Source organism: Eptesicus fuscus, chromosome 17 (assembly GCF_027574615.1).
Source record: "Eptesicus fuscus isolate TK198812 chromosome 17, DD_ASM_mEF_20220401, whole genome shotgun sequence".
Classification (NCBI taxonomy): domain Eukaryota; kingdom Metazoa; phylum Chordata; class Mammalia; order Chiroptera; family Vespertilionidae; genus Eptesicus; species Eptesicus fuscus.
The window spans coordinates 55,163,971-55,235,224 of record NC_072489.1 but is presented as its reverse complement, the minus strand read 5'-3'; positions in this window follow the sequence as shown (position 1 = coordinate 55,235,224).

The following is a 71,254-nucleotide window of genomic DNA, read 5'->3' as shown; positions in this document are numbered from 1 at the left end:
CTTTCATTTCTGCTTTAATAAGATTGTAATTGGTTTTGACTTTTTAAAAATATATATATATTTTTATTGATTTCAGAGAGGAAGGGAGAGGGAGATAGAAACATCAGTGATGAGAGAGAATCATTGATCGGCTGCCTCCTGCACACCCCACACTGGGGATCGAGCCTGCATCCCAGGCATGTGCCCTTGACCGGAATTGAACCTGGGACCTTTCAGTCCGCAGGCCAACGCCCTATCCACTGAGCCAAACCAGCCAGGATATTGACTGTTTATTTTTAAAGAGCATCTTGTTCTGATTTCATGGATTGAATATTTTTGCTAATTTACTTGATAATCTAAGATCTGAGAAATTAATGATTCTCCCAAAGGTTTTTCTCTTCCTGCATCATTGCTGTTTCCTCCAACTTGCTTTTCTATACTTAATTATTTTGGTCTGTCTTTCATGTTAGACGTTTTTCTCCGATGTCTGGTGACCCTTGCCCGTCTAGCCATGTTTAAAAATAGGTACCCAATGCTGATTGGTTGCTCTGATCGAATGAATAGGCTTGTCAACTGCAGGCTTCACTTTTCCAGTGTTTTCATTTCAGTGACTTTTCAACGTTTGCTGCACATCAGAATCACCTGGTGAGCTCTTACAACGAGGATGGCTGCCTCGTCCCCGATTAATTAAGTCAGACTCTCTGGAGGGTGGGGCTGTGGGGTACGTACGTTTTCAAAGCCTCCCCAGGTAACGCTCATTGCAGGTCAAGTTGAGAGCCCTGCTGGAAGGCGATTTAGTTCAGCTGTCTTGAGAAACAATAATAACAGAAACGTGAGTAGAACCTGCAAACGTGTAATCCTGCATGTCAAACAGCGTGCTTGCTATTCCCCATCCACAACAGACTCGGTAGGAAGTAGAGCAGGAAATTGTGTCTTCCCTGACAGAAGTCGATTCTAAATTAAGCATCCCGGAGAAGAAAGCAGGGGAGACGTTTTCACCTGCCCATCACTTGTCCTTGGAGGACACAACACAAATCCGTTGGCTCCTTTGACTTGGTCAGATGCCCCCATGAAGAATTTTGCCATCTCTGGCTTTTTTTTTTTGGCCAGCGTTCTGAAATCCGAGTGGGGGAAGAAGATAGTGGGTCTCCATCTCCAATACGCGAGCTTTGATTTAATTTCCTGTTTTTGGCACAGGTCCCCCTTCCCCAAGGTTCCTCGATGTCCCTCTCCCCTCCCCCCCCCCCCCCCCCCCCAGTGGAGGGATCCTGTTTTCCTTTCTCCAGAGAACCAGCTTCCAGTCTTTTCTGGGGCAGGAAGGGCACTTGGCCAAGAACAAGGAGTGGGAGGAGTCACCAGGGTCTAACTGCTGCTTAGGCAGACTTTCGGCCAATCGTATGTTTTCAGCCCCAGCGTTGCCCCTGCTGCCAGGTGTAGATTCCTGGCACGGGGGTTCAAGAGTGCAAATCAGGTTGGGTTTCAGCTTTCTCCACTTGACTTTCTGGTCCTAACTCTATCGGTTACAATTTATCCATCTGCTTTCCAGCTTCCTGCTGTTTCTCATTCCTTTTGTTCTTGTGCATTTATTCCTTTAAAGAATCCCTTGACTACAGTTCTAATGGGATTCAGGGAGGAATCACATGCCTTTCATTCATCGTCTTTCATCAGACGTCCTCACCATCACCGCAGTGAGAATTTAGGGTATCACTTTGCGTGGACCTGGGAGTTGTTTTAACTTTAGGGAATGGCTAGGTAACTATTTCAAAGTTAGCTGTTCGGGTGTAATTTATTTCCCAGGAGGCTCCGACTTATCTGCAAACAAAATGGTCTCTTAGAATCTTCTAGGGCAGCAATTTTCAACCTTTTTCATCTCATGGCACACAAACTAATTACTAAAGTTCTGTGGCACACCAACTAGCACACAGGAGCTGATGTGACCAAAAAAAAAAAAAAAATAGGTGTAATTAAAAAAAAAATAGTAGTAATTACCTACCCTTTTTGCACCAAAGTGACTTTTTAAAAAAGCAGGGGCCAATAAGGATTTCTGGTACCAAGAATGAACTTAACCAGGCACAGCCGCCTTATGCAATGTGACCAATACAGTGCAACTCTGTAATGCGACCTATATATTTATGGCTCAAGACGGGGCCCTCTCACTGGATGGCTATGGTTGTGCTGGCTGTTGTCATTTTTTTTTTTAATTTCTTTATTGATTAAGGTGTCACATATTTGTCCTCATCCCCCCATTCTCATCCCACACCCCTCCCCATGGATGCCCCAACCCCCTGTTGAACTTAACCATTGGATAGGCTCATATGCATGCACACAAGTCCTTTGGTTGATCTCTCCCCCCTCCCCCCACCCTCCCCTATCCTCCCTCTGAGGCCCGATAGTCCGATCGATGCCTCCTTGTTTCTGGTTCTGTTCTTGTTCCTCAGTCTATGTTGTTCATCATTTCCCCTAGATGAGCGAGATCATGTGTCACTAGAGATATACTTATAAGAACTGGTTAGGGGTCCACGGGGGAAGCTGCTGGCGTGAGGCTCCTGTGTGCTGGTTGGGCGGGAGGCGGCGCAGCTGTGGCCAAGTGGAGACCCAGGTTACTTGAGTGAGACCCCAGACAGCAGGTGGGGAGGGAGGCGTCCGGAAATCCGGACTCTTGGCTGCGGGCAGGTTGCCAACTCCAGTGAACTTTTGACGAACCATTTCAGCGTTTTATCCCGTCTACGTGGAGGCAGCTCCGGGGGAGCAGCCAGAGGCCACGTTGCAAGGCAGGAACGCAGAGTGTGCTGGGTTAGAGAGCCCCCCGTCCCCGCCCCCCGCCACCCCACTGTCCTCTGCAGGGGTTGGCACCCTTGTTCTGTACAGAGCCAGACAGCAAACATCTTAGGCTGGGGGGCTGTCGGGTCTCTGTTGCGTATTCTTTTTCTTTTTGTGTTTTTGCCACCCTTTCGACACGTGAGCCGGTTCTTCGCTTGCTGGCGTACGAAAAGAGGCCGAGGGCAGGACGGGGCCCACAGGCCATGGATCGCCAGCCCACGCACCCCACCACTCCTGTTTATTTCCGAGTTATTTTATTTACTTGGTTTCCACTATTAGTGTGTGAACGCCACCAGGGCCGAGGCCGTGGCTACTTGGTTCTCCGCTCTGTCCTTCAGGCCCAGGGCAGAGTGGGCATCCAGTCTGGGCTGAATGCTTGAATGCGGGATCAGTTCTAGTTTCATCTCGGGCAAGTCATCTGTGAAACAAGGGACGTGAACTGGGTGGTCTCTGAGGGACCTTCCCGAGCTCAAGTTCAGGCGTTCTCATTTTCCGACCATTACAGCCGTGAGAGGTAAAGCAAACAGGCCCTGGGAGCTGAGGGCTGGCGCTGGCCTGCGTCTCTCCCTGGCGTCAGGCCTGTCCTGCCTCAACTCAAAGAGATGTTTCTGTAAAAACCGATCTGATCCCGTCAGTCCTCTGGTAGTTTGCTGTGCCAGCCCTTGTCCCAGCAGGCACGGGTGTCAAATTATCCCCCAGCTGGTACCAGCACAGGCCCTGACCAATCAGGACAGATGTGGGCTCAGTCAACTGGAGCTGCCATGGCGATGCCTCCAGCTCTCCCCACCCACTCCAGCATTGCCCTGGCAGTTCTCCTCCAGCTGGGCATGAGCATCCCCTGCCTCCCTTCTTCGTTCAGGCTGTTCCTTCCCCCTGGAGTGTCCTTCCCCAACTACTTTTCTTTAGCCTCACAAACTCCTATGCATCCTTTAAGACCCAACTCGGCCATCAGCTCCTGTGTCCCCCAGACACAGTTCATCGTTCCCTTACCCTCATTCCTGTCGTACTGAACTCCTCTCCATCATCTCACTTTTATGGTATTACTAGTAGCCCTGCGCATGAATCCGTGCGCCAGTAGCTCTCTGCGGGGCCTGGCCACTCTGCGCCCGCTGCCCAGAGGCTCTCCGCAGCCCAGAGGCCCATCCGTGGCTGGGTGCAGAACGCTTGCCTTGTCACCGGGGCAACGATGCAAGTGATTCCCTCCACCCTCCCCTCCGCCGCTCCGAGGCCGGGGTGGAACATTTGCCTCATTGCCACGGCGACGAAGCAAGCATTCCGCCAGGCCACTCATGCTGCCTGCTTCCAGCAGCCGCCCCCCGGGACTGGGGGACTCCAGTGGGGCTGAGAGGGCTGGGCGCCACCATCTTGTGGCTATGGGTGCCACCATCTTTGTGACGGAGTGACAGTTAATTTGCATATTACCCTTTTATTAGATAGGATTGTCACTGATTTGAGTTTGTCTCCCCTCTGGCCTCGGCCCTCAGTTCCTGGCTCCTAAACACCTCAATACATGTTTGCAGAAAGAGAGGAATTTAGAAGAATGAGACTCACCTGGCAGATTTCAGGGAACCTGAGTCTGGGATCAAAATGACATTTCCTCTCCTGGGTTTTGACACTTGGCTTCATCACAGTTGCAAGTGGGCGTCTTTGGGAGGCTCTTGCGTGTTGAGAGAATTGGATGGCAGCCCCAGGCAGCTGGTCCTTCAAGAACTGGCACGGATCCTAATGGCACCCAGGCCACGGTGGCCATCTGTAGGAGGCAGGTCGTTTGGAGGAGGCAGAGCTTTGTGGCTGGGAGGGGGGCCACGGGCCTCCCACCAGGAGTCCCCTCACCTCTCTGGGCCCTGGTTCCTCGGCTTTTCTTCCAAAGGGATCCCTGGATTCCCTCTGAGGTTCCTTCCAGAGGCGAAGTGCCAGGGACTCCACCAAAGAAATGGACGCTTGCCTGGCCAACGTGGCTCAGTGATTGAGTGTCGACCTATGAACCAGGAGGTCATGGTTCGATTCTTGGTCAGGGCACATGCGTGGGTTGCTGGCTCAATCCCTACTGGGGGGCATGCAGGAGGCAGCCATTCAATGATTCTCTCTCATCATTGATCTTTCTGTTTCTCTCTCCCTTCCTCTCTGAAATCAATAAAAACATATTTTAAAAAAGAGAAAGAAATGGACCCTTTATCTTCTGATCAAATACTACCCATTTTTTAAACGCCTCCTCCGAGAAGTGTCCTGGCCTGCGCGTGAGAATCCCTCTGGGTCAGGTGTGTGCGTGTTGTGCACACGGCACCACAGTAACCCTGGACCAACAAGGCCGTCTGTACAGAGCCCTCCCTGAGTGCCAGGCACCAAACCGCGAGGGCACCCGACACTTCCGTTGCTCAGCGGTCCCAACACTCTTTTGCCCATTTCACAGTGAGACTCAGAGAAGTGAGGGCAGGTGCCCTTTGCCCACCCGAGGTCACCAATGGAGTTCCCGCACACTGGTGACTTCCTGCCTCTCTTCCTGGGGTGTTCTCCATCCAGGGGTGTGTCCTGGCCCCAGAACATCCCCCAGATTCCAACTAATAGGGGCAGGAGGGTGGTAAAATGCTCAGCTTCCATGCCCTCCGTGGGACACCTCCAGGGGGCTCTGCCCAGTCTCCCGGGGACTTGCTGTGGATCGAGGCCCGGCCAGCCACAGTGGTCGATGCTCGTTAACCCACCTTTTGTGGCTTTTCCTCCCTCCCCGGCCACACCTGTCCACTTCCAGGAGCCTGTGCTTCCGGGGTCATGTCTCAGACAGACTGCCTGCCCCCAACCCGTGCATCACGGTCTGACTGGGGGGCGCCCACCCCTGCGAAGCCGTCAGGGTTTGACCATGACGGGCTGACGCCATGCCTTCCCCATGTTCTCGGGGGTGGGTTTGTGGAAGCCTGCGGGGTTGAGGCCGGGAGCCTCGCCAGAGTCTCTGTCCTGTTGGTTTCTTCGGTTCCTCTCTCCCAGGCTCACGGAGGCTCCCCTTGTCATCTTGGCCACCGCCCTCAGCCCATGAACTTGGCCGGGAAAGGGTCGGACACAGCTGCTTGGCGGGCACGGCGTGGGTGTGAACAGTGCGCACTCGGGTCCCTGCCCTGTGGACCTGAACCTGGCGAGGCACCCGGAGAAATGAGAAACGTGGTGTTTGTGGCAGCTCCGGGAAGGAGGCGGCGTTGCCCAGGAGGGTGTCTGGAGAAGGTGGGACACCCAATGGGGTCCCTGAGGGGAGAGAGCGCAGGGACTGCTCACAAAGGGGGGGGCAGGGGTGAGAGAACCCCTCCCCGGGGAGGGAGTGCTTACCACTCCTGGCTGGAAGGGTCAGGGCAGGGAGTGGCGTCAGAGCCTGGAGCTGGTAGACCATCTGGCTAGGGCTGCTGACCAGAGGGCCAGGCCCTGGGCCCCGGTCATGGGGGCAGACTCAGTCCCTCCCCCGCCCCCCACGCTCTTGCTGGGGCTTTCCATGGGCTGAGCCGCAGGGCGGGGTGGGGAGGCCGAGAAAGACCACCCCGCTGGGGCTTCCCGGGACCCCAGCCCACCTTCCCACCTGAGCGGTGTCTGCGCCACCAACGCTGCTCCTTTGGACCAGGAGGTGTGCCTGGGACTCATGCGGTTTCATTTCCGACCGGCTGCCTCCCCGTCTCTACACGGGAAGCACCCAGCACCCCCCCCCCCCCCCCCCCCGCATGTGGAGTGATGGCTCCTTCTGCTCCTTGGCTCACACTTCCCTGACCTTGAAAGAGCCATGCCCAGGGCCGTTGCTAATGGACCTTCACACGATGACTATAAAACACCCCGGCGCCTGGAGGGACGAGGGGAGAAGCCGCCTGGGCCGATTCCTCACGTTCCCCCCGATGTCGTGGATGAACCGGCCAAGGTGACGGATTCCCCGCCGCCCTCTGGGCTGCCTCGCCCCGCTGGTTGGCGCCTCTGATGCTGGGAACGACGCTGCCTTCAACCTCCTTTGCCGCTGGTGCACTCCCCCTCCCTGAGGAACGCGATGGCCAGCAGCTGACCCTCGTTTCACAGGGCCACGGGGAGGTCTCCTTCCCTAACTGAGGGTGTGGGAAGGGACCTGCCTTCTTCCCTCTGGGTCCCCGGCGTCGGGCATGGCGAGCGAGCACCTAGGGAGGCCTCGGTGGGACGGAGGCTTCTCCGGGGGCCCAGCCGTGGCAGACAGGGCCTGCGTCAGCTCACTTCCGCCCATCCTTCCCTTTGAGGCAGGGGAAGCGTGGACCGTAATCTCTGTTTTACAGAAAATAGAGGCTCTGAGGGGTTCAGCGACGGCCAGGTTTCCAGGGGGGTGTGGGGGGGAAATGATAGAACAGAATTCTAACTCAGGCCTCCTCACCTGCCTCTCCCCCCTCCTCCTCCCCCATCTCACTTGGTTATGCTTTGTCAGTCAAACTGCCTGTTATCTGTGAACGGGGGTCCCACAAATTTAGATGTTCAGGTCCTAAGCTCCAGTACCTCACATCTGACCTCATTTGGAAATAGGGTCACTGCAGGTGGAATGAGTTAAGGATGAGTCATGCTGGAGTAGGGGCCCTTGATACAATGTGACTGGGGTCCTTAAAAAAGGGGGAAATTTGGACACACACACACACACACACACACACACGGAGAAGGCCAGGTGAAGACAGAGGCAGAGACGGGGGTGAGGGGGGGGGCGCAGGGGGGTGTGCTTCTGCCAGCCAAGATCAGCCAGCCAACCCCCAGGAACCAGCCTCACTCACAGCCTCAGAAGGAAGCAAACCTGTCCGGCTGGCATGGCTCAACCTACAAACCAGGAGGTCAGGGTTCGATTCCTGGTCAGGACACATGCCTGGGTTGCAGGCTCGATCCCCAGTAGGGGGCATGCAGGAGGTAGTCAATCGACGATTCCCTCTCATTGTTGATGTTTCTATCTCTCCCTCTCCCTTCCAATGAAAAAAAGGAAAAAAAAAAAAAAGGAAGAAGGAAGCAAACCTGCCAACACCCTGTCCTCCGACGTCCAGCCTCCAGCACTGAGGGACGAGACCTTTCTGTGGTTATGCCCTCCAGCCTGTGGTCCTGGGCTGGGGCAGCCCTGGGAACCTAAGGCTCTGCCTGCAGACGGAGGCTCAGCCCGCAGAGGTTCGTGAAGCTGGCTGAGCGGGCCCCTCTGCGCTGCCTCGCTGCTCTCCACACATTCATCTCCTACCAGCTCCGTGGGGGGTTGATGGGCCTACAGCCAGCTGCATGTAAGTGGGCAGTGTGATGAGTTTTGTCATATGTATATGCCGGGCAAACGTCCCCACTATCAAAACATTGAACAGATCAGCCGCCCCTGGTAACGGCTCCCCCCGTCCCACCTCCCAGGCTGGGCAACACTGTCAATCAATATAGTTTGCATTTTCTAGAATTTTATTTTATTTTATTTTTTATTTATTTATTTATTTATTTATTTTTTACAGAGAGGAAGGGAGAGGGATAGAAAGCTAGAAACATCGATGAGAGAGAAGCATCGATCAGCTGCCTCCTGCACACCCCCTACTGGGCATGTGCCCGCAATCAAGGTACATGCCCTTGACCGGAATCGAACCTGGGACGTCCCCCCTCAGTCCGCAGGCCGACGCTCTATCCACTGAGCCAAACCGGTTTTGGCTGCATTTTCTAGAATTTTAGATACAGGGAACCTTCCAGTAAGTACTCTTTTTGATTTGTACACTGGCCTTTTTCCAGTTTCCCGGAACTCCCTCTGCCCTCCTGCCACAGGGTCTGATCTTCCTCCTTCTCCACCCCTCGGCCCTGTTAACATCCCTCAACTCTCATCAGTTCTCAGACGAGCCTTCCCTGTCCCCCCAGACCAGAAGGGCCCCCATTTACCACGCTCTGCTAGCCCTGCGTCGTCCCTGGGACGCTCACCACCGTGCGTGGGACATCATCTGTGTGATGGATTAATGCCCATCTTGCCCACCGCCTCTACGAGGGGCAGGCCTGTGATGGATTCTGCTGACCATTATCGCGGGCACCTGGCGAGCGGTGGCACAGAGGAGGCCCTGGAGGGACGGATGCGCCCTGAGATGGGAGTAGCAGAATCATGGGGCTCCGGAGCGGGGTCTCCGCTGTCAGCCTGCCCAGTGGCCTCAGGCAAGATGGTCAACCCTGCCTTCCTGTGCCTCCAACTGCCCATCTTTAAAATGGGTGCACTCACAGGGCCCACCACACTGCGTGGTTGTGAGGTGTAAGGGAGGTGATGCATGGAGGGATTCTGAAAAGCACCCAGCACATAAGGAGCCCTCCATTAATGAGGGCACTAAAGGACTGTGAGATAGTTTGTGGCTCAAAGCTGCATTTCTCCCTGTTCTTCCACAGGGTGGGTCTGCAGGGCTGGTTTTGCCTCCTCTTGCTCACAAGGCGCCTTCGTTACAAGCCTCTTGTTGCCCGGCGAGCAGGGTAAGTCACTCACTGGGACGAGCCTGGGTCCAGGCCGGTGCTGGGATTCCATTCGCGGCCCACAGCGCCGGGCGCTCCTCGGCCCTCTTGCCCGGACTCCGGCCGGATTTCTATTCGGACCCTGATGAAGGCCCTGACGGCCCCATTGGAAGGTGGAGCCGACAGGTGGGCAAGGGAGGTGCAGCTGTGGCTGTGGAGGGCGGATTTCCCACTCACCTGACAGCAAGCAGGTTCCCCCCCCCCCCGGCTCTCAGGGGGCGCCCCCCGGCCTCGGGAGGGACTCGACTTAGGGCGAGGACAGATTGGGACAGGCTCCCGGGCGGCATGTCTGTCCGGGCTGATGTGGCCGGGCCCCCTGGAAAGAGCCCCGACGACCCGGTCAGGGGACATTGGACTCGGTGGAAGTGGGGGTGAGGCTGAGCCAGGCTTGTGTGAGGACAACTCAGGGCACGGCTCCCGACCTTGTAGCCCCTGTGAATGGCGCCCCCTGGAGTCGTGCAGTGTGCAACCTGCGTGGCTGTGCCTGGCTGCCCTGCCTGGGGTACTGGCTTATGGGTTAGTGTTTCAAGGCAAGTGCTCAGATCCTTGGGAACATTGGGGACATTGAAGAGAGCAGTAAGGAGTGGAGGAGAAAGCTGGTGATGTGGGCAGAGCAGATGGCACCGGGCCCGCTCTTCCCCTAAAGCTTCCGTCGGCGGGCAGAGCCCTCTCGGCGCCTCCTTTATTCGTTTGTAACACAGGGATTCCCTGACGTGCCCGCCCACTGCAGGGGTTGGGAGGAGTCAGGGAGCCGCTGAGTGGGCTGGGCAGGTGTGTGTCCTCAGGAGCGTGGTCCGGGCGCCTCCCAGGCCCTCGGAAGGCCAGCTGTCCCTAGGAGAGGCGCCGGGCAGCTTTTCTGCGGTTTCTTGAGGACTGGAGCCGGCATGCAGAGCCAGGAGGTGGGTGTTGGGGGGCCAGAGAGGGGCCCCTTAGGAGCCCCAGCGCCTCCTCCACGCAGCCTGCTGCTCCTGGGGCTGCGCGGCTGCGGGGGGCCGGAGGAGGGCAGACCGAGTGCTCGGAGCAGCCGGGGCTGCGCGTCCCACCTGGCAGGTGTTTCCTGGGGCCCGGGCAGCACTCTGCTCAGGGCCCCCAGGGGGGTCAGTGCACAGTGGCCGCGGACCACCGGCCTGGGCACCTGGGGCAGGTGGGTTCCTCTCTCCCGTGGTACCAGGTGGAGGTGGAGGTGGAGAATGTGGCCTCTGGAACCCGCCAGAGCGTGGTTTGAATCCTACTCCATCTCATTTCTGTGGCCCTGGGTGACCTGCTCTAGGTCTCTGTGCCTCAGTTTCCCCACCTGTAGTCTGCTGTGAGAATTCAGTGACCTCGGCGCCAAGCGGCTCTGTGCAGCTAAGAGCTCGGGGCAGGCAAGGAAGAACAAGCTCCCACAGGGGTCACCTGCGTGGGGACAGGTGCTAACGGTTGTGTTGGGGCCCCATTGCCGATGGCGGGGGGGCGGGGGTCCACTGGCTCCTAAAAGCTGAGAAGTGGGTGTGGCTCTCTGTGCCTCCAGGGCTTTGCATTGATTGGCTGCCTCTGTGTGTGTGGCCTGCTCTTGCCCTTCGTCGCTGGGGAGGGGGGCTGGGGCCGGGGTCACCTTGTTGCTCACTGCCCAGGACCTGCTAAGATATTATTGGGGGGCGGGGGGTGGAAATAACACTAGAAGTTCCTAGAACAAACCCCAGTTAACCTCGAAGACTCCCATGAAGGAGGAAGTCCCAGACACACAGTCGATCCCTCCCCAGCGGCGCCTGCCGCGTGCCTGCTGGTTGCACTTCTTCCGAATTCTCCGGGCGGCCCCGTGGAGGGAAGAGGCAGCATTTCTCCGACTGTCACCAGCTGCTCCCGGGCCTGCAGGTTATTTGGAGGAACAGCGGGGCAGCGATCTGTCTCCCAGGAGGAGTCACGTGGTTTGGGGCTGCACCTGGACTCCTGATAGATGAGAGCTGGGCTCCGTCCATCAGCATCCGGAGCGGCCCCCCTCCCCCCGCTGCCCAGGCCCCCACGCACCGGGGCTCTCACGGGCCGGTACGTTCGTTCGTGGGCCCCGTGGCCTGGCCAGGAGGCGCCGTTCGCAGCGGGAATCTGAGCGCCGGGTCCAGGGAGGCTCGGGTGGGGTTGGGCTTCTACGTGGGGAAGGGACTAGGGCTTTGGAGGCTGGTGCTGGGAAATCTCCGGCCTCGGATCAAACAGCCTGAGTAGGTTATTATTGATAATAGCCAAGAGAAAGATCATTTATTTAGCATTTACTCCATCAGACCCTGAGCGCCTCGTGCCTCCTGCAGGCAACCTGGCTGTTACGGGGTCCCCTGGGGGGAGCAGCTTTCAGAGAACAGCGTGTGTAATTGAAGGTGGTCAGGACCTGCCCGTCCCCTGAGGAAGAGCAGAGGCAGGAAGGACTCGGCTCAGAGCCGCGTGAGTTCCTTTGGAAACACCTTTCTCCACCGCCCTGCTTTCCAGCGCCTTTCATGTGCTTGCTGTCCCCCAAATAACCCCTCACACTCCATTCTTAACACCAAATTCACCCTGAAAACCTGAACGGCTCTCCGCCCCTCTCCCTTCCACCCCCCCACCCCCAGTTAAATGCGATGCAGATTCCCTTTCTACTGCTGTGTCTTTTCATTGTTGTTGATCCTCACCTGAGGATGTTTTTCCATTGATTTTTAGAAAGAGAGTGGAAGGGAGAGGGAGAGACAGAGAGAGAGAAAGAGACATTGATGTGAGAGAGACACATTGATTGGTTGCCTCCTGCACGCGACATCAGGGCCGGGGATGGAGGTATGTGCCCTTGACTGGAATCGAACCCCGGGCTTGGCGGCTGAAGCCCAATGTCGAACAATCGGAATAATGCATGCGTTCTCCTGGAGGTGCCCGGCGCTTCCCTACCAGTAAAAGCCGCGAGTGACTGAGTCTGAGAGGCGGAGAGAATGTGGAGAGCAAGGGTCAGACCCACAGGGAAGATGCTCAGCTCTGGGATCCTGTTTGAAGGGACCCAGGCACTAGTCTGGCTGGCCACATGCCCACCTGCAAAGTCCCCTGGGACAGTGGTCGGCAAACCGCGGCTCTCGAGCCACATGCGGCTCTTTGGCCCCTTGAGTGTGGCTCTTCCCACAAAATACCACGTGCGGGCGCGCACGCACAGTGCGATTGAAACTTCGTGACCCAATGTACCCCTGGGTCTGTGAGAGGCCATGTGCCCCCGGGTCCGGGTGAGGCCATGTGTCCCTGGATCCGGGTGAGGCCTAGCGCACCCAGGTCCGGGTGAGGCCACGTGCCCCTGGGTCTGGGAGAGGCCACGCGCCCCTGGGTCCAGGTGAGGCCATGTGCCCCTGGGTCTGTGAGAGGCCACGCGCCCCCGGGTCTGGGTGAGGCCATGTGTCCCTGGATCCGGGTGAGGCCATGTGCCCCTGGATCCATCCGGGTGAGGCTGGGTCCTGGGCCCGGGTGAGGCCACGCGCCCCTTGGGTCTGGGTGAGGCCACGTTCCCCTTAGTCCGGGTGAAGCCGTGCCCCTGGGTCCGGCCGAGACCAAACCAGAGGGAGTCGGACCTCAGTTACCACCATTTGTCCACCATCCAGAGCTGAGGGGTCAGTGCTGACATGTACACATAAGGAACTGGTGGACATTGAAATTGGGTCTCAAAGGAACTGTTGGTCCAGAAAGAAACTCACTACAGACTGATTCATCTGCCTGTCAGCATAACTATTATTGCTCGTCTCACATTCAGTTCTTATAAGTATATATCTAGTGACATGATCTCGCTCATCTAGGGGAAATGATGAACAACATAGACTGAGGAACAAGAACAGAACCAGAAACAAGGAGGCATCGATCGGACTATCGGGCCTCAGAGGGAGAATAGGGGAGGGTGGGGGGAGGGGGAGAGTTCAACCAAAGGACTTGTGTGCATGCATATGAGCCTATCCAATGGTTAAGTTCAACAGGGGGTTGGGGCATCCGTGGGGAGGGGTGTGGGATGGGAATGGGGGGATGAGGACAAATATGTGACACCTTAATCAATAAAGAAATTAAAAAAAAAAAGAAACTTCGTGGCCCATGCGCAGAAGTCGGTTTTCGGCCTGGGCGAGTCTATTTTGAAGAAGTGGCGTTAGAACACTCAAGGGGCCAAAGAGCCGCATGTGGCTCGAGAGCCGCGGTTTGCCGACCACTGCCCTGGGAGGATTTCCGCGAGCCTTCCTGGAAACGGTCCAGGGGCGGGTGGCCCCAGCTCAGGGATGTGCTTGGATATTTGCATGGGCGGGATCGCCTGCATCCCCTCCACATCCTCACGGCCTGGCGAGAGGATGCCACTTGTCACAGCTCCCTGCGCCCTCAGCCTACTCCCAGGGCAAGACGGTGCCCCCACAGCGAGGGGGACCCCACCTGCACCTCCTGAAGAGGCAGGCGTTGTAGTGTTCGTTTATTTTTTTATGTTTATCGCAGGCTGGTTTCATCCTGGGGAGGAAATAAGCTCCAGGTTTTCCCTCGTGCGGGGAGAAACTCGAGCGAACTTCCCTGGAATTTCCGGGTATTTCTTGGCAGGGCCTTATCTCGGGAAGGAGGAGGAGGGAACCCGAGGTTGGGGTCAGGATCAGTGGTGGGAGGGTGGCTTTTCCTGGGCTCTCACCGGCTTGGAGCCTCCTTGTCCTTGGCGGAAGCCCCAGGCCCGTGTGTGTGCCCAGCGGGCCCTGTCCGCAGGGCAGGGCCGCGGGGCTGTGGGCTGTGCTCCGCTGCCGGGCTCACCCCGGCCCGAGGACGGCGATGGGTAGCAAGAAAACTGTTCCGATAAAACCAAAAGCCCCCAAAGAAAGGACTCTCACCGTTTGCAGCAGCATGGAGGGGTCTGGAGAGTATTAACGCTAGGCCCGTGGTCGGCAAACTGCGGCTCGCGAGCCACATGCGGCTCTTTGGCCCCTTGAGTGTGGCACTTCCACAAAAATACCACGGCCTGGGCGAGTCTGTTTTGAAGAAGTGGCGTTAGAAGAAGTTTAAGTTTAAAAAATGTGGCTCTCCAAAGACATTTCAATCGTTGTGCTGTCGATATTTGGCTCTGTTGACGAATGAGTTTGCCGACCACTGCGCTAGGCAAAATAAGCCAGGCGGAGGAGGGTAAGTATCACGTGATCCCACTCATATGTGGAATCTAATGAACCAAATAAACTGGTGATCAAAGATAGACCCAGAGACAGAGAAGCATGAACAGACTGTTGAGCCTCAGAGGGAAGGCAGGGGAGGGTGGTGGGAAGAGGTCAACCGATGCGCTTGCATGCATATACGCATCACCCGAGGACACAGACAGTGGGGTGGTGAGGGTCTGGGGAGGGGGGTGGACGGGAGCGGGCTGGAAGAGGTTAATTGGGGGAAAAGGAAGATCTCTGCAATACTTTCAACAATAAAGATTTAAAATAGAAGGAAGTAAAACCAAAAGACCATTTGCCATGGAGGACGGCAAATAAACTGTGTGTGTGTGTGTGTGTGTGTGTGTGTGTGTGTGTGTTTGGGGGTGAGGGTGGGAGGAGGGAGGCAAACATGCCTTCCATGGGGGAGGGGGTGCCTATACGCTCCAGGAAGGCGGGCTCTTTTCTCCCTTCCTTCTGTGTTCTCTCTTGCAGTTTCCCCAAAGCCGTGTCCATTATTCCATAGTGTCTTCTTAGCGCTCAGAGTACTATTTGGCGAAACCCTGTTAGGAGCACGCTCCCCTGGCAATCGACGCCAGGACCCGAACCTCAGCAATGAAGGCAGCTAGGGGTCACTGAGGGCTGACCCCGCCAGTCGGTGCGCCTTGCTTCCTTTAAGCCTCGCAGTGATCCCATGAAGTGGGTCCTAGGACAAGGACCCAGGTGCCGCCATATAGAATTTCCATTGTGAGAAGGAAACCAGGTCTTGGAGAGGCTGGGTCCCTTGCCCAAGGTCGTAAGGAGGCGAGAGGCCAAGCCAGGATCTGAGCCAGGTGGTTTACCCGGAGACTCTCCAGCTCTTCATTTTGTGGTTGATTTGTGCATAGCATTTGGTCCCAGTTATCCGTGGGCGGTTAGGCCCCCATCTCTGGTTAACCAGCCCCGGGCCCCCACCGAACCACTGCTAACAAGCAGTTTCCAGGCGGCCGTTACCAGGATGCCCAAACCCTAGGCTTCCTTCAGGAATTGGCATTAGGGGATTAAGGGGCAGAGATTGTTTCAGAATAGCGATAGGAGGCAACAGTTATTATTTTTTTTGGTACAATGGGGGAGATTTTCCTCTCTGTTCTTCTCCCCCTGCTAAAAGACTCAATTGAATAAGTAAGAGAAACAGCAGCATGTGTTATTTGAAAACTGTTTAGTGCAATTACTGCGGCAGACTTTACTGAATTTGAAAATGATAGATGGCAATTCTTAATTTCCCAAGCTCTCCATCCTGGCAAGCAGTTTTTTAAAGACTAGTGGTGCGGCTAATTGCCGGTGCGTAATGCCCATGAATACACGGTTTTCCCTTTTATAGAACACATTATGCTAATCACCCTGTATTCCATTTTTCAATGAAAGGTCAGCGGAGCACTATTTGTTCAGAATGTGCAATTTAAGCTTCATGTCTGTCATTAGAGATAATCTAGGTTTGCTGTATCAAGTGGGGTTGTCATAGAAACCAGACCCGCCAGCTCTGTTTACGGCCTTTGGAGAATACACACGTTGCATTTATTTCTCTGGAAAGGAAAAGAAATCAGAAATCATCGAACAATTAAGTAGGGTTGGGAAACAAAGCGGTAATAGCCCAGAAGAGAGAGCTATGTCATTCGTCAAAAATCAATAACTGTTGCACAGTTGGTATACCGGGGCATTCAGGCAGGTGACTTGATGGACGTGGACAAGGATTTCCTCTGGAAAGAACAAGTAAAGGGGAGTGGATGTGTTATTATGCCGAGTACAGAAGTAATGCTAATGGGTTTTAGCCAACCAATTACATCCTTGAAAAATATTTTGTGTAAATATTGAGTGTCTGATAAGGCTTTTCTGCTGTATATTTGGACTTTCATTTATGAACCCCACAGAGCCGAGACGATTCCATATTATGGTTTCTCTGCTCTTCCTTCTGTCACTTATAAGGACACTCCCAGAAAGCAGTTCAGGGATCCTGGGATTTAATCTTTGAAGATCCTGCCTAAGTAGCATCAGGGTAGTATTTGTATATATAAAAGGCTAATACGCTAAGTGTCTGACCATCCGACCAGTCACTATGACATGCACTGACCACCAGGGGGCATCCGCTCAACTCAGGAGCTGCTGAACTGCAGTGACTTGGCAGCAGTGGTTCTCCGGTGACGCACCTTGAAACCAGAGGGGAGGGAGCCCGATTCCTTGCGGGGCCTCATGATTCCACCTTCGGCCATGGGTGATGTTGCTGGGGCACTGTCGGCCCCGAATCTGGTTTACTGCACACTTGCATTTGTGTTCCACACCCTGTATGACAGCAACTTTGCAGAGTGCCCTCTCACACTCTGGGACCCCTCGGGGGATGTCAGGGAGCCGGTTTCAGCTGATCCCTGCAAGCCAGGCCGAGGGACCCCACCTGCCGAGGGACCCTGCTCCACAGTGTGTCTGGCCCATCTCACCTGGCCCCGCCTGCCACATTTTAATTAATTTCCTTTCATTGTGTACGAATCCATGCACCAGGTCACTAGTTTATTGATAAAAACACAGGCTGCCCAGTTACATTTGAATATTTTTTTAAACATAAGTGTATCCCCCAAATTTTATGAGCTATACTTACGCTGAAATTATTTGTTGCTTATCTGGCATTCAAATGTAACTGGGGGTCCTGTATTAAACCTGCGACCTTGTGCCTGAGGAGTACAAGGGGATGAGGAGGTAATTCTTTAACCTCCCCCGTCTGCCTCAGGCGAGGCTGAGGAATGAGGAGTGTGGGCACAGGATGTGTGCCCATGACTAATTCTGTTAAGTCACAGAGTAATTGTGGCTCTAATTTGCTAGAGGCATCAGCAAAGTCAAGTTAAAAAAAGTCACCCACTTGGAAATGGCCAAACACCCGCTCGGCACAGCCACTCCATAGGAGTCAAGTTTCTCGTGTTTTTTTCCACTGAAGGAGGGTTCAGACCTCCTCTCCTGGGGGAGGAGAAAACCACCCCCAGGTGTTTTTGTTTTGTTGTTGTTTTTTTTGAGCTGGTCTTAGTCATTTGTTGGAGTTGGACCAGAGAAAGAAACTGAGTGTATCAATGGGTTGTGATGCTCAGGCTGGGCTGAAAGGCTGGGTTCTGTGAACTGTGGCTCTGGCTCACAGAAATCTGGCAATCTGGCAGAAGACGCATCATTTGACTACTGTGCCAGATGCAGGTTGATGGAGCTCAGTAAAACCCAACACACACACATTCAATTCAACACGTGGGATTCCGTGTGCTCCGCCCTGGGCCAGGTGCTTGAAGGGACCCAAAGCCAGACGATGGTCCGTCCTCCAGGGACTGACCTTGGCCAGTGGGAGAGAGCCAAGCACAGATGTCACTCTAGAACGAGCAGATGGGGCCAGAGCAGAGGCGGGAACAGAGTGCCACGGGAATGTTGGTGGAGGAAGAGATGAACTTCACCCGGGGAGTCTGGGAAGCCTTCTTGGAGGAGGGGGTCCTCAGCTGATTTTGGAAGGGGCTGTGTATTAAATGAGAGTAACTAACGCGAGAAAAATGTGTCTCTTGCAAGGACACTCCCTGCATTTGGGGGCCCACCTCGATTCAGTATGATCTCAGGTCAATTCTTACCTTGATGACATCTTCAAAGACTCTATCCTATCTAATAAAGAGGGAATATGCTAATTGACCCTCACACCATTGCAAAGATGGCAGCGCCCACAGCCAATAAGGAAGGAATATGCTAATTGACTGCCCTGCTCTCAAAGATGGTGGCGCCCACAGCCCCAAGATGGCGGTGCCCAGTCCCCTCAGCCCTGCCCGTGCAGCAGGCACACGGCAAGGCCCAGCCGCTCCGTGCGCCTGCCTCCAGAGTCCCCCAGTCCCCTCAGCCCCCCAGCTGCCCAGGGCCACCTGAGGCTCAGGTAACCAGGGCCAGCCAAGGCTTGTGCTGCTGGCAGTGGCAGCAGTAGAAGTGTGATGGGGCGTCGCCTTCCCCTGATCGCCGGGTCACCTCCCACCCCTGAGGGCTCCCAGACTGTGAGAGGGGGCAGGCCGGGCTGAGGGCCCCCTCCTCTAGTGCATGAATTTTCATACACCGGGCCTCTAGTTTCCAGATAAGGCCGCATTGGGAGTTTCCAGGTGGACATGGATTTTTGGAGGACACTATTCAACCCCCCACAGTTACGAGTGATTAAAACTTGGTAGGTTTCACAAAATACAGAGATTTCTGCCTTCCCTTGAACAACCATTGGCCCAGGGGGGCTGCGACAGGCTGGGGCGGAGGGCCACCTGGTCCTTCCCCACGGCGTGTCCTCTCCAGGCCCGTGGGCACTCTGCTCAGGGTCCCAGCTGCCCAGGCCCTGCCCTCTGAGTTCCGGGGGAGCAGCCACACCTGGGGCTGGAACTGGCTTCCTGCTCCCTCAGCGTGTTCTCTCTGCCTCTTCACGACAGGCACTCATTTATTCTATGCACGGCCCTCTGGTTAACGGTATTTACTTCCAGAGTCAGAAGTATTTGATTCCAATTAGGAACACTAAATTGAAACCCAGGCAGCGTCAAAAAAATGCAGGTCAGGTAATAATTGAGAGTCTTGTGAAGCAGGACAGGGAGGGAGAGTGCAGGCTCCCCGAGCAGCCAAGCCATGCAGCTCCTGCTCCGACCCCTCTGTGGTCTTGGGGAAAGAACTCGGTCTGAGCTGGCTTCAGTTTCACACCTGTGGAATGGGTACCACGGCAGGTCCTTTCCGTGTTGTGAGAGCTTGGAATACTGTGTGTAAAGGGCCAAGCGCAGCCCTGGAATGTAGTCGAGGCTTCACAAGTGTCTTGTGAGCAAAGGATAAATGAACCAGTTCTTCATACTTTGTATTACTTCCAGCTGAAATAGGAGAAATAGTTCAGATGCAAATGATAATCTCCAAACCACACTGATGAAATCAGAAAAGAATGTTTCAAGAAAGATCGTCCTTGGCCCCGCAATGCAACAAACTATGCCCTTTTTCAGTCAAAAAGGAATTCACTCCAAGATCAAGATGTAGTAATTCCAGAAGTAGTAGCAATGACAAGCATCAGTGGTTATTCCAACAGATGCGAAGATTATGTAATTAGGGAATAAAATAAAGTATTTTTTGAGCATCTGGTATAGCATTTCCAATTGAGTTAAACAAGTTAATAGGTGCCCTATGAAAACAGGGTTCCTGGTTAAATAATTTGGAACAATACTCCATGTATAAAGGTTTTCTTTATTGCAGGACTTTTCAGAGCCTCTAATATGTTAATGTGCAGTATGAATTTCCTAAAGGAAGATGGGGTGTGGAGTATTTTCCAAATATATTTTGTTATAGGTAAACTGCCTTCCACCCATCCCTTTTTTGGAGCTAACATTGCATGAAACACAGCACTGGGTAATTAAAAAAATATAATTATTTGTTGTTTAAAGTACTACATATGTCCCCTTTTTCTCCCCATGACCCCCTCCAGCCTGCCCCACAACCCAGGCCCTCACCGCCCCATATATGCATGGCCTCATCTGTGTCCATGGGCCATGCATATATGCCTACAAGGTCCTTAGTTGATTACGCCCTATCCTCCCACCCTCCCCCGCCTTCCCTCCAAGATTCCACACTCTGTTCCATGCTTCCTCGTCTCTGAATCCACTCCGTTCATCAGTTTATTTTGTTACTTAGATTCCACATAGGCGTGAGATCATGTGAACTTTTCTTTCTCTAACTTATTTCACTTAGCATGATACTCTCCAGGTCCCTCCATGCTGCCTCAAAGGGTGAGAGATTCTTCTTTTCTACTGATGCATAGTAATACGGTAGCACTGGGTGATTTTTGATGAATATGGTCCCCCACCAAATGCTAGACATTCTCATAGGTTTTAGGAGAGCTCTAATCCTGGAGCTGTTTGGCTTCACAGTTCTATGATTTTGGTTATGAAATGATAGGCTTTTTTTGAAGATGCTATTTTTTCCTCCCATTGAATGGTCTTGACACCTTTGTCAAAAATCAGTTGACCCGGCCAGCGTGGCTCAGTGGTTGAGCGTCAATCTATGAACCAGGAGGTCACTGTTCAATTCCTGGTCAGGGCACATGCCCAGGTTGTAGGCTCGATCCCCAGTGTGGGGTGTGCAGGAAGCAGCCGATCAATGATTCTCTCTCATCATTGATGTTTCTATCTCTCTCTCTCTTTCCCTTCCTCTCTGAAATCAATAAGAAATATTTTTTAAAAATCAATTGACCACAAGTTTATATCTCTTGCTAAAAAGGCTTTATTTCTCTTCTCTCAATTCTATTCCATTGAGAGAGCTAAATGTCTGTCCTTATGCCAGTATCACCCTGTCTTGATCTCTGTAGATTTGGTTTGAGACTTTTCCTCTTTTCTGTGTATTTGGTACTAATTTCTCTCTTAACACCGCTTTAACTTTATTCCCAATTTTTATTTTCATGTAGCACAATCTATTTCTCTCTCTCTCTTGAAACATCCTCTTTTACCTATGACTTATTTAGAAGTGTATCTTTAATTCCCCTTCATTCCTGAAGGATATTTTGCTGGGTATGGGATTCTAGGTTAACAGTCCTTTCTTTCACCAACCAAAAAATGCTGTGCTACTTCCTGCTAGCCTCCAGGGCAGGGGTCCTCAAACTTTTTAAACAGGGGGCCAGTTCACTGTCCCTCAGACCGTTGGAGGGCCGGACTGTAGTTTAAAAAAAACTATGAATAAATTCCCATGCACACTGCACATATCTTATTTTGAAGTAAAAAACAAAACGGCAAAAACACCCGCATGTGGCCCATGGGCCGTAGTTTGAGGACACCTGCTCCAGGGTTTCTGATGCGAAATCCATGGTTATTCTAATTGTTTTCCCCTAAAGATGAGGTGTCATTTTCCGCTGGCTGCTTTTTTCTATGTCTTTAGTTTTTACAAGTTTAATTTGATGTGTCTTCATCTTTGGGTTTATTCTATTTGGGATTTACTCATCTTCTCAAATTGGTAAGTTTTTATCTCTTGCTAAATTTGAGAAGCTTTCAGCCATTATTTCTTGGAGTACCTTTTCAGCCCTACCCTATTTCCTCTCTCCTATGGAATACTTGTGACATGAATGCTAGATCTGTTATTGTAATAGTGTAGGTCCCTGAGGCTCTGTTCCTTTTTTTTTTTTTTTTTAAGTCTTATTTCCTTTCTGTTGTGCAGATTGGATAATTCCTGTTGTTCTGTCATCCAGTTCACTGATTCTTTCCTCTGTATCCCACTTGGCTATGTAGCTCATCCACTGAACTTTTATTTTAGTTATTATATTTTTCAGTTCCAAAATTTCTGGTTCTTCTATATATATTTTATTTCTTTGTGAGCTTCAGGTGCATTTGCAATTGCTTGTTGAAGCATTTTTTTATCATGGCAGCTTTTAAATCTTTGCCATATAATTCTAACATTCCTGTCATCTTGGTGTTGACATCTATTGATTGTCTTTTTTTAAAAAAATGTAGTTTGAGCTCTTCCTGGGTCCTGGTATGGTGAGTGAATGTTGACTGAGACCTGGGCATTTGTGTATTGTGCTATGAGAGCCTGTATCTTATTTAAACCTTTTGTTTTAGCTGGATTTCTCTGACACCCCTTCAGTAGGGGAAGTTGTTGTGCTGTCTTGGTACTGCCAGATGGAGGTAGACATCCGGGTTTCCTGATTGTATTTGTTGCCATATGAGGTGGAGGGCTTCTGGTTACTGCTGGTTAGAGTTCTGGCTCCCATGGGGTCCTCACGGACACTGCAGGGGGCGGGGCTCATTACCACCCTGCAGGGACGGGGTACAAGCCCTGGCTCCCTACTCGGCCCTCTCTGGTGCCATCTAGGTAGGGGTGTGGGGACACCGTGTTACAGCCTTGAGAAGGTGAAGATCTAGGCTTCCCGCTCTGTCTGTGTTGGAATGGGTAGAGGAGGGACCATAACTTCTGCTGTGGTGGTGAGTGGAGTCGTTATGGACTAAAAGCGTTCTGCCTTGCGAGGCTGGCTCTCTCCTGGCTCTTTGGCTAGAAAGAGCAGGCTTCGTGTGTGTGTGTGTGTGGTGGGGGGGGTGTGTGTGCATTTTTGGGTTGTTGGCTCTTCTGCTCCGTGACCGGGATACCTGAAGCAAAAAGGAAACTCACAGTGTCATTCCGCGGATACCGAGGTCTACCTCCTTCCCTTTACTTTTCTATCTACGTATGTGTGTTTTACAGATTAGGTTCAGGGCTTTCAGTTGTACATAGTGGAAGAATCAGGGGAAACGTATGCCTATGCCCTCTTCCTAGACGTGGAAGTTCTTCTGGACTCATGGTCATTTTATAGTTTAGGTTCTAATCCAGTGCTATTTTGTTTCTTGTTTTGCTCACAATTTCCCAGCTATAGACATTGGGGGTGCCTTTTTTTTTTTTTTTTGCATCAGAATTCCCCTGAGCTGCTTCAATCGCCAGGGAAGGAAGGACCCCCCGGAAGGGGCAGGGCCCTGCTTCAGTGTGGGAGGAGGGACTTGGCCTCCTTCAAGCCCTTCTTCCACCTGACAGCTTCCCAAGAGGCCTAATTTGAAGTCATTTCTGTGGCTCCCCCCGCTGTCCTCTATACATTGGAGGTGAGCCAAGGAGCTGATCCCCAAGCAATGGCCCCAGACCCCTGCCTCTCCTCCCTGGAGTCCTGATCCTTCCTGTTTGCTTCTGACGACTCTTCCTCCCACCGTAGCTTGTGAAGAAATGGGATACGGCCGAGGTGATCACTTATCTGGGGTGACAGCAAGGACACATGAAAAATGTGCCGGGGAACACAGAAGGACAGTGATCAGAAAAGCTTTTTCTTTCAACCTAAATCATGATGTTTTGGGCGTCGGCTGGAGTTTCCCAAGTTATTTGTCACTGTCCACCCCTGTTAGGGGATGTATGTTTTATCTAAACAAAGCTAATCTCTCCTAATCCAATGATAAATGTGTGTGTCCCAAATGGAAGCCCCATGGTTAGCCGCCTCGTTACAGAAGTTCAGGGGGATCATGGGAATATCACCAGCGTGACACTGGACCAGATGCTCCGAGCTGCTCAGCGTGTGGATGTCAGGGCCCTGGGAGTGTTTCTGGTGGAAGAGCCTTCATGTCGGCAGGAGGCAGCCCTCACAAGCTCGGTCCTTTTAGAACTATAGTCAAGGTACGTCTTCCTAGCGGCTGATGATGGTGTGAGCGGGACGTTGGATTGTGTTCCTTGGGAGTTTATGTTGCGTTCAGCCAGCATCTGGCTCTTTATTACCAGTCCTTCTTGAGGGACCCCCGTGGGGCATCGCAGTCCCAGACTTAGTGGGTGTCATTTTCTGTTCACACAAAGGGAAATGCACAGGATGCGGGAGCTGGCAAAACCTAATCATTGCTTTTCAACCCTGGCTGCTACTTAGAAACATCTTGAAAAATAAAAGACACCAATGCCTGGGTCCCACTTCTGCTGATTCTGACGTTCTACACCAACCTGATAAAGTCGGTAGTGTATAGTTTCCATTCACCAGATAGAGACCCTGAGGCCCAGATTAATTTCCTCCCAGACCCCTGGGTCTGGGAGTAGAGCGGGATTTGCACCCAGGAGATCTGAGTCTCGAGTCCCAGATCTTTTTTTTTTTTTAAAAAATATATTTTATTGATTTTTTACAGAGAGGAAGGGAGAGGGATAGTTAGAAACATCAATGAGAGAGAAACATCGATCAGCTGCCTCCTGCACACCCCCCACTGGGGATGTGCCCACAACCAAGGTACATGCCCTTGACCGGAATCAAACCTGAGACCCTTCAGTCTGTAGGCCGACGCTCTATCCACTGAGCCAAACCGGTTTTGGCATCGAGTCCCAGATCTTAACGCACTTCCTGGAAGTGGGCCTTGGCACACCGTGGTGTCCTTCTACACCAGTGGTTCTCCAGCCGGGCCGACTGCTAGAATCCCCTGGGCAGGGTTTTACTCACATGGACACCTGGACCCCATCCTCAGAGGTTCTGGTCTGGGGTGGGGTCTGTGCACTGATGGGCTTTTGAATATGGCCAGGTGATGAGAATGGGCATCCACGGTCAGGAACGGCTTTATAGGCTCCACCACAGAGACCAGCTGCCACTGTCCAGAAGCAGAGCCCACCGCCCAGCGGTGCAGGTGACCTAGAGGTAGGGCCAGTCCCCTCGGCCTGCCCGAGCTTCTCACTGAAGGGCCTCGGACGGAATAAGACGCTTGATCATTTTATTTGTTTACTTCTTGGGTTTACATTATATTTAAAATATTTTTAAACTGGTGGAGAACATTAAAAAATGGAGAGATTTCAGCCTGACTGGCATGGCTCGGTGGTTGAGCTTCAACCTATGAAGCAGGAGGTCATGGTTCAACGCCCCCCCCCCCAATCCCCCCCTGCCCAGTCAGGGCACTTGCCTGGGTTGTGGGCCCAATCCCCAGTGGGGTGTGCAGGAGGCAGCCGATCAATGATTCTCTCTCGTCATTGATGTTTCTATCTCTCTCTCCCTCTCCCTTCCTCTCTGAAATCAATAAAAAATATATATATATTCTAGAGGCCCAGTGCACGAAATCTGTGCACTGGGGGTGGGGGACGGTGGCTCAGCCTGGCCTGCGCCCTCTTGCAGTCTGGGAGAGCTGTCAGTCACATCCTTAGCGCTGCTGCAAAGGCAGGAGAGGCTCCTGCCACCACCGCTGCGCTTGCCAGCCATGATCCTGGCTCAGGGCTTCTGGCTGAGCAGCACTCCCCCTGGTGGGAGCGCACTGACCACCAGGGGGCAGCTCCTGAGTTGAGCATCTGCCCCCTGGTGGTCAGTGCACATCATAGTGAGCAGTTGAGTGGCATTAGCATATTACTCCTTGATTGGTTGAACAGCCGACTGGATAACCGGACACTTAGCATATTGGGCTTTTATTATATAGGATATATATTTAAAAGTAGAGATTTCACGTGGACGGCCTGATTGCAGAATCTACGTAAGACTATCTGGTGGCACTGGCTGGAGCTGCTCAGTGGCTGCTCCTTGGGGCAGGGTTGTCCTCTCCACTTAGACATGTCCCCACTGCCTTCCTGGCACCCCCACCCCTGCCCCCAAGGGCACCGCAGTTTACAGCCTCTGTATGCCGGCCATTACGGTCCTAGGAGGCTCTTCATCATGAACCCTTGAGTACTTGTAGCTGCTCTTGGAGATGGCAAACACCTGAAGGTTTTCAACCTGGGGGCAGCGCTGCCTCCTAGGGCCGTTGGGCAGTGTGCGGAGCTCTGTTCGGTTGTCACACTGGGAGTGGAGGAGCAGCGCTGCTGGTATCTACTGGGTAGAGGGCATGGATGCTGCTAAACATCCTATATGCACAGGACAGCCCCACAACGAAGAATTATCTGGCCCCGAAAGGTCCGTCGTGCTGAGGCTGAGGAACTCTGCCTTAAGGGTCGTGAATGTGCCTCTGGTTCCGTCTCTGAACGTCCCAGCCTGGTAGCACGTAGTAGGTGGTCAATTCAATGTCAGCTGGCAGCCTGACGGATGTCACTGCGTTGGCGTTCCCCCTGCTCCGGCTGGGTTTCAGCCTAACGCACCCGTGCTTTCCTCTGTGTGTACCATATGGCCCCGCAATCGATGAGCGCGTCAATGAAACGCCTGCCATACGCGAAGGAAGTGATCTTATGAATGAAATCCTGAGCAGGGACACCGTTATTTCATCCGAAGAAGGAGACTAATTAAACACAAGATTGCAGCAGGCACATGTGTTGGGAGAACCAAGGTGTTCTGCTGAGGGAAGACGCGTTGCTCATTTCTTGAGAGGGAGGATCATGCTTTTCACGATCAAAGGTGTCCTTAAATCCGTCCTTTCATTACTGGGTGCGGACGGTACTGGCCTAGTGGGATGTTCCAGGCGGCGTAAATGAATTGTAAATTGCTGCCAAGTGGCCTGCCGGGCATCTAGCTCCCCTTCCTTTGCAGGAAAGGGTCAGACGAGAGTCAGTGAAGGCTCTGAGGAGCTGATATTAAATAGCCCAGGCTGAGGCGTGCTGCATTAAGGCTCCATGCCACCCTTTTGGGAGTGGGGGCCATGCCGGACTTAGCCTGGCCACCACTGTGTCTGCCTTGCAGCAATGTCCAGGGTGAGGTAGCAAATTTAGGGTGACCAACCAGCCATCCAGGTTTGTCTGGGACTGTCCCAGTTTTAGTATTGAAACCCTGGGACCTGGGAAATCCCTCCTCAGGATGTGAAAAGTCTTGATTTTCAGCGATGAGGATAGAAGGTTGTAAGAAAAGTACAAAACCTATCCTACAGCCCAAAATATAGGCCGAAAACAATGTTGCTCTGGTGTCAAATGGATATGGACTAGGTCAGTGGTTGGCAAAAACGCGGCTCGCGAGCCACATGCGGCTCTTTGGCCCCTTGAGTGTGGCTCGGCGTTAGAACCACTTCTTCAAAATAGACTCGCCCAGGCCGAAAACCGACTTCTGCGCATGGGCCACGAAGTTTCAATCGCACTGTACTTGTGCGCACCCGCACGTGGTATTTTGTGGAAGAGCCACATTCAAGGGGCCAAAGAGCCGCATGTGGCTCGCGAGCCGTGGTTTGCCGACCCCGGTACTAGGTCATTTGCCTTCTGTAGTTGCTATGGCTGTTTCCCCTACCCTTGGTCAGTCTGGCTCAGGCTTATCAATTTTATTTTATTTATTTAAAAAATATATTTTTATTGATTTCAGAGAGGAAGGGAGAGGAAGAGAGAAAGATAGAAACATCAACGATAAGAGAGTATCATTGATTGGCTGCCTCCTGCACGCCCCACACTGGGGATGGAGCCCGAAAACCAGGCACGTGCTCTGACCTTCTGATTGAATGGTGACCTCCTGATTCAGAGGTCGACGCTCAACCACTGAGCCATGCGGGCTGGGCTCTGTCCAATTTTTCAATTGTTTCAGGCAGGAGGGTAAATCTGGTGGCTTTTTCCCACTTTGGTTGGAAGCAGAAGTCCAAATCTGTTCTTTGTGCTCAGGCTCGCCCTGCATTCTGGTTTAAGCACACTATGGTGATTGCGGAAATTAGAACATTTTGCTCTCTTCCTCCTCTTATCTGATCTGCGTTCCCACAGTGTTTTGATGACCTCTCTGCTCTCCCCTGGAGTCTGCGACTTAATACATTCTATTTTTACTCACTAATCTTGATTGACTTTCATCCTCTAATGCAACAAATTTCTCTTCTGACCAATACGATCTGACATACACACAATGTGTTTCTTCTTCACCCTCTCACCCATCAACCAAGGAATGGCAGCACTGCCGGCTATACGGAACTGAATTGTGTCCCCCTGTCCCCATTCGTATCTTGAATCCAAGCTGATGGTATTTGGAGGTGGGGCTTTGGGGGAGGTAATTAAATTGAGATGACTGTGGGACCCCCATAACGGGATTAGTGTCCTTACAAGAAGAACTCTGTGCTTCCACATGGACACGCTGAGGAAAGGCTGTCTGAGGACATTGAGAAGGTGGCCATCTGTAAGCCAGGGCGAACTCTCACCAGAGACCAAACCGAATCTTGGTCTTGGACTTTGCAGCCTCTAGAACTGTGAGAAAATAGCTTTCTCCTATTGCTAGGTTTAAGCCTCCTAGTCTATGGTGTGTTGTTATGGCAGCCCAAGTAGACTAACAGAGCTGCCATCTTTATGCAAACATCCTCCCTCCCTCCCTCCCTCTCTCTCTCTCTCTCTCTCTCTCTCTCTCTCTCTCTCTCTCTCTCTCTCTCTCCTGGCTGCCCTGCTGTGGGTTTTCTCCCTTTCAAGCTATTCCATAAGCAGCACTCTAGTCTGTTTCTTCCTCTCCTTTTCTTCACCCCAGCATCGTCCTTGGCCAAGCCTTCCTCACCTGGTCCATGACAGCCTGTTTCTTTCTAGGCCCTCGCCTCTACACAGGATGCCGTGGCATTTCTACCGAGCACAGTTCTGATCCTGGCACGCCTGGCCTCATACCTTCAGGGACTCCCATTGTCCTCAGAAATGGGGCTCCCAGTTCCTGTGTTGCTTCCTCCATCCGAAGGCCTTCTTCAGCCTGCCAGCTGGATCTGTTCTCTCTTCTGTGCCCCTCGGGGCTGGTCTCTCCCCTGGTCATTGTATAGATCACACCCTTCCTTTCATTAGCTGAGCCGCCATCTCCTCCCTGGCCTGCACACTCCTGGGAAGTGTGCCAGGATCAGAGCACCTCACAGAGCCTTACACATATCAGGTGCTCACCAAGTGGCCTGTATCGGAATTTCCAAGTTCCTTTTAGTGATCGGATTTTAAAATGACACTAGAAGAAATTTTGGAGAAGAATGGAACACCACCATAATAACCCTACCCTCTACAACTCACTTTTGTATTTCACCTTTCATTCTTTGTGTATTTTCAGGGCCATATTCATACTGAACATACAAATCAAAGTTCTTTTTTAAAAACATACAACCTTGTACATTTGCCCTTTATTTAGCTTTATCATTGCAAGCAACTTTAATATCCCATTAAGTAGAAGCGCAATAACGTACGAGGTTGTATTAAGATTTATTGGCTTCAAACCTGTAGAAAGTAACCTGATTCAGGTGTCTCCTTTGTTCAGGGGACCTGACTGTTTTGGCCCCAGCCTGGGTCCTCCCGTGAACACAGCTGAGCCCCTTCACTGGTTTCCATGAGAAACACAAGCCAACCAAGCGCTTTTTGGCCTTTTTAAACGGAAGATCTATGGGCCTAGGAAGGGATCACATTGCACAGGGCAGAGCCTTTTACTTGAAACATCCTCGTTAACCATAATCTCCTCTCTAGAGAGAACTCCCGCCTCCCCTTCCCGTGCCCAGCAGCCAGCCTGCCTTCTCCGTTTCCCTGGACGTTTACATTTCTCCTCGTGTTTTTCAGAGAAAGTCGCTTTGCCCCAGCAACGCTTCCAAGGTGTAGAACCAAACTTAGTAAGACAAAGACTTACAATTATGGGACTTACCCTCCTGGGTGGTTACAAAGCATAGAGGGTGATAAATAACATCCCTCAAATCACCCCCACCCCACACACACACACAGGCTGTGTAAGAAATGGAAAGGTGGTGTCAACTCATCTTCAAAGGTGTTGGCAGAGCTTGGCTTTTGGCATCCGAGAGAGAGAGAGAGAGAGAGAGAGAGAGAGAGAGAGAGAGAGAGAAAGAAAGAAAGAGAGAAACTTCAATGATGAGAGACTCATTGGTTGGCTGACTCCTGCACACTCCCTACTGGGGATTGAGGCTGCAACCCGGGCATGTGCCCTGACTGGGAATCGAACCATGACCTCCCGTTCATAGGTCAATGCTCAGCCACGGAGCCACACTGGCCAGGCTGTTTTTTGATTTCTTGATGCCTATTTCTCTAAAAGGGTCTGAGGAGTTGGATAATCTTTACATATTTTTGCATGACGTTTACACACCCTGGCGTGTCTTTACCTGAGGGACAGTGGCTGTCCCTTTACTTGTTAGCATCTAACAAAGCCTGTGACATTTCCTTCTGTCGCTGCTGCTACCTATAGCAGAATGTATCTGGTTTGGGATCAACATATCTCGTGGCTTTAAGCTGGATAAAATATGTAAAGAAAATAAGACTTGGGGGCATGGTGCAAGCCATGCCCCGAATGATCTCTGGGTAGAAATTTAATTTTGTTTCTAGTTATTTGGGGTTAGAGGATAGGATTATATCTCTCAGGCAGAGAAAGTCGTTAATCAATAGAGGGGCCTCTTAATCCTCCCAATTCTAATGAGACACTGTAAAACGCCTTTTGCTGGTGAAAAGCGGGTATCAGTTGGGTGTGATTGGCAGGCTTCTGCGGCAGGTTTGCCGTGGTACTGTGTACCCTGTTCCTCGCCAGCCTAATCCTGCCTGACTGTCCCGAGGGGCAAACGTGGGCAGAGATGGCTTTACCGCCTCCCTCAAGAAGGCTGACAAGTGAGGGTCCGGACAGTAGCGTATGGGGTAGGCCCTTAGACATCAGCCCCCAGGCGAGAGCGGTCCCTGAGTAAAATGTCTACAGTACATAGACTGTTCTGGAAACAAAACTTCACTGTCGGCACAGGGGCCTCCCTCCTCTGCCGAGGTCAGAACTTCAAACCTGGTGGGGTGTGAGAACCAGGGCCTCCCTCGCTGCACCCCGCTTCCGTGGGCCAGTAGCTGAGCTAGTTGCTAGGGACACAGCAATGTGTAAGAGGCAATTCCTTCCTGTTGGTGAGAAGCCCAAAGAATAGGAGTGACAGGATGCTTGTGACTACATTGGGCCCACCTGAATGAATCTCCCCATCTCAGGATCCTCCCACCTCTCTGCGAGGTCCCTGTTGCCGTGTAAAGTAACAAAGTCCCATGCTGGGGAGGAGGACACAGGCATCGTTGGGGCCCATTACTCAGCTACACAGTGGGCATCTATCTGGCTCAGTGGTTTTTGAGTGGGCGATCGACAATGACCCGGCTCTCTGAGGGTGCGGAAGAAGACATCAGCTCTGACGCCCACCCACCTTCAATCATCAGAAGCTGTATTTTTAAAAATATACATATTTTGATTGATTTCAGAGAGGAAGGGAGAGGAGAGAGAGAGAGAGAGAGAGAACATCAGTGATGAGAGAGAATCCTTGATTGGCTGCCTCCTGCATGCCCCCTGGCATGTTCAAGCCCACCACCTGGCATGTTCCCTGGCCGGAATCAAACTGAGACCTCCTAGTTGATAGGTTGATGCTCAATGACTGAGCAACCCTGGCCCGGCGAGAAGCTGTGTTTTTGTCTCTGGTATCTGTTGGGTTCCATAGAGAGTTTCAAACCACTGATTTAGTCCAATCCCTTTAGGGGCCCAGAGAGGGAAGGTGATTTACTCAATAACGAACAGCTAAACATGGCAGATCCAGTGCGGACCTTCGCTCTCTTGTCTCCTCGTCAAGTGCCCTTTCCAATGGCCCCTCTCAGGGATAAAACAGCCACCAAATTAAGGAGGTGTGTGTTTGTGGCATGTGTGTGTGTGTGTGTGTATGTGTGCTTGTGTGTGTTTGTGTGTGTGTGTATGTGTGTGGTGTGTGTTTGTGGCATGTGTGTGTATGTGTAAGTGTGTGGTGTGTGTTTGTGGCGTGTGTGTGTATGTGTGTGTATGTGTGCTTGTGGCATGTGTGTGTATGTGTGTGTGTGTATGTGTGCTTGTGGCATGTGTGTGTATGTGTGTTTGTGTGCATGTGTGTGTGTGTGTGTGTGCTTGTGGCATTTGTGTGTATGTGTATGTGTGTGGTGTGTGTTTGTGGTGTGTGTGTGTGTGTGTATGTGTGTGTGGTGTGGTGTTTGTGTGTGTGTGTGTGCTTGTGCATGTGTGTGTATGTGTGTGGTGTGTGTTTGTGGCATGTGTGTGTGTGTGTGTGTGTGTGTGTACGTGCTCATTCATTGGCACAGTGATCCCGAGTGAATAGCAGAGGGGCATTGCCTTTCCCCTATTGTAGTGAGAGAGGCCCTGGAGGTGGAGTTCCTGGGATGTCGCCTTCGGACAGGCCCCACACTTGGCCCTCTCTCTCCTGTGCCCTCCTGTGCCCTCTCCGGCTCTGACTGATTGAAATAGGTGGCGAGTCAGACACTCCGCCGCATTCCTGCTCTGGGGCTCGGGGCCACGGGGTGTCATTAAATTAGCTGTGCAGGTTTTCCATGTGGGCTGGGAGGCAGTGACTCAGGGGACGCGGCAGGACTGGGGAGCTGTCATTTGCTCCCCCGAACCCAGCTCAGAGCCGCTGCCCTGAGCGCCTGGAGATGTGATCATTCAGCCGGGGAGCACTGCCTCCCCCTCCCCCCACCAGCCTGGGCTGGGCCCAGACACACGGTCCAACTGCCCGGCAGCCAGACGGATTTGCGAAATGGAACAATTAAATTTAAAGCGAGCTGTCTGAACCGATTTTCCCCTTCATCCTCAGCCAGCGCTGCAAGCCCTCTTCCCAGCATTGTCTTCATTAGTGGCCGAGGCAGTCTGGACGGGACTCAAATGGCCAGCTCCGAATTGCGTGCTCTGTGCCCTGAAACGCCGGCTCCTGGTACGCCCACCACCTGCCCGCACCATTTGGCTGCCCCCTCCCTGGCGTCCCTGAAGTCAGAAACCCAGGGGCATGCCCTGTCAGGGGTCGCTGAGTCTAGCCTCACAGCTGGGCAGGGCTGGGGGTGCGGGGTGAAGGCAGCATTTGCTTCCAGCCCATTGTGAACAGCGCCCTGGAGTTATGCGGGCAGGGCCAGCTTGGCGCTCCCCTGAGGCCAGAAAGAAGGGATGGTTCAGGGCGCTGTCACTCATGTTCTGACTCCTTCAGGTCTGGTGCTCAGTGGGGATGGGGTGGAGGTGAAGGCTGCCTCCCCCTCTCGGAAGAGCCCCACTTCCTCAGCCACTTCCGCCCGCCCTGGTGAATGGACACGGGGCTGGTCCCCACTCATCAAGGCCCATCTGGGTCGAAAGCCCCGGGAAAAGAGAAGAATCTGCAAGAGGCTCTGGGCAGCACTCTGATGTAGCTTCTTGGAAAGATCACGTGTCAGTGCTCAAAACGGGGAAACTGAGGCCCAGAGGGGGAAGAGGAGGGTGCAGAGTCACACAGTGAAGGGAGTGAGTCAGGCTTATTATCTTGATTGTTCCTGGTCACACAGCTCTTGGGCGCAACACGGTACCTGGCACGCAGCAGGTGCTGATAATAACTGTTGGTTGGTTGAGGTAACGGGAGCATCAGTGATATAAAGAAGAATAGTCACTAGATCCTTAACTCTTCAAGGTCAGGGCCGTGTTGTCCTTCATCTCTATAGGGTGTCCCCCCCTCCCCCCCAAAATGTATACACACACTTTGAATAATTATAAAGGCAATGTTCATTAAAATACATTTCATTTTCAAAATTGAGCCATTAGCTGTTAAGGTGTGTATACATTTTTTTTTTTGGGGGGGGGGGGGCACCCTCTATATTCCAAGAGCCCAGAACAGGCCTGGTCTGCAGTAGATGCTCAATAAAGATGTACTAAATAAGTCAGTGTAAACAGAGTCTACACCTCCCCCGATTAGTAGTCATTTTGGCAAATTAAGGGACGCCACCCGCACCAGGACTTTTGGTGTAGCGGAGGGAAGTGCTGGGAGTGAAGGACATATTTCAGCACGGGGTCGGCGGCTCCAGTTCCCACTGTGTATGGGTGGGAGACCTTCATCTTCTCTTCAGTTTCCCCTTTGCTAGAAGGAGAGGCTGGGCCGGCTGGTCTCCACAGCCCCATCTAGCTGCAGCATCCGGAAGAAGCGCCGTGGCCTGTAAGGAAGTCCAGGGCCCAGGGAGCACAGCTGTGGGGCTGGCTTCTCATCCTGGCTCTACTGCTCCGGAAGAAGCTGGCAAACGCTGAGCGCCTCAGTTTTATCACCTGTGAAATGAGCACGGAACGTATCCCATCTCATAGGGCTGTGAGAATTAAATGAGGAAACACCCACACAGAAGGTGCTCAGCATGGCATCTGGCCTAGAGTAGCTGCTCCCTTGCTATCGTTTATTATTTTCCTCCTTCTTGTGGTTTTTAATTCGCTCCTGACAGATAGGAGATTACTGGGCCAAAGGTTAAGAGGTTTTTATGGCTCTTGAAATGTTGTGACAAATTGCTTTTGAAAAGATTGTGCCTCTTTCAGTCCCACGAGCAACGCCCGAGCAACAGCTGGCTGCTTCCTCCCGTCTTCCTGCGTGTTCTGTGCCATATTCAAAGCACAGGGCCCAGGAGATGCAGACCACGATGGACGCCCTCTCTGGGCTTTTGGATCCTCCATCTTCCCATCCCCACTCACTTCAGTCCTCCGTTCCCAACCCAGAGGGTTCTCTCTTGCCTTGAGTGTGCCCCGTGCTTCTTGGCACTGCGTTTTTCTAGAATTGTTTTGTGCTACGTTGTTTTCTTGAGACATTAACGTACGCTTTGTTCTCACTGTGAGTACTATCATTCCCACCCCATTTCAAGGTGTCAGCCACGCTTGTTCCCACCCATTGCCAGGTTTTGTGTTGCAAGGCATGATGGAACCTGTGGGCAGTGTGGAGTGGGCAGGGCAAGGGCAAGGGACGATGCAGGGGTCTAGCCCGACGGTCGGGGTTGCCTGTCAGGATGCCGGCTCCAGCTGTTGAGGCACTCAGAGATGGGCCCGGGCAGCAGGTGGTCATGGGAGCCAGGGAGGAATGAATGGATCAGTGTTGAGGGCAGGCTCTCTGTCGGTGGCCCTGAGCATGAAGCCTGGGTGGGTCCTGGTCAGAGGCCCTGGGTTTGGGGTGGGGCCTGCTTTGAGGAAACCAGGGAGATCTTAGAGTGGTATGCAGGCCTAGGAGTTACCTACCGTCATGGGAAGAGGGGAGGAGGGGATGGTGGGACTTGGGACCCAGGAATGGTCCTGCCCCAGCTCCTGGCTCTGGCGGGCTTGCAGGTAGTCAGGCCATGCTGGCAGGTGGCCTGGAGTCACCCCCGTCACGGTCATTGTGGTTCCAGCCTACGGGAGAAGGTGAAGGCTGGGCCATCAGTCAGGACCGATAACGGAGGTGGGTGTGACGGACGGTTGCTTCTGCAGATTCCTCTTTAAAGCCGTATCGGCTTTGTGTGTAAGCTCCTCCTTTTTCAGGGCTGGTGAGGACGTCTGTCCTGGCCCAGGGCCATGTGCAGGTCCCCGGGGTCTCATGCTGAGCAAAGGCACCGTCCGTCTTGACGGCTGCCCATGCTTGGCCGTGGGGGTGCTGGGGCCTCCGCCAGCGCCCTGGCCAGTCCCTGGGTGAGCGTCACAGTCGCTTCCTCCAGAGGCCCTCCGGCTGCTTTGGGTCTGGATCCAGTCCCTGCAGACCTCCATCTTCCTGCCCAGCTTGGAGAAGCAACCTCCCGTCCCCCACCTTCTCGCTGTTCCTGTTCCCCCCCTTCTTCAAAGAGACCCAGCTCTCTCCTCTCACCGCCCGGGTCATCCAGCGTCGGCCACTCAATGGAGCCAGGACAGAGCGTTTCTGCAGACAACCTCGACTTCAGGCCCGGGGTACGCACACTGCCTCTGAGCGAAGGGGAGACCCGGGCCCTGGCCTGGCGGGCACGGTGGGGGTGTGAGAAAAGTACATGGAGAACAAACACGTAGATGAAGGTTTCAGTAAAGTACCTCCCACCCCAGCGTCAGCCGTTCTGGACGTGCGGTAGGATTTTCATAAACTCGTGCCCGTGGATGGACAATTCACGCTCCCCCCCCCCCCGAGCCCCCTGAAATGACAGAAAAAGGGGGCCTTTGTGTGCGCGTTGGTTTTGTTTGGTGAGCACAGCACCCGATTTGGTCGGCACCACTGTTTGCAGAGATTGGGCTCCACCTGTGCTGCCCAGAGCTGGCTCGGACACTGAGGGTTGGTTACAAGGTTTCTAATTGAGTTAATATTGCATTGTCATTTCAGGTTCCAAAACTGGGGTCTCTTTAGCCCCTCTTTCCTCAAAAAAAAAAAAAACCACCCTCAAATCCAACACTAAATTATAGTCAACCCAGCATTTATGTAAAAGAACAGCAAGAAACCATTTATCAGGCGCTGGGCCCAACAAATCCGAGTCGTTTATTCCTAAGTCGTTTAATAGCTAATCGCATGCTGCCCAATGTGAAAACGCAGCCAGGCCCCGTTAAGGAGAAATCCAGTTGTTTGCAGGGCACATTATAGAAATGCGGGCTTGGCGTTCTCCCGCGTTCAGGGCCTGCGTACCCAGGCTCTCGGCAAGCGAGAGACCTGGAAACAGAGCCACTGTTTTCGTAACAACCCTGTTGCCTTTAATGACCATTCTCTCCCCTTCAGTTCAGCGAAGGAGGGAAATTATTCTGTGCTCTTTGCTGCAATTTTCCTACTGTGATTTCCCTCCCGTTAAAAGCCCCAGGAGAGTGTTTGCCTACCTACCTATTTGCTGCTGTCAAAAGAGATAAAGATTCATGAAAAACTCCACTGCCAATCGCCAACCAATTCGCAATTATTTCCGGCCCGTGTTTTAAGCAAAAATGGTGTTCATGGCAGAAACTTGCTTCTGTTTTCTGAACAGGCCTCGGGGGGTGGTTTTGCTTCTAGCGGCTCCCTTTCCTCTGGGCATCTCCCAGGAAGGCCTGTCCTAACACACAGGGGAGAATTCCCACTAGCGGGGCCCTGGCGTTGGGCTGAATGAAATGCCCGCTTTGGTGGCCTGTCGTACATCACCTAGTGACGGAGGAGCACAGAGCCATTTCTCTTCCAGCCTCGCGAAGCCCATCATTCTAGAACATTCCACCCAGATGCTGGGCAGTAAGCGATGGAAGGGCTCGGGAGGGAGGGAGAAAATAGATGGTCCTGTCCCCACCGTCAGGCAGGGGAGACACATGCAGGGAAGTAGGTGGTGATGTTCTTGAAAGATCAGCAATTGACTGCCGGTCACCAAGAATTGATGACGAGAGCCTGAGGATGTGGCCGTGATGCAGAGTCCCCACAGAAGCGTACACACTCCGTATCCTCCCCTTTGCAGGATCAGATTAGAGGTGCTGTTTGCTAAAGGCAACGCTCTCCACTCCGGGCTTGGGAAAGCTCGGAGCCTTGTCCCCCGGGGAGCCTGCCTTTGACTTTCATCTTCATCTCGAATGTAAGCCTCATATTTTATGCTAAATTCCTGCCGCTCTTGGCCCACCTGTCATGACTGCTGCCCCTGCGGTGCAAGTCCCATTCACCGGAAGGGCCGGGAGCAGACATGTCCGATGACTTAAACTTCCGTATTAAGGAGCTGAAATCTTGCCCTGGTTTGAACTGCCCTTTGAAGGATTCTTCCTACAAACGCATTTGCCGGCTCTGCTGTCTTGCCTGAGGTAAGAGCACTATCAGGAATGGAATGGAATTCCTGGAGGAACAGGGCCTCCTGGTGCTGCTAAGACCAGCAGGTGGGAGCTTGGGATTCTGTCAGTCTCCAGGGAGGGGGGCTGCCTGCCCCAGAGCGCTCCCTGAGAATTGAAAGGCTGGGCTGCCTTGGGAAGTAGGTAGCGATCCCTGGTTCCCCAGGGAACAGAACCGTTGGTGGAGCTGGATGAACTCTTGGAAGGGCTGCTTACCAATCGGCATCACTGAACCACACAACCCTTAAATTTGGTGACGCCATGACCCACCCATATCCCCTCATTCTTACAAGTAGAGAGCAAGCAGACCTGGCCTCCAACCGGCATTTTTGTGGCGCTGAAATCATTTTGCTTGCTCACGCTGCTCTTGCTGGAAAGGCCGGGGAATGCAATTCCCCAACCCCGTGGCCCTCAACCAGTGACCGTGGGTATAAATGCACGGCTCCCTCGCCCTGTAGGTGGTCTAACTCTGGGGCGTGTGTCTGTCTTAGCCAGTTTGGTTCAGTGGATAGAGTGTCGGCCCTTGGACTGAAGGGTCCAGGGTTCAATTCTGGTCGAGGGCAGGTGCCTCGGCTGCAGGCCAATCCCTGGTGCGTGCGGGAGGCAACCAGTCGATGTGTCTCTCTCACATCAATGCTTCTCTCTCTCTGTCTCTCCCCCTCCCTTTCACTCTCTCTAAAAACCAATGGAAAAATATCCTCGGGTGAGGATTAACAGCAACAGCAATCTGAGGTGTGTCTACACTGAATCCAGGGGTTTCCCCAGGGGATTAAGCTTTGGTTGCCTATAATGAGAGCTGGCTTGATGAAGCACCGTGTACTGGGTTAGGGTTGGAGTTAGGGTTAGGGTTTGGGTTAGGGTTAGGGTTAGGAGGAGTTAGGGTTAGGGTTAGGGTTTAGGTTAGGGTTAGGGTTAGGAGGAGTTAGGGTTAGGGTTAGGGTTAGTGTTAGGAGGAGTTAGGGTTAGGGTTTGGGTTAGGGTTAGGGTTAGGAGGAGTTAGGGTTAGGGTTTAGGTTAGGGTTAGGAGGAGTTAGGGTTAGGGTTTGGGTTAGGGTTAGGGTTAGGGTTTAGGTTAGGGTTAGGAGGAGTTAGGGTTTGGGTTTAGGTTAGGGTTAGGGTTAGGAGGAGTTAGGGTTAGGGTTTGGGTTAGGTTAGGGTTAGGGTTTAGGTTAGGGTTAGGGTTAGGAGGAGTTAGGGTTAGGGTTTAGGTTAGGGTTAGGGTTAGGAGGAGTTAGGGTTAGGGTTAGGGTTTGGGTTAGGGTTAGGGTTTAGGTTAGGGTTAGGAGGAGTTAGGGTTTGGGTTAGGGTTAGGGTTAGGGTTAGGAGGAGTTAGGGTTAGGGTTTGGGTTAGGGTTAGGGTTAGGAGGAGTTAGGGTTAGGGTTAGGGTTAGGGTTAGGGTTAGGAGGAGTTAGGGTTTAGGTTAGGGTTAGGGTTAGGAGGAGTTAGGGTTAGGGTTAGGGTTTGGGTTAGGGTTAGGAGGAGTTAGGGTTAGGGTTAGGTTAGTGTTGGAGTTAGGGTTAGGGAGGCCTCCTTTCTCTGCCTCACATCCCTCTCCCCCTTTAACAATCGACTGTCTTTTACCTCCCAAGTGCACTACCTAGCCTCATCCCAGGGTCTGTTTCTTGGGGTCCCAGTGAAGGCACTGGCTATCTGTTCTAGAGAGCACAGGGCCCATGGCCTGGTCGTGGGGCGTATGAAGTCAAGACTGGTGAACGTGAACTCCCAGACATCATCAGTTGTGAGAACAGAAACCGTTCTCTGATAGTCAGTGCTCCTGTCCCCACTCCCTCTGCCTCTGCAGTGGGGCTCTCACTGGGCCCGCTGTCTGCCCTGCCGCGGGCTACCCCTGCCACCTGCCAGCGTTCCAGGAGGGTGACGCCCTGGCATTGCTCCTTCTGACCGTCTCCACCTCAGCAGTCTCCGTGGTTCACATTACTTCCTATCCGTGTAGCTGCAGAACCGAGGGTCCTGCTTGTGGCATCACAGTCCTCCTGGGTGCGGTGGGCCAACTTCCTGTCCTGGGCCTTCCTGAGAATGGCTCTTTGCCCACGAGGGCTCTCTCTCGCCTGTTCCTGAGACGGCCGTCAGTCCGGCCATCTTCCCTTTAGCAGTGTGCGGCCATATGAACTCAACACCAATGCCAACTAGTGGGCTTATCAGGAAAACGCACCCATCGTAACATTTTCATCGACCCTGAACAGTGTCTCCACCATTCAAACTGTGTTAGTAAGACACTGCTTCTAAGGAACTAAATTTAGTTGAAGAAACTGCACTGAACTTGGAGTCATTAAACGTAGCCTATTAAAAAATTTTTTTGGATGTGAATATGACAGAGAAAAATTACAGCAGCAGTGTCTATATTGAAAATCCTGCATTAGATGGCCATCAGCTGCTAATAATCCATCATGATTCTTCTCATAGGGTTAAGCTTTCCTCTTTCCTCTTCCACCTGCCTGGCTGAGATAACCTCTAAGGATGTCCTGAAAGACGGTAGGGCTGGAATTCAAACGCTTGCACGACAGCTGAGCGCTCCGTGCAATTCATTATGTTGAAAAGGTGGGGAGGAGAGGGTTGTCTGCAAAGATAATGACCGTGCAATTTCCAGTCCCTTCTCCTTGCAGCCAGATCTTGGAGGCAGCCCGTGAGCCAATTGCATCAAGCAGTCCCTGCTCCTCTCTCATCTGCCATGCGGGGAAAGAGGTTGTGTCTGGCTCAAGCAGAAACAGGCTGAAATCCTGGTAGCATGGGCCCCAGTGGTGGAGGTGAGGGATGAGATAGGGAGGTGGCTGGGGACATAGAGCAGGGCTCATCCCCAGGGCGCTTGCTACTGGGGACCTTAGGCGTGGTTCTGGCTGACGTCAGTGTCAAAGGGGACCGATCCAGAGCCGGGCCTGGAACAGGAGGTGGACACCCAGCCCAGGCAACAGGCCTGTGCGTTCTCTGCATTCCCAGCTTTGAGCCCAGAGCCCGGCACAGTAGCAATAAATGTTCGTTATCGAACGGAGACAGCACTGGTATAAGATTGCACGCTGCAAGGAAGTCAGCCTCCCCTGCCTCCCCTGGGAGATACAGTCGTGTTCCTCTCCAGCTCCTGCCGGTGGGATGACATTGGCGGCGGGAACAGTCTAGCCTGTTAGCAGTGTCAACGTCTGACTATCGATTGAGAGGAAGATCTGTGTTTTCGGACCTCCCAGCATCGCCCGGGAAGGGACCCACGACTTCCAGGGCCTGGGGGTGTGACGGTTGCTGCGTCCCTTATCACAGGCTGAAGCCAGTGACATCCTGGCGGTCCCTCAAGGAAGGCAAGCCAAGCCTACACACCGCGGGGTGGCCTCTCCTAACGGGAAGGTGGCAAATGTCACACACGCCAGGCCGCCGTGGAGGTTGTCATTCACACGTTCAAGGCTGTTTCATTTTCTTTCCCAGCCCTGCTCCCCTCCTTTCTTTGTCCCCCCCTTTTCATTTGTTACCAGTGCGCCCTTGGCAAGTTCTCAAGGTTATGGTCACCGCAGAGAGAGTGGCCTTGCCTGATTGCAGTAAAGAAAAGGACACCCTGAATTACAGAAAGTAGAGCGACCCTCTCCTCCCCGTCTTTTCAGCGTAATGAAAGAGGAATCGTGTATTTGCTTGCTTGGCCAATGGCAGAGACCGTTAGTTATCCCTCTAAATCAAGCGTCTGCTTTCTTCTCTGGTAAAAGCGCCTCAATTTTAACGGAGCACAAAATGACTCAGAATAAAGCCTGCGTTTCCTAGTCTCCCTCACAGTTACGTGTGGCCATGTGACTAAATCCTTGTCATTGAGATCCAAAGCAGAAGCGATGCCTTCAACTTCCTATTTCTCTTTTTCTTTCATTATTTTTTTTAAAAAAGGAAGTACAATTTATATATAGATCTGAGCTATACTCTTCAATGAAATTCGACCAATGTACACACTCCAATTAAGATAAGGGACATTTTCTTTTTTTTAAAAAAAAATGCATATTTATTGATTACAGAGAGGAAGGGAGAGGGGGGAGAGAGAGATAGAAACACCAATGAGAGGGAATCATTGATCGGCTGCCTCCTGCACGCCCCACACTGGGGATGGAGCCCACAACTCAGGCATGTGCCCTGACTGGGAATCGAACCGTGACCTCCTGGTTTATAGGTCAACGCTCAACCATTGAGCCACGCCGGCCAGGCTAGGAAGATTTTCAATACCCATGAAAGTTCCATACATCCCCCTTTTCGATTAATCCTCTCTCCATGACTCAATCCAGAACCCCCCTCCCCCGGCCCCGCCATCCTAGACCAACCACTGCCCTGATTTCTAGTTCGTAATTCGGTTTTGTCAGTTCTTGAACTTTATATGAATGCAGCTTACAGTTTGCACTGTTTTGTATCTGGCTTCTTTCACTTACGCAATGTCTGTGAGATTCAACCGGTGTTGTTACTTTTCTCAATTGTTCATTATTCTTTGTTGCTGAGTAGTGTTCTAGTATATAAATGTATCACATTTCACGTATCCATTCTCCTGTTGATGGACGTTTGGGAGGTTTCTGTTTTTGGACTTATTAGATTAAGGCTGCTATGAACATTCTTGTACAAACATCCTTTTATGGACAGATATTTCCATTTGTCTTAGGAATAGCATTGCTGGGTCAGTGGCTAAGGGCATGTTTAACTTTAGAAGAAGTTGCCAGAGTTTTCCAAAGTGGTCATCCTATTTTACATTTCCTCCAACCATGTATGAATCAGAGTTCCAGTTGCAGTACATTCTCATTGACAGCTGGTGTTATCAGTTGTTTTCACTTTTAGCCATTCCAGTGGGTGTACATTGGTATCTCATTGTGATTTTCACTTGCATTTCCCTGTTGACTGATGATGTTGAGTAACTTTGACATGCTTACTGCCTATCCATATGTATTCTTTTGTGAGATATCTATTTAAGTGTTTTGAAATTGTGCTGCTTGTGTATTTTTTTTAAAAAAATCCTAGTTTATTGAGGTATAATTTACATGCAATAAAATTGCACGTAATGGAACTCTACATCCAATTCTAGTGTAGAGTTCAAGAACTTTTTACAAATGCATATACGTGTACAACCACTGCCACCAGCAAGATCTAGAATGTTCCCGCCCTCTCGCAAAGTTCTCTCAGCGCCTCTTTGCCTGGGCAGCCGCCGGTGTGCTTTGCCATTATAAGTGGGTTCTACCTTTTGTGAAATTTCAAACGAATGGACTCACACGTGTGTACTCTTCTGTGTCTGACTGTTTTGCTCAGCGTATAGTTTTTGACTTTTACCCATGCAGTTGCACGCATCAGTGTATTTCTCTGGAGCGTGCAAACCCACTCCTCTGTCTTGCCGGTGGGGCGAGAGGCGAAACCAGTCAGTTCTCCCCGGAGTCTGGCTGGGCTGCAGCCTGACTTAGCTCGAGTTCTCCTGTTATTCGTCCAGCCTGCCTCTCACCTTAAAAATAAATAAATAAATAAATAAATAAATAAATAGAAATCTGGTCACTACTTGAATTGGGAAGAGGTTGGATTGCAGTTTCAGATATTTTTTTTAAATATATTTTATTGATTTTCTACAGAGAGGAAGGGAGAGGGATAGAGAGCTAGAAACATCGATGAGAGAGAAACATCGATCAGCTGCCTCCTGCACACCCCCCACCGGGGATGTGCCCGCAACCAAGGTACATGCCCTTGACCGGAATCGAACCTGGGACCTTTCAGTCCGCAGGCCGACGCTCTATCCACTGAGCCAAACCGGTTTCGGCTAGTTTCAGATATTTTTGGTTCACATGGCTTGCAGCTCCTCAGGGCCCCCAGATCCAATCTCCGTGACCCCCAGGAAGCCGAGTGGGCTAAGGGATCTGTCTGGGCTTACCCGCCCTCTTCTTGGCAGAGCTTTTGACAGGGGCAGGCATGATGGGGCTGAGCAGTTTATTTTTGCATCTGGGGCTCTTCCAGATTCCGCCCCCTCCTGCCAGCCCCCCCGGTCTGCGCTAGCTCTGCCCTTGGTCAGTTTGGCTGAATGGAGCCACATTTCCAAGAATCTCCCTGAGCTTCTGGGTCAGTTACGCCCACAAGAGACACGGTGCCCAAGACTTAGAAGCTGGGGGTGAAGCTGCGGCGGCCCTGTTTGACACCCAGGAGGTCAGCGAGGGCACCCGGAGGGCTAGCCTGGCCGCCCCCCACTCCTCCTGCTCTCCCGAGCTCCCCTTTATCCTGAGTTGGGGGTCAATTGCATGTGCACCTCTGAGGCAAAGGGTGTTAGCTTTTCCTGTCGATCCGCCACAGCACCCGAGTTTGGAAAGTGTGAGCAACAGATGTAGATTCTAATTGGTCCCCACAGGTCCCAGTTCGTCCTTGACTTCAACCACATGCACTTCTCCTTCCTGACGGCCAGTCGGGCTGAGCGCCAGCCATTTCCGGCTTAACACTCGGTCCGGAGGCAGCAGCTTGCGGGGACTGCAGAAGGTCAGGCTCAGGAGAGGAGTCCCCGATTCCGTCCTGAGGGCGGTAGCTCTTTCCCTCTGACCAGCCCTGGCTGCTACGCAGTCAGCGAGAGCGGGGTGGTCCCCCTCATTCCTAGAAAACCTCTCCGTTCAGGGCAGGGGTCGGCAAACTCATGAGTCAACAGAGCCAAATATCCACAGTACAACGATTGAAATTTCTTTTGAGAGCCACATTTTTTAAACTTAAACTTCTTCTAACGCCACTTCTTCAAAATAGACTCGCCCAGGCCGTGGTATTTTGTGGAAGAGCCACACTCAAGGGGCCCAAGAGCCGCATGTGGCTCGCGAGCCACGGTTTGCCGACCACTGGTTCAGGGGAAGCCACGTGTGCCCAGATGGGCTTCCCGTCTTTGCTCAGGTGGGGAAGCTGCTGCCGTGGCCCTCTGCTCACCTAGGAAAGGAAACCAGTTCATCAAATCACCCTCGCATCCTTTGCTCTTTCCTAAACCCATAGAAAAGCATGATTTTTCTATCTGTCCAAGTTTTGTTTTGTTTTGTTTTGTTTCCACAGGACCAAGCCTTCGACATCCTTCTATTTCCTAAACAGCAGCAACCGGAAGTGTCCTTAAAGAGGGGGCGTGTGCCCTTCTCATCCCCCTTTCTCCTTTCCGGGGCTTAGACCTGCCCCAGAGATCACTCCCCCTGGAACACGGGGTGGGGTGGAAGGCACACGGGAACCGCTGTGCTAGCCCCGGACTGCTGGCTGCCAACACTTCGATGTGGGAACGAATACCTTGAGGGTCCCCGCCACTCATACTTTGGGTTTTCTGGTTCAGGCAGCCACCCTTGTTTCTAGAGGATGGAACTGGCTACTGGGATTTTGTGGGGAATTCAGGGTGGGCCGTGGAGAGGAGAACGATGGAAGCTGGGAGCAAGCCAGAGGCTCTGCAGAAGACGGGCTGGGTGGCGTGGGTCTCGGCAGCAAAGGCGACTCGTGCCGAGGCCGTGGCAGGGGGAGGCGAGGAGGTGTGTTGAAGAGAGGGTTTGGGGGGAGGGAATGTAGATTACTTTGAGGTAGCCTTGCTGTGTGTCCTGTGATGCAACTTCCCTTTTGGCACTTCCTTAACACACTGCCACCAGTGTTTTTTGTTTTTTTTTTTTAAATATATTTTATTGATTTTTTTACAGAGAGGAAGGGAGAGGGATAGAAAGCTAGAAACATCGATCATCCGCCTCCTGCACACCCCCCCACTGGGGATGTGCCCGCAACCAAGGTACATGCCCTTGACCGGAATCGAACCCGGGACCCTTCAGTCCGCAGGCCGACGCTCTGTCCACTGAGCCAAACCGGTTTCGGCGCCACCAGTGGTTTTACTGCTAGCTTTGCCCAGTGGCCAGAGAAGTTTCTCTTGAATGAGGACAAAAACTGTTTTACAGAGTATCACACTTTAAAAAGATGTTAGCTTGCAAGAACATGTAATACATAACTTCAAAATGCAACGGGTATTTAATTTTAAGGCGTGCCTTTAACATGTATGGAAAACACTGTGTAATAGGAACTCACGAGAATGCTCGTGGTCCGCCCGCCATCTTTCTGTAGAGACTTAGGTTTCTTCTCAAAGCTGTGCTGAGATGGGCCTGGATGACCTGATTACCGAGTGTTCCCCGGGGAGGGGTGGTTCAACAGTCTTAGCGTCGTAGAACGTCCAGTCTGGAAGGGCCTTGGGCAACCACCCACCCACCTCCCCCTGTGGTAAATGAAGGCAACGTTTGTCTTGATTGAGACTTGCCCTCACTGCCCATTTTCTCCTCTGGACCGGGCTGTTTACCGGCGGGGCTTCCCACCGAGGCTTCTTGGTCCTACTGGGGGCTCATCCCCTTTCAACCTGATGAGTTGACAGTCAACACATGCAATCTCGTTAGTAGTACCCGCATTTCCCAAATGGGAAGTCAGCCTTGTGAAGGTGATGAATACAACCTTTTACTCTTTGTAGGGTCTTCATTGAATGGCTGAAATAGAGGGGAAATCTTTGGCCGACCCAGAAGGGAAAACTGAGGCCCATGGAGAGGAAGTGACTCACCCAAAAGCACAGAGCCAGGAGGGACTGAGCCAGCATTAGAACCAACGTCTCACCGCTCGTGGTCCAGAGCACTTCCTGCTCCACCCGGCTTGAGGTGGCTCGGTGCAGTGAGATAACACGGCTTAGAAGCCAGATCGGCTGACTTTGTATCCTGGCTTCCCTCTAACTTCTTGCTGACCTTCCTTCCATCCCTTGGGAGGCTTTCCTCTCCTTGGGGCAGCAGAGAGGTGGAATGTAATGGCAGCAGCAAGTTCACCCCTGACCATCTATCTCCCAGTCCGGGGGTTTCCTTTCATGAATAGGTAGAACAGGTAAGGCAACGTGAATTCATAACAATGTTTTATCCAGCCTAGCGGTTCTCAACGGAGGGATATACACTCCCTCCCCGCTGCTTGCCTGGGAAAATTTGGCAATGCCTGGAGACAGTTTTGGTTGTCACGGTGGGGGAGGATGTAGGGGAGGAGTTGGAGGGTACTACAGGCATCTAGTGGGTAGGGGTTAGGGATGCTGCAGAACATCCTGCAGTATAAGACAGCCCACACGACAAAGAACTGTCCAGGCTGAATTGGCCAGACGCTGCTAACCTAACCATGACCAAAGGAATGGGAGCTGTATCAAGTCTGTGGTTCCCAAGGGGTACCAAGCATGCAGGCTCAGCACCAGCCCTTTAATGACAACTTAAGTCCATCTCTGCCTGGTCTCTTTCACCCACAGCCTCATCATTTGCCCTGCTCCTCCCGTTCCCAAGTGTGGAATTACGAAGACCAGAGCTTTCCAAATTGTGACGTAAACATGGATCATCCAGGGGCCTTGTTCAGAATCATGCAGATTCTGACCCAGTGAGTCTGGGATGGGGTGAGATTCTGCATTTCTTCCCCCCGCCCCCAATATGTTTTTATTGATCTTAGAGAGGAAGGGAGAGGGAGAGAGAGATAGAAACATGGATGAGAGAGATATCAATTGGCTGCCTCCTGCATGCCCCCCACTAGCGATAGAGCCCGCAACCTAGGCATGTGTCCTGACTGGGAATTGAACCGGTGACCTTTTGGTGCATGGGTTGATGCTCAACCATTGAGCCACACCAACAGGGTGAGACAGAATTTCTAACAAATTCCTAGGCGATGCCAACCAACGCTGCTGGGCTACAGACCAGACTTTGAATAGCAGGGAGTAAGGCCAAATGTCATTCTTCCCTGATTACTCTTTACTTCGTGCATGTGGCTTTCCTCATTGTATCACTAAGGTGCTGGGGGTGGCGTGTGTTGTAACGGGGACACCCTGAGAGGGGCTGCTGAGTTCAGTCTCAGCCAGACCCTCTGGGCTCAACTCCTTGAGAGGTTGTAAGAATGTAAACAAAACCCCCGGGAGACGTGATGCAGTACTGCTGGCCGGTTCCTCCTAGCCATTTTTATTAGTTTTCCCCAATATCTCCTCTGAACAGACTCAATTAACATATTTCATCTCCACTAACTAAGCCTAAGACACTTCCCTCCTAAAAGAAAACATTTTAATGACTAGTATCTGTCTCTCCCACCACATACCAGTATCTTTAAAATTTCTTCTATCTCTATAAAAAGACATCTACTGCAGCCCGCTAAGCTCAGGATCAGTATCCCCTGTCAAGCAACATCGGCAAGTTACTTGACCCCCTGAGCTTCGCTTCCCTCATTGTAAAGTGGAGCTGATCAGTCCTACTTTGCAGAAATAGTGAGGCTGACATTACTAAGACAGCGCACTTTTCTCCTTCCGATCTAATCTGTTTAATCAGGCATGGTGAGATGGCAGACAGGAGACAGCTCCCTTGAGAGAAGAGGTTATTACTCACAGTTCCCAAGAGGAGGGGACTCGCCAGGCCTTCAGGGCCAGGTGGGGAAGCACCCGGAGGGTCAGGAGGCAGGAGGTGCAAGGGGAGGGCAAGGCCGAGCCTCGATTGTGGTTTCTGTGGGAAGGAAAGGGTGAGATAGGGTAGGCGTATTGGGACACATTTAGGGTTGGGTAGTTTGAATAATGTCGGTAGGTTCTGGGCCAGGAGAGTGGTCTCTGGCTGTACCTGTGGTGATTTAGGGTCTGTGTGTGTGTGTGTGTGTGTGGGAGAGCCCGGGGGAATATAATGGCTGTTTGTGAGAATTAGAAGAAGGCGGTGGTTGGGTGTATGGGCCTCAGATTGGTAGGTTTGCGTTTGAAGGCTGTTGGCTGTCTTTAGGAATTAGCTAGGCCTGGGAGGGGCAGTCTCTCCAGGATCAGCAAAGCCCCATGTTGTCAAACATCAAAAATACGGAAAAGCCCGGCTGGCATGGCTCAGTGGTTGAGCGTCGACCTATGAACCAGGAGGTCAGGGTTCAATTCCCGGTCAGGGCAAATGACCAGGTTGCGGGCTCGACCCCCAGTGTGGGGCATGCGGGAGGCAGCCGATCAATGATTCTCTCATCACTGATGTTTCTCTCTCTCTCTCTTCCTCTCTGAAACTAATAAAAAAAAACCACACAAAACAAAACATATGATTAATACATGGTGTCAAGCATGGCTCAGGGTCAGTCACACCCGCTCCCCTGCAGACTGCCCTTTGCCACCTCAAGTGACGAGACAACTCATGTAAATGTGGTGACTTCCAACCAGATGGCTGCCCCCCCCCCCCCTCCCCCCCCCCCCCCCCCCCCCGCCCCAAGGCTTGTCCTGCTGCCCCTTCTTTATAGGACGTTGATGGCACTGCTGCCTCCAACTCACGGAATTTCCAAAAGGCTGTGTAATCACAGACCCATCTAACCCCGAGCCCTGGTGCTCACAGGAAGGGGAGAGAAATCCCAGATTCTGGTCCCTGTGAAGCCAGAGGACCGCTTCTGCATGTCTTTTTCATGCTGGTAGAATGAGCCTAATTTTGACTTCCAGCGCCTCTAATTCCAAGGGAGTAAGCAGAAGCAGCAAGCGCCAGGATTGGAACCTGCTGGTGCAGTTAGGAAGACACTGTATGTGCATGGATTCCGAGGAAGGCTGCCCTTTGCAGGGGAAGGTGGGGGAGGGGGGGACTGGGAACAGACTAATCTTCATCCTGCCTCGGCTCTAGGGCTGCTTCGTGGAAGGATGACTCACAGCGCACCATAGAGCAGTCTCCCCTGCAAAGTTCATGGAGCTCAGGAGGTGCGATGCTGTAAGGTTAGCAAACAGCCATTGGAGGATGGTGGCGGTGGGGAGGGAAGAATATGGGGGCTGGGGAGGCAGGTAACATTACACCTTGGGGCTCCATGGTGCACTCGGGCTGTTGTGCTCCCTGCATCCAGTAGGGGTGTTTTGACCACCATAAACAGATGAGCCAACTTAATGTGGCTTCAGGGTTGTGTGGCACTGCCCTTCATGAGGTCATCACAGGTGTAGGCACTCGAATGATATCTTGTCTGGATCCACATTAAAAAAAAAATGTGTGTGTGTGGGGGGAGGTGGTGGTTGCTCAGAGGGATGCTTGTCCAACAAAAAAATGATGTCCTCCTTTAGCCACATATGCCAGGGTGGTAGGAGAGGAATGAAAAATAGACCACTGGGCAGGAATTTGGGAGTCCAGGGATCCAGGGCTTGTTTCCTGCAGTATCCTCTACCTGCTAACTGGCTTTGTGATTTTTTAAAAAAATATATTGTTATTGATTTCAGAGAGGAAGGGAGAGAGAGAGAGAGAGAGAGAGAGAGAGAGAGAGAGAGAGAGAGAGATAAAAACATCAATGATGAGAATAATTGATCGGCTGCCTCCTGCATGCCCTCTACTGGGGATTGAGCCCGAAAGCCTGGCATGTGCCTTGACCTGGAATCAAACCATGATCTCCTGGTTCATAGGTCAACGCTCAACCACTGAGCCACACCGGCCAGGCCGGCTTTGTGACTTTAGAGAAATGACTTAACCTCTCTGGCCTCATTGCCCGCCCTTGAAAAACAGTGAAGCTGGACTACGTTAGCCTCCAAGGTCCTTGTGGGAGCTGGAGTTCCAGCAGGGGAATTGTTTAAAACAACGTTCTCTGCTACAGTTGGAAGGACTGTGAGGAGTATTTGTTCAGTTCAGGCAAATGGTAAATGTGTCGGCCACTCTAATGAAACGAGTACCTTTTTGCTCTAAATGTCATGGATGTTTATTATCAGATTAAACTCCAGCAGGCCTAATTTTAGCTCTTCCAATTCAAGTGGAGCAATGAAGATTAAATGTTAGGCATAATTAAAGATGCAGATGTAGTTATATTGAATTATAAACCTCATTAAGTGCAACGTCCCAGGAAGGCCCCTGAGACCAGCTACAACGGACTTCCAGTCGCAACACTGCAGTTATTAAAATATTGTAAAGCAAATCTCACTCCAAAAATATTATGACTTGGATGGAAAGATTTTTTTAAAAAACGTGGTTGGATTTGGTTTCACAGGTAATTTCCTTGTTCTGCTCACAGGTGGTTGGGAAGGGAAACCTTTTCCTTGACATCTTCACAGAGAGCCTCCCTGGGGCGTGGCCTCTCCCACCCCCACCAAGGTGGGTTCTGTTCTCCTGGGCTATGGGAAGGTCAACCTCAAGGTCAATTGGATTCCGTTCTAGAAGTTGGTAACAGGGGAGCTGGGGGAGAGGGCAGTAGTTGCTAAGGACTGGAAGGCCATGTTTTTATACATATAGAGACAGGTTTTCTTGGTGACATTTCTGTGGCTTTTTTCTGTCAGCAAAGATAATACATTGACATTTTACAAACTCATGCAATACAGAATATGATAAAGAAGTAAAAAAACATAACCATTCCAAGATAATCACTTAATATTTTGATGCATGCATCCCTCTTTCTCAGATATGACAAAAATAATAGATCCTTCTTGAAAAGCTCTTTTCCATCTATTTATTTAATATGAAGTGGACATCTTTCCAATAAATATTGGAATATAATATTGATATGTGTTCCCTTCCCAAATGGCTAATGACATTCCATTGTATAGACTTAATTTTTTAAAAATCCAGCACCCATTATTGAGCATTCAGATCATTTAAAAAAGACTCAAAAACACAAAACAATTATAAACAATACTGTAAAGGATATCCTTATTTGCACATCTTTGCATAGCTGGCTAAGAAAAGTATAAGACAGTGTCAATTATCTATTTGCACAATAATGCTGTACAATAAATAACCTTAAACTCAGTTGCTCATGAATCTGCAGGTTGGCAATTTAATTGGGGCTCGACTAGGCTGATCCGTGCTTGGCCAGGCTCACTCACATGTCTGTGGGTTGACTGCAGGTTGAGTGACCTCAAATGACCTCGGCTGGTACAGCAGGGGTGTCTCAGCTTTACTGCATGACCTAGACATGTTCTCAGGACAAAAGCAAAAGAACAAGAGAGAAAGCAGAAACATGCAAGGACTTTTCCAAGGTTCACGTGAGTCAAGTTTATTAACTTCCCATTGGTCAAAGCAAGTCACATGGCTGAACTCAGCTGCCAGAGGTAAACCAGGGAAGAGCTCAAAGTCACATTTCAAAAGGCTTGGCCACAGCGTGGGTGTAGATTTGGGATAGCTGATGTAGTCACTCTCCCATTGGCAGTCAAAGCACGTGCACATTTAACCTTTTATGCCTATTTGCAAACTGTCCAGCAGATGGGACCAATGGGCCCTACCACTGACAATGAATGAGCATCTCATTCATATGTGGAGCTTCCCATTCGTGGAACTTACTTCTGCTCAACAGGCACTCTGCTCAAGGGGACTCACCTCTGTCCTCACTTTCCCACGGACACCTCATGCTGTTTTCTTCCAGGCTCCTGCTGGTCTTTCCTATCCCAAATGTTCTTCTCTCTCTACCTTGTATGACCCACCCACCCTATATCCAAATCCTGCATATTATTCAAGGCCACCTCTGTTGCTTCAGCAATACCCATGGATCTTGCTTTCCTCTGAGCTTCTCTAGAGCAGGTAATATGACCAAGCTGTCTCAGTTTGCCCAGGATTTTACTGGTTTTAAAACATAAAGTTCCACATCCCAGGAACTCCCTCAGTGCTGAGCAAACCCGGCCAGTTGGTCACCATAAAAGAGGGGTTGGGCAAGCTTTAAAGGGTAGATGGTGACTAGTTTAGGCTTTGTGGGCCACATGGTCTGTGTTGCAATTACTTGGTTCTATTATTATAGCGTGAAAGCAGCAATAAACAATATGTACCAAATGGGTGTGTCCAGTAAAACTTTATTTACAAAAATAGGCAGCTGGCCATTTGGTCCACGTGCCATCGTGTTCTGACCCCTGCTCCAGAGCTTAACATTGTATTGCACAATTTAATCCTATGTCATCTTTTCCTTTTATGTTGGTTCATATGGATTAGTCTTTTCTCCTTGGTTGGAATGTAAGGGATGTTTAATATCCTGACATCATGCTCTGTCATCTTACAGCTGTATGAACAGCCATAAGTTACTTAATCTTTCTGGCCTCAGTTTCCTCATCTGTCCAATGGGAATAATAATGACCCAATAGGTATTTGTGATAATAAATGAATTGTTGTACAGTGTCTGGCACGTAGTGTGTGCTCAATGAATGTTAGTGGCTGTCATCATCATCATCATCGTCATCATCATTTCGTCATCCCATGTGTCTTTTTCAGTAGCTAGCACAGTTCTGGTTATAGAAGAGGCTCCCTAAATAGCACAATAAAGACAGATGATGGTCAAGTGGGAAGGGCCCTTAAAGAATGTGTAATTCAACACCCTCATTTCAGAGATGATTATCATGGAGTTACCACCAAGTTAAGGAGGGTTGATGCTGTCAATCACAACTGACAGTGTCTTCCCCCAGATGTTACCCACCCTCGTTGTCATGGTTACTGTCAGCCCCTGCAGGCCCAGAGGCCAAGTCCCAGCATCCCTATCATGGGCAGCCTGAGAAGGTCAGTCTTTGTCTCGTTTTCCATCTCCAGTCTTTCCTTGGGATGGAGTCCATCCTCCTGGGCTGTGCAGGTGAGGCTCAGAAAAGGACCAGCCTGAGGTTGTGGCTGGAAGGTCCAAAACAGGTAGAATCAGGGGTGAGGAGTACACTCAGGACAGCGGGCAGAACCACGGCTGAGGGTGCACAGGTGTGCTGCATTCACCTTGAGTGGGGGCCTGGCATTTGGTGTGTGGGTAGACACTTGGCTCAGGCAGGCCACACAGGGCCTGGACTGTGCCCTGCCCTGCCCTGCCCTTTGGGTGGGAAGGAAGAAAGAGAGACCCCATGGGATATGCTGGTCCATTGACCTTCGGTCAGGACCCCACAGCCTGCTGCTTCTTCAGGGCACGTCCTCAGGGTACTTCTGCCATCTCCTTGCTGGCTCAGCTTTGATCTGGGAAAATGAAAGACCAGGCTGCTGGGTCCCCTGCTGCCGTCTTTTGCAGCAGGAGTGAAACTTCACGATCCCACTGGCTCGAGCACACACGTCCCAGTAATTAAACAAGTGGAGATCAAAGCTGCCAAAGCTGCCCCATCTCTCAGCACAGTAGATGAAAGGTAAATATTTCCAGTCACAGTTCTTCACCCTCATTAAAAGTGAGATGTGAAATGTCTTTTACTTACTTTAAAGAATACTGATAAGTTCAAGGTCACCCCACATAAGATATCTGGTCTGACTACCTTTATTATTTCCACATCAAGTTTCATCCTAGATAAACTGGGTTAACTTGAGGGGATTGCAGAGGCTAAATCATGTCAAATTAGCCAGAAGGCAAAGGGAAATAAAGAAAGGCACCAAAACGGTAACTGGTCAGTGCTGTGGACAAACCTGTGCCTCGTACATTGTCATCTGAGCAGCGACTTCTCTGTGCCGGACAGGTGTAAGGACTTCCGAGGCCAGTAGCTAAGGTGAGTCTGGGAGTTCTACATACAAAGGCAGATGGGCGGGGCTCTCTCGGCTGGGCTCCTGAAAAGGCCTTTTGGGATTGGCTGTTTTCTTCAAAGAACCCATCCTTAAAGGCCATGAAGCCAGGGGCAGCTGGTCTACCCAACCTGGGTCTACAAACGCTTCCTGGGTGTTGTCATCTATGTTTTCTGTTTGTCTGTTTTTTCAGTGCAAAGACAGACCTCTCTCAAATGAGCTCAGCTGCAGGTGGTTACTATAAAGATACCACAGGGACCCATAGGAATCCAAGGGCAGGAACAACATTTCCTGGAATTTGTCAAGGGCCCTGCTTCTCCTAGACCAGTGGTCGGCAAACTGCGGCTCGTGAGCTACATGTGATTCGAGAGCCGAGGTTTGCCGCTCTGTTGACTAACGCGTTTGCCGACCATTGGGATAGGGGCTTAATCACAAGGAACAACAACAGCCTGTAATTATTGGAATTGAGAGTCTAGGTCAGTGGTCGGCAAACTCATTAGTAACAGAGCGGCAAACCGAGGCTGCGGCTCTCGAGCCGCAGTTTGCCGACCACTGTCCTAGACTCGCCCACAAAAGTCTGGGGTTGTGGGTGGCCCCCGAACCTGTATTTTTAACAAATGAGTCTATTGCTTCCAACATTTGAGAACTATTGGTTTTGGGGGAAAATTGCTAAGGAAAAGGAAAGGGCTATGCATTTAAACCCAAATATACTAGAGTTTACATTATCTCAAAGAAAAGACGGCATTAGGTTATCTCTTTCCGTGGGAAACTGCCCAGAAACTTTATCTAGAAAAAGTCCTTTCAGGTTTGTACAAGAAATTGTTACTTTTTTGTATGTAGTAAGTCCCCTGGTTTTCTGTAGACTTTACCAGCCTGAGCATAGAGAAGAGTCACGTTACACATAATCCCAGTTAGCCTGACTGTATCCCAGCTGTACATGTATCTCTAGCACTCTTAGGATGCCACCCAAGCAATTTAGAAAGTTCCCATGAAGTAAATTAAACATGCTAAGGGTAAAGTCCTCTTCCAGCAGGTGGCGCCATGGGGTACCCAGAGTTCTGCTAGGCATCTGCCATCTTGGACCAGGCATCTCCTGGATCAGACCTCAATTCAATGCCCAGACCTTCATGGCAGGACCCCTTTTTTCCATGGTGGGACTTGGACCTCCATCCGGGGAACCTGACGTCCATCCAGGGCCTTGACCTACATCCAGGCCACTGACCTCAATCCTGGTGCCCAGACCCGCATCCCAGGGCCCAAACCTCCATCCCGGGTCAGACCTTCATGGCAGGACCCCTATTTCCATGGCGGGACTCTGACCTCCCTCCAGGGCCTGACTTTTTTGACAGGACCCAGAATGCCATGGCAGGACTCACACTTACACCCAGGATCCAGACACCATTCTGAATCCAGACCTACATCCGGGACCTAGACACCCATCCCAAGGCCCTGACATCAATCCCAGGGCACAGACCTCCATCCTGTGGCCCTGAACACCATCCTGGGGCCCAGACCTCCATCCCAGGATCAGACCTCAATTTGAGATTGAAGTCAAAGCTCTGGAATGGTTGTCTGGGTCCCGGATGTAGGTCTGGATTCAGAATGGTGTCTGGATCCCAGATGTAGGTGTGAGTCCTGCCATGGCATTCTGGGTCCTGCCATAGAGGTCAGGCCCCGGAGGGAGGTCTGAGTCCTGTCATAGAAATACGAGTCCTGCCATGAAGGTCTGGGTCCCAAATTGAGGTCTGACTGGGATGGAGGTTCAGTCCCCGGGATGGGGGTCTGGACCCTGGAATGGAGGTGTGGGCCCCAGGATAGAGTTCAGGGCCCTGGATGGAGGTCAAGGCCCCAGATGGAGGTCAGGGCCCCAGATGGAGGTCCAAGTCCCGCCATAGATATAAAGATCCTGCCATGAAGTTCTGGGCCCCGGATTGAGGTCTGATCCTGGGATGGAGATCTGGGTCCTGGGATGGGGGTCTAGGCCCCGGGATGGGGGTCTGGGCCCCAGCATGGAGGTCCGGGTCCCGGTATAGAGGTCCCGGCCCCGGGATTGAAGTCAGCGACCCGAAGGGAGGTCAGGGCCCCGGAGGAAAGTCCGAGTCCCGTTATGGAAATAGGGGTCCTGCCATGAAGAGTTGGGCCCCGAATTAAGGTCTGATCCTGGGATGGACATGTAAGCCCTGTGATGGGGATCTGGGGCTCTGGATTGGGTTCTGGGCCCTGGTAAGAAGGTCTGGGTGTTGGAATAGAGGTCCTCTCCCCAGGATTGAGTTCAGGGCCCCGGATGTAAGTGATGGCCCTGTATGGAGATCCGAGTCCCGCCATGGAAATAGGGGTCCTGCCATGAAGGTCTGGGCCCCAAATTAAGGTCTGATCCTGGGATGGAGGTCTGGGTCTGGGCCCCGGGGTGGGGGTCTGGGCCCTGGCATGGAGGTCTGGATCCCAGGATAGAGGTCCGGTCCCCAGGATTGAGGTCAGGGCCCTGGATATAGGTCAAGGCCCCAGATGGAGGTACGAATCCTGCCATTGAAATAGGGGTCCTGCCTTGAAGGTCTGGGCCCAAAATTAAGGTCTGATCCTAGGATGTAGGTCTGGGTCCTGGGATGGGGGTCTGGGCACCGGTATGGGGGTCTGGGCCCTGGGATGGAGATCTGGGCACCTGGATTGTCGTCTGGGCCCTGGAAAAGAGGCCTGGGTCCCGGGATAGAGGTCAGGGCCCAGGAATGAAGCCAGGGCCCCTGTTGTAGGTGAAAGCCCCAGATGGAGGTTTGAGTCCCAACAAGGAAATAGGGGTCCTCCCATGAAGGTCGGGACCCGAATTGAGGTCTGATTCCTGGATGGAAGTCCCGGCCCAGGGATGGGGGTCTGGGCTCCCGGATCGAGGTCTGGCCCCCGGGATGGAGGTGTTGGTTCCGGGATAGAGGTCCGGGCCACAGGATTGCAGTCAGGTACCCGGATGTAGGTGACGGCCCCGGATGGAGGTTCGAGTCCTGCCATGGAAATAGGGGTCCTCCCATGAAGGTCTGGGCCCCGAATTGAGGTCTGATCCCTGGATGGAGGTCTGGGCCCAGGGATTGGGGTCTGGGCTCCCGGATCGAGGTCTGGGCCTCGGAATGGAGGTGTTGGTCCCGTGATAGAGGTCCCGGCCACAGGATTGACGTCAGGTACCCGGATGTAGGTGAAGGCCCCGGATGGAGGTCCGAGTCCCGCCATGGAAATAAGGATCCTCCCATGAAGGTCGGGCCCCAAATTGAGGTCTGATCCCTGGATGGAGGTCCAGGCCCTGGGATGGGGGTCTGGGTGCCTGGATTGGGGTATGGGCTCAGGTAAGGAGGTCTGGGTTCTGGATCAGAGGTCTGGGCCACAGGATTGGCGTCAGGTACCCGGATGTAGGTGAAGGCTCTGGATGGAGGTCCGAGTCCCACCATGGAAATAGGGATCCTCCCATGAAGGTCTGGGCCCCAAATTGAGGTCTGATCCCTGGATGGAGGTCTCGGCCCAGGGATGGGGGTCTGGGTGCCCGGATCGAGGTCTGGGCCTTGGAATGGAGGTGTTGGCCCCGGGATAGAGGCCCGGGCCACAGGATTGACGTCAGGTACCCGGATGTAGGTGAAGGCCCCGGATGGCGGTCTGAGTCTCGCAATGGAAATAGGGGTCCTTCCATGAAGGTCTGGACCCGAATTGAGGTCTGATCCCTGGATGGAGGTCTGGGCCCAGGGATTGGGATCTGGGTGCTTGGATTGGGGTCTAGGCTCCAGTAAGGAGGTCTGGGTCCCAGGATAGAGGTCCGGGTTCAGGATTGAGTCAGGGCCCAGGGTGTAGGTGAATGCCCCGATGAGGTCTGAGTCTCGCCATGGAAATAGGGGTCCTCCCATGAAGGTCTGGGCCCCGAATTGAGGTCTGATCCCTGGATAGAGGTCTTGGCCCAGGGATTGGGGTCTGGGCTCCTGGATCGAGGTCTGGGCCTCGGAATGGAGGTGTTGGTCCCGTGATAGAGGTCCCGGCCACAGGATTGACGTCAGGTACCCGGATGTAGGTGAAGGCCCTGGATGGAGGTCTGAGTCCCGCCATGGAAATAGGGATCCTCCCATGAAGGTCTGGGCCCGAATTGAGGTCTGATCTCTGGATGGAGGTCCAGGCCCTGGGATGGGGTTCTGGGTGCCTAGATTGAGGTCTGGGCCCCGGGATTGGGGTGTTGGTCCTGGGATAGAGGTCCGGGCCACAGGATTGGCGTCAGGTACCCGGATGTAGGTGAAGGCCCCGGATGGAGGTCCGAGTCCCACCATGGAAATAGGGATCCTCTCATGAAGGTCTGGGCCCCTGAATTGAGGTCTGATTCCTGGATGGAGGTCCCAACCTTGAGATGGGGGTCTAGGCTCCCAGATTGAGGTCTGTGCCCTGGGATGGAGGTGTTGGTTCCGGGATAGAGGTCCGGGCCACAGGATTGGCGTCAGGTACCCGGATATAGGTGAAAGCCTCAGATGGAGGTCAAGGTCCCGGATGGAGGTCCGAGTCCCGCCATAGATATAGGGGTCCTGCCATGAAGGTCTGGGCCCCGAATTGAGGTCTGATCCCTGTATGGAGATCCAGGCCCTGGGATGGGAGTCTGTGCCCCGATGTGTATGTCTGGGTCTCAGGATAGTGGTACTGGCCCTAGGATTGAAGTCAGTGCCCCGGAGACAGATCAGGGCCCCAGAGGGGGGTCTGAGTCCCGCCATGGAACTAGGGGTCCTCCCATGAAGGTTTAGGCCCCGAATTGAGGTCTGATCCCTGGATGGAGGTCTGGGCCCTGGGATGGGGGTGTTGGTCCTGGGATAGAGGTCCGGGCCACAGGATTGACGTCAGGTACCCGGATGTAGGTGAAGGCCCCGGATGGAGGTCTGAGTCTCACCATGGAAATAGGGGTCCTCCCATGAAGGTCTGGGCCCCGAATTGAGGTCTGATCTCTGGATGGAGGTCCAGGCCCTGGGATGGGGGTCTGGGCTCCTGGATCGAGGTCTGGGCCTCGGAATGGAGGTGTTGGTCCCGTGATAGAGGTCCCGGCCACAGGATTGGCGTCGGGTACCCGGATATAGGTGAAGGCCCCGGATGGAGGTCCGAGTCCCGCCATGGAAATAGGGGTTCTTCTATGAAGGTCGGGCCCCAAATTGAGGTCTGATCCCTGATGGAGGTCCAGGCCCTGGGATGGGGGTCTGGGTGCCTGGATTAGGGTCTGGGCTCAGGTAAGGAGGTCTGGGTTCCGGGACAGAGGTCTGGGCCACAGGATTGGCGTCAGGTACCCGGATGGAGGTGAAGGTCACAGATGGAGGTCCGAGTCTTGCCATGGAAATAGGGGTCCTCCTATGAAGGTCTAGGCCCGGAATTGAGGTCTGATCTCTGCCCTGGAATGGGGGTCTGGGCTCCCGGATCGAGGTCTGGGCCCTTGGATGGAGGTGCTGGTACCGGGATAGAGGTCCGGGCCACAGGATTGACATCAGGTACCCGGATGTAGGTTAAGGCCCCAGATGGGGGTCAAGGCCCCGGATGGAGGTCTGAGTCTCGCCATGGAAATAGGGGTCCTCCGATGAAGGTCGGGGCCCCGAATGAGGTCTGATCTCTAGATGGAGGTCCTGACCCTGGGATGGGGGTCTGGGCTCCCAGATCGAGGTTTGGGCCCCGGGATGGAGGTGTGGGTCCTGGAATAGATGTCCCGGCCACAGGATTGACGTCAGGTACCCGGATGTAGGTGAAGGCCCCAGATGGAAGTCAAGGCCCCGGATGGAGGTCCAAGTCTCACCATGGAAATAGGGATCCTCCCATGAAGGTCTGGGCCCCAAATTGAGGTCTGATCCCTGGATGGAGGTCTGGGCCCAGGGATGGGGGTCTAGGCCCCGGCGTGTAGGTCTGGTTTCTGGTATAGTGGTACCTGCCCCAGGATTGAAGTCAGCTCCCCGGAGCCAGGTCAGGGCCCTGGAGGGGGCATCCCAGTCCCACCGTGCAAATAGGGGTCCTCCCAGAAAGGTCTGGGTCCCCGGCGTGTAGGTCTGGGTCCCTGGATAGTACAGGCCCGGGATTGAAGTCAGCGCCCTGGAGACAGGTCAGGGCCCCGGACGGGGCGTCTGAGTCCCCCCATGGAAATAGGGGTCCTGCCTTGAACATCTGGGCCCCAAAATAAGGTCTGATCATGGGATGGATGTCTGAACCCTGGGATGGGGGTCTGGGGCTCTGGATTGTGGACTGGGCCCAGGTAAGTGGTCTGGGTGCCGGGATAGAGGTCCTGGCACCATGATTGCTTTCAGCGCCCCGGATGTAGGTCCAGGCCCTGGATGGAGGTCAGAGTCCTGCCATTGAAATAGGGTTCCTGCCAGAAAGTCTGGGCCCCGAATTGAGGTCTGATTCTGGGTTGGAGGTCTGGGCCCTAGAATGGGGGTCTGGGCCACGGGATGGAGGTCTGGGGTCCAGGATAGAAGTCCGGGCCCCAGGATTGAGGTCAGGGCCCCGGATGTAGGTCAAGGCCCCGAATGGACGTCAGGGTCCTAGATGGATGTCCTAGTCCGCCCATGGAAATAGGGGTCCTGCCATGAAAGTCTGGGTCCTGAATTGAGATCTAATCCCGGGATGTGTGTCTGGGCCTCAGGATGGGGGTCTGGGTGCCAGGATGGGGGTCTGGGCCCAGGGATGAGATTCTGGGACCAGGGATGGAGGTCCATGTCCCGGGATTGACGTCATGGCCCCAGAGGGAGGTCAGGGCCCCGAATGGAGGTCGGAGTCCCGCCTTGGAAATAGGGGTCTTGCCATGAAGGTCTGGGTTCTGAATGGAGGTCTGATCCCCAGATGGGGGTCTGGGCCTCGGGATCGGGGTCATGGCCCCCTGATTGGGGTCTGGGCCTCGGGATTGAAGTTAGGGCCCCAGACGGAGGTCAAGGCCACGGATGGAACACCGAGACCCGCCATGGAAATAGGGGTCCTGCCATGAAGGTCTGGGCTCCCAATTTTGGTCTGATTCTATGATGGAGTTCTGGGCCTCGGGATGGAGGTTTGGACCCTGGGATAGAGGTCCGGGCCTCGGGATTGAAGTCAGAGCCCCAGTTGGAGGTTCGAGTCCCACCAGGGAAATAAGTGTCCTGCCATGAAGGTCTGGGTCCCGAGTTGAGGTCTGACCTTAGAATGGAGATCTGTGACCCGATATTGATGTCATGTCCCTGGGATGGGTGTCTGGGTCCGGATGTAGGTCTGGGTTCAGAATGGTGTCTGGGTCCCGGATGTAGGTTTGAGTGTTGCCTTGAGGCCCCAGAGTTGAGGCCCCAGAGGGAGATCCAAGTCCCTCCCTGGAATTACGGGTCCTGCCATGAAGTTGGGGTCCCAAACCCAGGGTCCAGACCCCCATCCCAGGGCCGAAACCTCCATCCCGGTCAGACCTCAGTTAGGGACCCAGACCTTCATGGCAGGACCTGTATTTCCATGGTGGGACTCAGACCTCCCTCCGGGGCCTGACCTCTATGGCAGGACACAGAAGGCCATGGCAGGACTCACACCTACATCCAGACCCAGACACCATTCTAAACCCAGACCTACATCCAGGACCCAGACAACCATTCCAGGGCTCTGATGTCAATCCCGGGCCACGGACCTCCATCCTGGGGCCCAGACCTCCATCCTAGGATCAGAACTCAATTTGGATCCCAGACCTTCATGGCAGGACCTGTATTTTTATGGCGGGACTCAGATCTCCATCAGTGGCCCTGACCTCCCTCCGGGGCCCTGACTTCAATCCCGGGGCCGGAACCTCTATCTCGGGGCCCAGACCTCCATCCGTGTTCAAATTTCCAGTTGTCTCATCGATGTCATAGTTCTTAAACAGTTTATTTGACTCAGGAGCCACAAAAAGTCCATACATTGTGATTGGTTGACTTGCTGTTAGGTTTCTTCTATTCTATAGTTTTCCCTCCATCTCCTATTTCCCTCTTGCAATCTAATCGTGCTAGAAACCAGGCCGTTTGCCCTCTGGGCTTCCCCAGGCTTTTGGGTTTTGCTGATTGCATTCCCTTGGTGTCCTTTAACATGCTTCTCTGCTGTTTCCTATAAATTGGTCGTTGAAACTAGAAGCTTGATCAGATTCCAGTTCATTTATTTGGGAGGGGAATCAATACTACTTCCTATGAAGTATGTGGTTTTGTGTTCTGTTAGAAGGCGTATGGGGGCTGGTTCTCTTTTTCTCTGTTCCTGTCTCTATCTCTGTCTCACCTCTATTTCTATACCTCTTTGGGATATAAGCAGCCATTGAGGATCAATGCTTAGGCTCATTACTTTATTAGGGATTGCAAAAACTGTGACATTCTAATTCTATCATTGCTCTTTATTAGCTGGGATACTTCTATAATGAGGAACTTCCCTGTGTCCACTCTGGTTCTTCAGTGGCACAGTCATCTTAGGAAGGACAGGTTAAATACCTGATTGCTTTAATTTTACCAGTTTTCAAACTAATGAATGGGCTCTCTAGCACCCTCCAATGTTAACCAGTTAGCTTTAGTACCGTTCCACACCTCATGGATTTAAATATATTTGCTCTTTCGATCCATGGTAGTTATTGCCCAATTGATGCTCACATTTTCCCAACCTTGGCCAATGGGTGCTTCCTCCCCACTGGCCCCCGAGTGCTTAGTCATGACCCTGCTAGGGTCATGGCTAGTCTCATAAATTTTCTGTGCCAGTCCTGAAGCCAATCATTTCTCCAAGTAGCCCTGCTTCCTTTCAGTAGGAAATGGTATTTCAAAAACACTATCTGGGTTGGTGATTGTTTCTAGGCCTTTTTCAGTGAATAAATCTCAGAACTAGTTCTTTCCTTTTGTAAAGGTAAAATACAGTATGAATACTGAGTGATGCGTCCTCTTCAAATTCAACTATAGGGTTTTTACAGATTTCTTCTACCTTACTTTGGTGTCTCCTTTCTCTCGTGCCAAGGATATGAGAATGATAGAATTAGTAAATCACAAAATCATTTTTTAAAAAATCCCATAATAGACCCAGGTAAGTCACATAACTTACACAGGTCACATGGGTATTAAGAGGGGCAGCAGGACGAGGCTCAGGCTGCCTGGCCTCAGAAGCTGACTCTTAATGAGCACACACGAGCCTACCTTTCTCTTCCCAGCTCTGCTCTCTGTAGAATTCTGTCCTGAATCCATGGGGCCAGCGGAGAGACCAACCATGCACTGAAATCAGCCTCTGTCTCCCCTCCCCCCTCCCCCCCCCCCGGCCCCTGCCCCCCGACACACCTGTTAACTGGGCCAATCGTGTTTGCCTAGGCTCCCTTTCCTGTGGAATGGGCTTTCTCAAGATGCAACTTGACCATGGTGCATATGGTCCAGCGGAACCCCCACATGGTGTCCCCGACGTGCCCAGGCAGGTCTGTTCTCACTGGAATCTGAGTGGGGCTCAGTTTTTTTACATGCCTCCTTCCCCATTTTCTTGCTCCAGGCCAGGGTCCTCCACTTCCCCATCCCCATTGAATCGATGTGACCTCAGAGTGTGGTTGGGTTTGATGGGAGGGCTGAAGTAAGAGAGTATTTCAGGATCCCGAGGGTCCTGTCACCAAGGCATAGTGATAAGACTATAGGATTCAGAGTTATCAGACCTGACTTCCAGCCCTCAGTCTGCCTTGATAACCTCCGTAAGCCTCAATGTTCTCTACTGTACAATGGGATTTTCGTATGTCCAAGGTGGGGTGATGCAAAAACCTCCTCTCAGAGTGGTTAGGAGGATTAAATGGGATCATATATAGGGATTGGGCTGTGACTTGAATCTGCTTACCAATTGGGCCGCTGCACCCTGGGGTGCAGAAGGGGTGGTTCGGGAGGGGTTTGGGTCCCAAACATCATTTATTGCTGGTGGCAAATCAGGACCAGAGCATCTCTGCTGGCCAGGGCTGTCAGGGAGTTTCTTTTGCCTCTAACTGCCTTGGTTACCCAGCCGCCTGCTGGTCCCCTGCGCAGTGGGTGTGCCCAGATAATAGCTCAAGTACTTTGTTAAAAGCGAGACGCTCTCCACGTGTCCATTAACCCCTGCGCGGGGCAGTCCCAGCCCACTGCTCCAGGTACCACTTACTGTTCAGTTTCTCCGTCGCGACGGACTGAAGTGCCTGAGACCCACGTCCTCTCCTCTCCACGAACCACATCCACAGACAGCAGAGATGGAGTCATCAGCTCTCTCTTCACTGGTCCTTCCTTGTTAATCATCTCCTCCTCCTGATCACTCTCCCCCTCCCCCTCTTCTCGGATAGAGCCGAGAGTGTGGCTCACTTTGAATTTCAAATGCCCCAAGAAGTGCTTTCATTCACAGCGGGGACTGATGAGTTAATTTCTTAGGAAATAAACTGAGCGCACAGGAGCTGTTATAATTTCCTGCCCCCAATGCCAACATCACAAAGAATAGCACAGTAGCACATAAATCTACTACTTGCATATGTTTACTTAATCACATCGGAATTCTCTTTGAACTTGACCCCAGGGGATGGAGATTACAGAACTGGCTGGTAGCTGACATAATCCGCTGAAACAGAGTTCTGTGTCACAAAGAAAACTCCAGGATGAAGTGCAGAAGGGGCGGTTTGTGAAAAGCATCGAGCCAACATGACTTCCAATGTGACTTCTGCCCCACTGGATTCTGACAGTAGGCTTACCCAGAGCTGCCTTCCCACCTGAGGCTGCGGGTTGCAAACTGGCTGGGGGGATGTGAATTCTTTGAAAATAAATGTGTCCCTACCTTGAATTTCCAAATGGCATGCCAATGAAGTGTCTGGTTTCTGGAACGTGCAATGGTCAGTGGGGTCCTAGGGCCGCTGCACCCTGGGGTGCAGAAGGGGTGGTTCAGGAGGGGTTTGGGTCCCAAACATCATTTATTGCTGGTGGCTCGGCTCATGAAGGCAAGGGTGGTGGAGTGAAGAGTGTTGACTCTATTCAGGTCCAAGGGGGGAGTGCAAATCTGGGCATCAAAGAGCTCAGACGGGGCAGGCACAGGTACATGCAAAGAGGAGCACGGGTGGCAGGGGATGGGTAGAGGAGTGAAATGACGGGCTAAGACCAAAACTGCCCGTGGGATGCAGACGCTCCAGCTCATTGCTGTGGAGAACTGCTTGGCCCACAGACGATGATTTAGTGCAGGGGTCAGCAGACTGGCCTGTGGGCCAAATCAAACCCGAGCCTGTTTTTGTATGGCCTGTGAGCTAAGAATGTGGTTTTGTTTTTGTTTTTGAATGCCATTTGGAAACTCAAGCTAGGGACGCATTTATTTTCACATATCAAAAAATCAAAAGAAGAAAAATATTTTGTGACATGAAACATATGCAATTCAAATTTCAGTGTCTATAAAGTTTTATCAGACCACAGCCATGCTTGCTCAGGCTGCTTTTGCGCGGCCATGGCAGAGTTAAGCTCTGCAACAGAGTCTGTGTGGACCGCAGAGCCCAAGATAGTGACTACAGAAATACTTGACAGAAAGAGTTCGCCTGTCTGTGGAACAGTTTGAGATACCCAGGTGTAAAGCACAGGTTTGAGATCATGTGGGTTCTGGATGGAATTAAGGCCAAGTGACATGAGCTATGAACTAGTTGGTATCAGTGGAGGCCAGTTTAAATGGGTTTATTGCCCTGACTGGTTTGGCTCAGTGGATAGAGTGTCAGCCTGCAGACTGAAGGGTCCCAGGTTCTATTCTGGTCAAGGGCATGTACCTTGGTTGCGGGCACATCCCCAGTAGGGGGGTGTGCAGGAGGCAGCTGATCAATGTTTATCTCTCATCGATGTTTCTAACTCTCTATCCCTCTCCCTTCCTCTCTGTAAAAAAATCAATAAAATATATTTTAAAAAATAAAATAAATGGGTTTATTAACATTACCTGTCTCAAAAGGTGGGCTGCCCCCTAAGAACCTGCTGACAGAGCCCCCAGCATATTTCAAGGTATTTGCATGGCTGGAGGGAGCCACAGAAATTAGTGGAGAACGTTTTCAGACCTGGGTCATCATCTGAACCACTTCCTTCTGGGACTCCCGATTACACATTTATTAGACTTAATGCCAGACGTTGGGCGTCATTTAACGCTGGTGGTCTTGATCCGGCATCTAGAAGGGTTCTGGACTCTGGAGAAAGGGCTGTGCGTAGATTAAATAAGAGTCCAGAGACGAAACATAATTTTGAAAGGCATATTGGGGGAGGCAGAGGAACTTGGCTGAAGAAACCAAGTTCTCCTTGTCTCAGGACCCCTTGCTTTTTATTAACACAAATTGTTTTAAGGCAAGGTGGAGATATGCACTTCAAAGGGTAGGGTTTCTACAGAAGCATTGTCAGAATGGGGAATTGCCTTCGGCTGTTCAGGTGTTTGGCCAACAGGAGGCAATAACATGTAGATTAAGATGCCCAGCAGTCGGCAAACTCATTAGTCAACAGAGCGGCAAACCGCAGTTTGCCGACCACTGATCTATACAATGGGGTACTAATGAGATCCACCCGAAAGAGTTTCAATACATCAAGTCACTATATAGACCGGTTATGGGGGTTAATTTTATGTGACAACTTGACAGGGTCAGGGGTGCCCAGATGTTTGGCTAAACATGACTCTGGGTGTGTCTGTGAGGGTGTTTCCAAATGACATTGACGTTGGAATTGGTGGACTCCCAAAGCAGCTTGTCCTCTGCATGTGAGTGGGCGTCATCCAATCCACCGAGGGCCCGAGTAGAACAAAAGGCAGAAGCGGGAGGATTGCCTCTCCCTTCTGCTTGTCTGCTGAGCTGGGACATGGGCCTTTCCAGGCGGTGGACTGGGACTTAACACCATTGGCTCCCCTGGTACTTTTCTCATCCTAAAGGACACCATTGGCTTTCCTTGCAGATGGCAGATCATGGGACTTCTCAGCTTCCATAATCACATGAGAGCCAATTCCTCATAATTCTCACTCACACACACACACACACACACACACACACACACACAGTCTCTCTCGATTTCTCTCTCTCTCTCTCTCTCTTGGTTCTGTTTTCATGACAGTGATTTTTCATTTAATCCCCCAGAGCTAACAATATGTAATCAGTTTTCCTTAACAAATGACCTCCTTTAACTTCATTAGTTCATAATTAATTTGCTAGCATGTAACCAAGATAATTAACACTCTTGATTAGAGACAGGCCAAAGAAGGAACCTCTTTTCTCGTGGCCAAGGCAAATGTGGATTAAAATCCGAGCTGTTTCCTAACAGTGTAATTCATTGAAGGTGGTGGTGGGTGATGTGTGGGATTTGTTTGTAAAACTGAGATGTAGGCAAGGTGAATGGGTCTTGCCACGGGGCATTTTATTACCAACTCATGTTTTGAATAATGTTGCTTTCTTTTCCTTAAATACAAAGATAGGAATGAAGTCAGAGAATCGAGCGGCAACTGAGTATGTTTCATGGAGACATTAACTATTCGGAGAGACTCTCTGCTTGTTGGGAGGGCGTTGGGGGGGTGAGGTGGGATGGGAGAGTGGAGAACAACGCACAGGACTTAAAATATAACGACCCTGATCCTGAGCACCGCCTCCTGAGTGGTCCAGTCCCCTGTCGCTTACAAAAGCACCTTCCTTCCTTATCTCATCTGGTCCCCACACAGCGCTGCGATGAGGGTGGCGTGGAGGGACCCACGGTTGAGCCTCAGTGTTCAGATGAGAAGTGAGAATGAGTTGAAGTGGAGCCAAGCCAGGCACTGTGCCCTCTGCAGGCTGGACCCTGCACCTTCCCGTCCTTCCTGAGGACCGATGCAAGTGCCGGGCGATTTAGGGCGTTCGTATGTCTCAGTTGTACCTGCCCGCATGACCAGTGAAGGAAGCAGGAGCCAGGCCCTCACTTGGAGGAGCCCTCACTCTCAGACCCCGCAGGCTGTGCCCTCACTTGTTGCCCTGTAGCCCGGGTCCTGCATCAGAGCTCACCCACCACTCTATCAGGGGCACCCCCTGCCCGCCCTGTGCTCCTCATTTTTATGCATTTTCATATTTAATCCCCACACCATCCCCGGTGACCTAGGTAGTGTCAGTATCTCTATGTACACAGATGAGGGCAATGGAACTTAGGAAGCAACTTGTCCGTGGTCACGAGGCAGAGCTTGCTTGGTTGCTCCAGGGCCTGCATTCTTCTCGCAGAACCCTGGTATCCCCGGTGGAGAACCACTTGGATCTGGACATCACCTATGCACAGGCTGGGGGCTCCCAGGAGAGGAGCCTGGGAAGGAGGAGGAAGCCCGGGCTGGGCGCGGCCTGGGAACGAGGGATGTGTGCTAGTGGCGCTGGGGAGGGCAGCTGGCCATAGCAAGGAAGCCAGGAATCTCCCTCAGCCCCTCGGGCGGGCAGACCCCACTGATGCAAACAGGGCCTTGGCCTCTGAACCCTAAAAACACAATTCCCCGGTATTCCGCTCTCCGGGTCTCCTGAGAGGGAGCCTTTTGGGGATGGAGTGGGTGTGCTCAGTGGGGCTGGAGTTTGGGACTCGAGTGGTGGCAAGCTCCAAGGGCCAAAGGGAGGACAGCTTTCTGGGAGTCCTTCTGGGTGTCCCCTCAACCTCAGCCCAAGGAGCATTTAGTCTTTGGGAGGAAGGAAGGTGGGGGACAAGAGGTGGGCACTGCAGGGGTAGCAGAGATCCCCTGGGCCGCGGGCAGTGCTCGGAGGGAGCCAGCCCAGACCCCCGCCCACAGGGAGGCAAGAACCAGAAGAGCAGCTGATCCGACGGTAGGCTGTGATCTATAATTTACACCCAGCTTCTTCAGAAAGGCCTGGTGGCTGCCTGCCAGGGGACTGTAACTGCGGGCTCTGCTTTGATGAAGCGAAGGGGATTGCAGGGGGTCCCTCGGGTTAGGTGTTACTGAATTAAGGCCATCTGTGAAGCAATTTCCCACGTGTTAACTTCATCATCCTCACAGCACCGCTGCAGAGTCAGAACGAGGATCTCCATGTGACAGTGGGGAAACTGAGGCTCGGAGGGTGAAGTGACTTGCCCGGGGCCCCACACCTGGGAAAGGCAGGATTTAAATCCAGGTCTGATTTGGGCAGCGTCCAAGACCATTCCTGGGAAGCAGATGGTGATGCCATTTAAAATCTCTGACTGAATTCTCTTTGGTGCCTACAGCCATTTTAGGCATAACCCAGCTATGCTCCTTACCCAGATGGGTCTAGCCGCCCACTGATCTCAGGCCCATATTTCCCTACGACCATTTCCACCAAAACATGGGTCTTGGCTACCCCTGAATGGACTGTCTTTTGCTGTGTCGAGGAAGGAGGCAAAGGGGTAGAGTTGACCGTCTGTATACTTGGTATGCACAGAGCCAGCCCTAAGGATACCTACTACCCGCCTCTCCAATTAAAGGGTTGACTTATAGATGATGAGGTTCTTAAGAATGTGACTCTGAAGCTCGGCTGGTGTGGCTCAGTGGTTGAACGTCGACCCATGCACCAAGAGTTCACTGGTTGGATTCCTGGTCAGGGCACATGCCTGGGTTGCAGGCTTGATCCCCAGTAGGGGGCGTGCAGGAGGCAGCCAATACATGTTTCTCTCTCATCGATGTCTCTGTCTCTCTAGTCCCTCTCCCTTCTTCTCTTTCTAAAATAAATAAAAACATATTTTAAAAATGAAAAAGAATGTGGCTCTGAAGTCAGATTGCCTGGCTCTAATGTTGGCTTTAGAGCCATTGGGTGATTTATTATTCAGCTCTGGCTGCCATAACAGAATCTCAAGACGGGATGGTTTAAACATCAGGTGTTTATACTCTCACAGTTCTTCAAGCTGGAAGGTCCAAGATCAAGGTGTCCGCAAGTCTGGAGTCTCTGGAGGCTTCCTTCCTTGGCTTGCAGATGGCCATCTCCTCACAGTGTCCTTACATGGCCTCTTCTCGCTGAGAGCTTATCCCTGGTGTCTCTTCCTCTTCTTACGCGGACACCAGTCATATTTGATTACAGCCCTACCCTTATGACCTCATTTAACCTTAGTTCCCTCTTTAAAGGCCCTGTCTCTAACTACACTTACACTGGGGGCTAGGGCTTCAGCAAATGCATTTTGGAGAGATACAATTCTGTCTCTGATTGGTGAACCTAGGAACCTCCCTAAGCCTCGGACAATGCATGGCATAGAGCAAGTGCTCAGTGTGGCATGTGTCACCACCACCATCACCATCACCATTATCACTGCATTATGGCGATCAGTCTAGAGGGAATTACCAGGACCCAGGGGCCTCTGGGTCCTATTTGTCATTGGTAGCTCAAGGTTGAAAAGTCACATTAGATCACAGTGGGAAAGATCTTGACCTTTGACACTAAATGCTTATTTTACAAATGAGGAAACAGGCTGAGCTAGTGGCTCATCTAGGGTCACAATGCCAATAACCTGTCCCCTGGCCTGGTCTTCCCAGAGGTTTCTGAACCATGACAGTGACCAGTAGGGGCCAGGAGATGGCTTTCCGCCCTGTTGGAACTGCCCATGAAGTTTTGGACAATTCAAATTGTTTTTTCTTTGGATGTTCCATGGACTGTTTCTCTCATATATTAGCTGAGTTCCTGTGACATAGTGAATAAAGAGAAGCTATAAGTTACCCAATCCCTACCCATGGGCCCCCAGCCCCGCCCCTCCGTACCCCAGCTCCTGGTGTGATGACATCAAACCCTTCCAAGGGCAGCGGACCATTTCCTTGCCTCACCCCATCCAGGCATCTGTGTCTCCCTGGGAATTTGGACGGAAGTCCTCGCAATCCCCCAGGCTTCCGTCAGAAGGGCACGGTGACTCACTTGTTTTGACAGTGTAATCTTTCTAGTTAAAAATAAGGCAGGAGCTAAAAAACCCAAATCCCATCAAGGCCTGGCAACTCAGTGCGTTTCCAACTGAACATTCACTCCCACCATCCTCCTTCCAACAGAATCCCAGAGGCGCTCAGGTATGGGGCCGAAGCCCGCTCAGCCGAAGGTCTGCCTGGAGCCCAGCTCTCTCCCCTTTGCCAGTGACTCCTTTAGGGATGAGCACGTGACCCAGTTCTGGCCAATGGGACCTGAGGAACGTCTCCTGGGGCCTTGATTTCGATGAGGAGACCCCTCCCCCCAACTTCCAGATTCCATTATTTGGGGCAGTGATGCCTGCAGCCAGGAAGGCAAGGACAACACAATAGGTTCTCAAAGGATGTGACCTGGAGCCTGGACATCAAAGAGCTGTGACTCCGCCCCGGACCCTCCTACCTCCAGGCCTCATTACGTGAGAGGTAAACCTGTGTTATTTAAGCCAGGTTTACTCAGGTGTTACTTGCAGCCAAAGCCATCCCAACCGAAGCTAGGTTATGGGGTGGGGCGGAAGCCCTTGGCCACAGCCAAGGGAGTGAAGCTAAGAGAGAGTGTGTTCCCACTCAGGGATGGTGCGGGTTGCAAGGACACTAGATACAGCCCCCAGGCTTGATGTCTCACCTTCCCCCACCCACCTCCACTTTTGTGTGACAGACCAGTGGGCCCTGCCCTGAGAAGCGGGGTCGGGTCGTTCCCATCCCAGCCTCACTGTGCTCCCTCCTCATCAGCTCAGGGCAGTCACACTCTGCCTTCCCATGGCGATCCTCCCCCCCCACACACACACACACACCACCACCACCGTCCTCACAGCTCATCCTACTTCTGGGCTTCAGTGTCACCTGCGGATTCACTAAGCAGCTACTGAGAAGTACACATGTGCCAGGCCAC